At 39.0% G+C, this 60948-nt stretch overlaps 2 protein-coding genes across 2 annotated transcripts; one reads left to right on the forward strand and one right to left on the reverse strand.

Annotated features, from left to right (window-relative positions):
* Nucleotides 1-20003: 20003 nt before the first annotated feature.
* Nucleotides 20004-37299, forward strand: CALB1 (calbindin 1). The gene is made up of 11 exons (XM_061346797.1): nt 20004-20205; nt 20465-20541; nt 25109-25183; nt 29923-30006; nt 30095-30151; nt 33150-33227; nt 35310-35365; nt 35460-35499; nt 35587-35640; nt 35769-35840; nt 36250-37299. The coding sequence occupies exons 1-11, from the start codon at nt 20124-20126 to the stop codon at nt 36361-36363; spliced, it is 789 nt and encodes a 262-aa protein (XP_061202781.1). The 5' UTR covers nt 20004-20123; the 3' UTR covers nt 36364-37299.
* A 6750-nt stretch (nt 37300-44049) lies between these two features.
* On the reverse strand, nt 44050-59053 carry DECR1 (2,4-dienoyl-CoA reductase 1). The gene is made up of 10 exons (XM_061346798.1): nt 58983-59053; nt 54914-55116; nt 54132-54189; nt 53911-53997; nt 51435-51582; nt 48240-48339; nt 46885-46957; nt 44629-44775; nt 44250-44312; nt 44050-44164 (listed from the first exon to the last, which is right to left on the reverse strand). The coding sequence occupies exons 2-10, from the start codon at nt 55033-55035 to the stop codon at nt 44105-44107; spliced, it is 858 nt and encodes a 285-aa protein (XP_061202782.1). The 5' UTR covers nt 55036-55116; nt 58983-59053; the 3' UTR covers nt 44050-44104.
* Nucleotides 59054-60948: the final 1895 nt, after the last annotated feature.

The raw sequence follows: 60948 nt of genomic DNA on the forward strand, positions 1-60948 counted from the left end.
GGAGGCTTCACGATGGAGCTGCTCAAAGAAGAACTGCATTTGAATAGCTCTGATGAATTAGAAACATCACACCCTCACACAGTTCTCTCTGTATAGTTCTTATTTTTCTCTGTTGAATAAATCCTAGCATGGCAGGAAACTCATTAGCAAATTCTTTGCTGAAAGTAATGCTTATGTAAGTTGAAGACAAGCACATTATCAGAAGAATGTTTGATTAATTTGCTGTTCATTAACAGTACACCTTGGTGTCTATATAATAAATTCTCTTTTGAAGACAACCATAAAGACTATACACAGCTGTACCTTTTGATAATCTAGTGTTCTGGAAACACTTAATTACCTTTAACAAATGTTCAGTATTTGTTTAAGTTAGGTCCCCATTTAAACTCTGTAACGCACAATTGCAGAAGCACTGGCAATCAGAGGTCCCAGAAGGCTTCTTCCAAGAAATCTATCATTGTAGAGCCATATAAAGTCCTCCTTCTGTTAAAGAGTGGCCAGGGTTGTATGTGGCCTTGAATCAGAGCTTGAGAATATGTATCAGCTCTTCCACTGAGAACTTGCGGGAAGTTATTTTTCCAGCAGGTCAGCTGGATCACTTACTGTGATGAACCTTAACCTGGATCATGCTTGTTTAGCATTCAATGTCATTGCAAATCCAAAACTTTGACCCTACTTCAGTCAGAATACCTGGCTAGTTTGACTATTAAACTGGAGACATCTTTCTTTTTACCAGATTAACAGATGGGTTTTATTGTGAGAAAAGAAGCAGTAAATGAGTAGATCTGTGGGTTTTTTTTCAGTGAAAAGAAAGAACTTAAATGAGGGATATCTTTCTGTACTGCATCTGTGCACTTCCTCATTTTAAGGGATAGTGTGGTGTTGGTGAAGACATCATCAGTGTTTTGACTACATATACTAGCTACATGAGCTATATCGCTCACAGGATAACTGCACTAGTAACAACATTGCACCAAGATGGTACCATGTAGTTCTATTTGGCTAACATAACCTACTACTAGACAGAGTATTCTTCACGGCAGTGCTGCCATGTATTATCATAAGAAAGCCTCTTTCATTCACTTACTGTTTCTAAGGGAGAAATTAAAAAGTTCTTGTACACTGCATGTATTTCTAGGTTTTTAAAGAGCTTTATGATACTTAGGACAAAAGCACTTCCATAAATATAAGTGAGTACATTCTCATTTTCTCTGCAGTTTGCACGTGCTTATTTTTCCAGTAGGTTTGCACAGAACATGATTCTCCTTTCGCTTGATTTTAGCTAAGCCTGGTCTGCTCAGACACCTCCTCACAAGTTTCACTCAACTGCTGAGAAAAGATTGATGGGAGTCACTTACCAGTTAATAATTCATTAAAAGAAAATGGCTCGTCCTCCCAAAGATGTCCTCACTTTGCAAATCCGTAACATCAGGTAAAGTGGGACATGCAGTGGTCTGCTATCACTGCTTCTAGTCCTGCTTCTGCTGAAGCAGAGGGCAGTGAGTACTGACCAGCAAAATCACATCAGAAACACAGCATGGTATTAACAGCTCTTGCTCATTAAGGAGAGCAAAGAGCCACATTTCAGGCTAACAGCACAACATCTGCCAAAAATCTGCAAGGAGCAGTTATAAATACAAGTGAGCACTTTGTGTGCACATGCAGGTAATGGTAAACTTCAATCAAATAACTTGGATGAGTAGGTAGCTATCCAAACACCTCCCTGGCTTTCATCCTGAAGCACAATGATGTGCAAAAATCAAGAAGCTCAATAGCATTACCCTATGGAAATTAGTCCCCAGAGTCCAATGTTCCCTTTTCTTTCTCCAGTACCCCTAAAATGACTTCTCTTAAAACCACGACTTGTTACAGAGATAAATTCACCAGTTAAGAAGGAAGAAATGTAAAAGTATGATGCATGGAGAAAGCTGGTAGGAAGCTCCTGGAGCTCTCTAAAACATTTCTTCCTGCCTTGCTGTTAGATCAAATTAAATATTTGTTTCAGTTTTGTCTCAATAGGCAGAAAAAATTTGAATGCGTTCAGTTTTGAACTATTGTTAATACTAACAGGGGGTAGATACACAAGGAATCTTAAACAGCTGCCCTCCAGCCCTCTGATCTATGGCCCTGGGGAGGGAGCCCAGCCAGCTTATACAGGCTGGAAATAGTGCAACGTTTCTGAAAGAGATATGCAAAATCTGGTACTCTGGGGAAAAGCCATCAACCCTAAGCCATCAAACAGAAAAAATGTTGTCTTCAGATTCTCCCTATTTGTGACTCTTAACTCAAAATCTTTTACCGTACAGGCAAGCACCTAGGTTCACAGGGAAATGGAGGTGACCTTCCAGGCATCATTGTTGCACCAGGCAGTCTTCTTCTAACTCCAGGTGTTACAATGGGCACTGATTAATGCTGAGCTGGTGCCACGATATTCCTGTATCTTGCTCTGTTTGTTTCTTTCCTGAAATGATCAGGAAACAGCCCTTTCATTCAAAGCTCTGATGGGTATCTGCTTCTCTTGTTGGTGTCAGCAGCTATCTGAGATGCAGAGATTTGCATTTAGCACCTGCATTTGTCCTAATGCAGTTGAACTCTGAGCATGAGAGAGCCCTGTGTATGTATCAATAGGCTCCTTTGTGGTCTGCAAGAAAGGTGTTCATTATGGCATTCATTATGAACGCCCTAGAAGCCATTCATTTCTGCATGGAAGAGGGGGACAAAAGGTTTCACTGGCTGGTGGCTGAGGATGCTTATCTGAAAGAGAAGATACCTGAGCACCACTGACTATGTGGTTTATATCAAGTAATTTTCAATAAAAGACTACCACAGATAATCTGAGGAGTTAATTTAGGGGAATGTTTAGGAATTAAAATGGGTTGCTGAAAGGGCTTCACATTTAGTAGCTCCTCTAAATGAAGCCATTTTGTCTCAGCATGGCTGTGTCCAGTGCAGCACTGCATGCTAGCTGGCATAGCTTGCCTGGCTTCTGTGGTTCCCGCCAGAGCTGCAGAAACAGCTCAGGTTTCTCCATATGGCACTGAGCCCTATGGCACCGACACATTCATTACTTCTTCATATAGAGGACTTGCTCTGAAGAGTTTTGCTTCCCACCTGAGCCATCTTACTGACATTAATAAAGCTGACATCCTGTGCCCTTACAATTAAAAGCAGGTGTGCTGCAGCAAGAGTGGGACCTAAATTCAGAGTGGTTTAATTCTGAGCAAATACCACAGACACAGTCAGGAGTCTTGACTCTGCAACCTGCAGTTAGACAAGTAACTCCATTAGCTTAAACACATAAAACAATACCCAGAAGAATGTAGTGAAGTTTTCCAGTGGTCTCAAAAATTATTAGGGACTGCACAGTTTTGAGAACAGCCCAATGCACTTGCAAATCAGGTGTCTTGTAGCCTTACAGGCAGAGAGGGCTAGCTTAGCATGTCATGGAAAATCAAGGTGGACTTTAACAAAAAAAAACCTTGTCAGCCGTTACAGTTTTCCCACTACATTTCTTTATACCATTTAAAAGGGATTGACCTTTTTTCTTTTGTATTGGTCTTCTGTTCTTACTGTATTGCACAACTGAAAGATCTAACATCCTTAGCTTCTAAGGTATTCATTTTCACCAAACTACTCCAAGAAAGAAAATTAATGAGTGGGAAACTGAAGCACCAGAGCACTGAGGAGCTCCAAGAGCCATTCAGGAAGTTAGTTCAGGGAGCACTGAGCCCATACAGACCTCTTAAGTTTAACACCAAGACCTCAGCTATTCAATCATCCGTCCTTTCAGTTGGACCATTTTACCTGTCTGGAGATCACTTTCACATGATAAATCTGTTTAATCATAAAAATACTTATATACATTGTCTGTTAATTCATAACAAGAAAAACAGGATATTTTTACTGAATTATGGTCATTCTGTACCAGGTATTTATGGATACCAGGGCTGTAACTCCTTATTCAATAAAAAAAGATATGTATTCATTTGAATGAATGCAAATAAGGACCATTGATTCCTTTGACCCCTTTAATTCATTAGCCAGGCAGATTAGTTTTTTAGATAAAGTTGAATGGAAAAAATATACCCAAGGTGAATTTTGAAACAACTGTGTCAAACTGAAACTGATCCTGGAGTGATCCTTATCTGCAAACTACGGGATATTTGTTCCTTTGAGCGTCAGAAGGATAAAATCAGTCTAAAGTCTCATGTTAGCAACTGGCAGCCACTTAAGAGCACTGCACCTGAGAACAGGCTTTACTTTATCAACCATAAAAGTAAACAATGTGTCTTACCATTACTACTTAGGTGGTGAAATACCTTGATATTGTAAATTTCTGAGTTTTCCATTCTGTAAGTATACAATTTTTAATGGGCTAGTACTTTACTTAAAAGCAGTCCTCAGCACGGACTTTGTAACACCCGGGCACTGCATCATTAGATATTCTGACCTCTGCTTCCAGGACTGGGAGCTGGGCGAAAAGCAGGAACACAAGGTTCTTACAACCCAAATGGAAATTTTCAAAGTGCTTGGTCTGGTGAGGACCACCCTGGTCCCAAGGGCTTTACAACACAGCCTCTAACAAGCCTGGCTGTATGATACGATGGTGGGCCCTTTAAAGTATTTCTCCTCAGAATCTGGGTGGCTACATGGAGGTATATACAGAGAGAAGACTTAAATGGGGAAGCTACAGAACAAGTTTTTCAAATAAGCTTGCAAAATTTTTCAAGGATTGTTTTAACACAAGGCAAGCCAGGAGCCTGATTCCAAAAAAAGGGAAGCTCCCATACCCTGATCTTCACCCATCATTATGTGTGAAGTATTCACTGGGATGTGGGAGCTGGGATTACGCTCTCCTACTCTGCCCATGAGGATTGAATCCATGGTGCCTCACACTTTTCAGGGGAGGAAAGCTCTCACTTTCAGGTTATCACATATTTTTGGGGGTAGAGAGGAGGAAGAAAGCCCACTTGCGGTTTTTCCTCCTGGAGACGCTTATTTGATATAGAATTGTTAAATTTTAATTGGACAGAAGATATGCATTACTGTCTAGATGCTCCTCTGGGCAAGGGGACACCCGCAACAGTCCTGTCTCTTGTTACTACCTGAACAGCAGTGGAGCGGGGATGGGAAAGCAGGTCTCTGCTCCTCCTCTCTCCTCCCGCTCAGGTGAGTGCCCCGCTGCTTGATGATGCTCATTCTCAGCTGAAGGGATGTGCAGCTACACAATGCAATGCCAAATGGGTGCAAGGAGAGGATGCAGGAGAGCCCCAGCCTGCAGTACTCCACTGCCTGCTCTTAGAGCACTCAGCCCTATGGCTGAGTACACAGGCAGAAAGGAGAGGGTGAACCTACTCTTGCCACTTTGGGAGATGCAGGAAAAACACAGGGAGAGGTATAAATCCTGCAGTAAGACACTCCACCCGGGTCCACGGGAGTTGGAGTTCACTGGAGTCCAGAGCAACTGGAGTTCTTCTGGAAATCATTCTTCCCTCCCCAGCTCAACATACCCCTCACTAAAGGAAAAGGGATTTGAGGGACACAGAAATAAGGAAAAATGGCATCTAGGGCTACACTAAGAGGTCTCTCATCTGGGGACACGCAGAACTAGGGTCTGAGATCTGGCATTCAGCAGGAGGCCTGACAGTCTCTGGATAAGGGGAGTCAGGGAAGAGGACCCGTGTGCCACAGCTTGATGGTTGCATTATGGTCTACTCTAGACATCAATAAAAACATTGCTTTACTTTCTTGGTTATTTAGCGCTGAATCACCCATGAAAATGGGAAAATATTCCTTGAAAAATATACCCGTGCTTCTTATAATCTCATTTTCAAGAGTGAGTCATAGATCCAAGTGGCTTCAAGATTCTTTGGTTATACAGAAGAAATGAAAGACAAAAGGTTTCTGTGGATAATGAGAATTTGTCACATCTATGGTATACCTGGCTGTCACCCCGCAAGCTCTGGTAACAGGGTTATGAGCAGGCAAAGGCAGCATGGCAAGAGCTCTAGTGTTCTTCATCTGATGCAGATCACCATCAAGAAGCTTACTTATAAAATAACAATTTAATTCAATCCTGTGTTAAGCAAACACACTGGAACTATTTCTATCTACTATGTAAATAATGAACTTCGTGTCATGTGTTATAGAAGTCTGATTAATCCTTTCTTGCATTTTATATTATACAAGTGTACTAAATATGAAAGTGTCTTGAATGACTTTAAGAGGTACCTATGGAAACATTGGGACAAATCTGCACACCACCATCCTCCGCACAAATGTGTTTCAGGCTTTATTAAAAAACCCTCTGGAGAAAACAGGATTCTTTCCTTCCAGATCAGACCCTTGCTCTGCAGGCAAATTCCTGCTGATGCATTTAAAACAAAGTATTTCTAAACTTTGTCTGCATGCAAATGCAGAAACATGGGGTTTGAGGGAAATGAGGTACACTCACCACTCATGGAGGCATACTTAGCACAGCCAAAATGTTGAATATTGACCCTACAGGTCTTGAAGCTGTAAATGCCAGCATATTACAAATAATAGCAACTAATGTTGAAGTCATTCCCACTTTTCTCTACTTCTGAATTCGCTTCCTTTAGATAAGATTATCTTTGCTCTACAGGAGCAGTTCTTCCTTCCCAGATCCATATGTTCTTAGCACAAGTGGGAACAAGAAACTGGACAACCCATTTACAAATGGGCTAGTCACTAATCGAACAGCAAATGCAGACTACCATGCAATAAACGAGCTTAGGTTTCAAGCCATTAACAAATATATAATTTTAAATCAGAGACCTGGCATTGCTCATCACTTTAATGAGGAGGCAGTTTGGTGTGTTTTGTGCCCCCCTGACCTGGAGGTTCACCATTTTCCTATCCTCCCTTACTTGTCCTAGCAGTCATTAGAACTGCTGAAGAATTTCTCTAATTATTGAGAGTCGTTTGCTCATCTAACCCAGCCACCTTGGTCCACAGAGGTGCCATGAGAGTTGTCAAACTGATTTTGCTCAGTCCATGCATCTCCCCGATACACACAATCATCTGGCAGCCGGTTAAACTGGCATTAAGGCTGCTTTCTATGAAGAATACAGAGCCAAGCTGGAGTAGTGTCAGGACAACAGTTACTGGGACTCCTTCCAGTAGTGTGAGATTTCTCGGGCATGGTGACCTGGTACTGCCTTACTGAGGTAAGTCTGCAGGAGCTGATAAAACAGGGGTATTTCCTGCTAAAAGCTTAAGGGACCTCTCTCCTTACTCTCCTCCTAATTAAAGTCCTGAGGAAAAAAAAAAAAAGCCAAAAAAACAACAGGCAGTAATTAATTTTATTCTTTTCAAGCAACCATAGAAACTAACAAATTTGAAGAGTTTTGTTAGTTTTCATAAGAAAACAAAAAAAAAAACCAACAAAAAACAAACAGGGGCCCAAACCCAGAATATCCTGATTATGCACAAATGTTTGCTTAGAAAAGGGCCCAGGTCCAAAAGGAGATAAAAAAAATTCAACCAGAAAAGCTGATAATGGAGATTGAATCAGAACCTGCATGTCCCTAACTAGCGTGATTAGGTGACTAGCACTCCTTGACAGCTAATATAATTGCATTAGCAATGATTTAACTCACATTTTTATAAATTTTTATTTATTTTTATACTTAAAGGCATTAGGAAGACTTCAGCATTAACAGTTGGACTCAATGATCTTAAAGGTCTTTTCTAACCTAAACGATTCTATGAATCTGTGATTCTATGATTGTCAAGGAGAACTATCAACCAATTGCATCAAAATCCCTTTGAGGGTTCCAAATATTTCTATTTGCCAATCTAAAATACTTACAACCACTCTGACTGCTTTCTCTCTGATTTAAAGCAATTGACTCTATAAAAACCCTGTATGCTACCAAGGAAAGGAATGAGAAATCTTACCTGGTAAGGATAACACCTACTAATAATAATAGAAACCTATATTTAGATTCTGTTACTTCATGCCTGGTTAATCTGGAGAGCATGTCCGGGAGAGCAACTGGTGTTAACCATTCTGACAGCGTGATGCCCACAGCAATATGAACTCGTTAATCCCAAGTTTAAAAAAGATCTTCACCAGTAATTCAAGTTAACTAAGTCTGACCTGACTAGCTTTATCTTAGACTATTTGCTTTATTTCATCTCCTTTCTTTTGGTGGTGGCAAGATTTGACCCTAATTTGATATGATGTCTTGATCATTATGTAGACTGCACTGAATTGTAGAGACAGGAAGTTTATAGACTTTCTAAACTAACAGTTTGAGCTCAATGGAGTTAAATGAAACAGTGAACACTTATTTGAAGTCTCTCCATGCCCAGTTATGTGCATGGTTTGGTGGCCCTCGCAGTTGAAATCATAAATTACCCTTGGTCGAAATCAAAAAATTGGTTTATCCTACTTCGGAGGTTGAGGAAGAAGTTCACCCTCCCCCAGCTTGAGCTACAGTACATACCATAAAAGATCCTACAACTGATGATGAAGATTATAATCTTTTCTGTCTGCAAGAAAAAGCCTTCATGAAGTGATACTGAATGTCTGCAGCTTCCATTGCTTTGATAGGATGTATGTGTAGAATTTTGGAAAGTCGTAGGATGTGTTCATTGGTGCCTAGATATAGACTTTGGAGCCTGATATAAATCTCTAAATTGGAGTGTATCAGACAATCTGACAAAACAATACATATTATTCTTTTGCCAAATTTTCCTACTCTTAGGTGAAAGATCCATTTGAAAAACTGAGCTGCAAAGTGCTACATTTTTTCTTGTTTTCTAATATTGACTACCAACTTTGGTTCAAAGTACAGAAAATCATGTCAGATGTTCATGTAGCTTACATTACTAATAAACTTACCCAACCTCAAGAGACCTCCAAAGACTTCTCTATCACAACATCAGGACTTAGAAGCACAAAACTTTTCCTCTCTAAGAAAGTTTCAAACACCAAAGAAATTATGGTTTTAATTTGCCTGAATTCAAGCAGAAAAATGTAACTCTTCCAGAAGCAGTTTTATGATATTTCTTTATTATAGAAATAAGCTTTAATTGAGTCATGGAATGGTTTCATTTGGAAGGTACCTTAACTTTGTCCCCTTTGGCTTTTAGATAAACTTTTAAAAATTAAGATCCACACTATTTAGTTTTTCTCGTAATATAAGATACGCTTTCAGCAGCAACACTCCTTGCTGGGATGGGAGGAAGTGAACGTTACTTGGTCCTTCACCTCCTGCTACCAAAGGTCTAGCCAGCTTCTCCCCGGCACAGGACACTAATGACCATGTATATAGATTTCTGCACCCATCAGTGGTATCGGCTCCCTGTTTGTAAAACTAGCAAGCAGGCCAGATTGTTCAAATGAATCCATCATTCTGCTTCCCAAAAGCATACTTCTTTTCACATACATCTTTTGTGACCATTGTGACAGAGGAAAGAGGAATAAGGCCCAGGAGCTATGGGTCAGGGTACCTTACAATCATATTAGTTAATGAAAAAGACATATTCTCAAAGTTTAAATACCTTCCTACAACTTTCAAGACTGTCTGCAGACCCATCCCAGATTGAAGGACTTCTTTCTTAAGGTCTGCACTACGGACAAGTGCAAAAATCCTGCTTGAATTCAAGATCCCCCCAAGGGGTCACCTCCGGTGGGATTTCCTGAGCCATGCCTTCCATATGCAAGTCCCAGACACTTTCTAGTTGCCAACATTTTAGGAACATGCTGTTGCCGTGTGCTTGTGCCTTACTGGCTTTCAAATATGCAGAGAAAGAAGATCATGAATGGTCATTACCGGTGATCTCCCCTTGAAGAAATCACCATTAAGAAAGCTTCCGCCAACTTTGTTGCCTGAAGAATCCAGCCTGCCCACTACGCCATCCTGTGAAATCAAAGCCTCCTCCCACTTTCTTGAATAGTATCAGCTTTGCACATTAGTTTTAGGAACAGATGACCTTGAAGATTTATGGGTAGCAAAAGGGAAGAATATGAGTCCTGTGTGAGAAACTAGAGAAGCTATGTGTACTATGGCTTTTACACCAACCTGCAAAGCATCAGCAAGCCAGACATAATGTCCATTGTTGCTGAGTTAGAAGGAGCCACACCCTGGCATCCAGGAAAGAAATGTGGCTTGCAGTATTTAATAACACACCTCCAGGTTACTTGAAACATTAAAGATTAAAGATTAATCCTGCTCTGTGAACTTGGCTTGTCAATGGAAAACATAAGGTGAAAAGTATTGTTCTAAGTCTCTAGAAAAGAGCCGGAAAGGCTCACTGAAGTTAGCAAACTCTTTTCAAAGGAAAAGGCTTTAAGTGTTTCAAAATTTTCAGAGGAGCCATGCAAACCACTCCTAATTCCTCCACTTATCTGTACACTAGATAATATCACAGAGGGGATGAGTCAGCCTAAAAGGTATGTAGGATATTCCTGAAATAAAGAGAATAGAGAAATTTTGAATGGAAAATCTGAAATAAACTCCTCCTAAGTATGTGGGGTACCCACAGAGAAAGCTTTTGGTTAGTCAAGCATAAGCTCCATAGGGCAAATGCAGGACTTGATGGAGTCTAGTGCCAGCACAGGTATTTACTTTCTGGCATGTCTGTCCTTCAGTTTGCATAATGACTTCAAGAGCAGTTACTGGAGCTCTGTCTGCTCCAAAATGGAAGTAGCTTGTCCTTGCAAATATGTCTATTTGCTACCCCATACAGGTTGAGGGAGGTTAATTTCTTCTTGGGGTCTCCTTCAGGTCTAACACAGGCTCTTGTCAGTAGTGTGGCTGGTGTTAAGCTCACATGTTTTACTATTTCTCAGTTGGTTTATTTGGTTCTTTGTGGCTTTTTGGGAGATTTCCCTCTATACATTCTGGGTACAGCTTCACATATTGTTTCAGGCTGCAGGGGATCTCATTTTGAGGGGACAGCTTTTATCAGGCACTTTTGCCTTCCAGGCTTTTCCATGGCACAGAGCCAAGATCTTCCTTGCCCTCCTCCGGACTGCGGGAAGAGAAGGGACATGAGAAGCAGAGAGACAAAATAGTCATTCTGAAATGAGTGACTGAATATAGCCAGCAAGGCACTGCTGAAAAGCTGTGGGAAACCTCTGGCTAGTATTCTTACTCCCAGCAGATCTGAGACAGGTTCACTACAGACAAACTGGCACATGGGAGCCAGCCCAGGCACCTGAATAGGTGAGATTTCCACAATCCCTACTGCGGTTAATGGCGGATCACAAGGGAAAACTGTTCAAAAATCCTGCTGGTGGAACTGTGGAAGATAAGAGGCTTTCTGGGAGTGTCCCTGTGCTTCTCTCACAAACAGATGGGGGACTAGAAACCCGGAGCTGAGGTCAATCTTGTGTTGCAATTGGGTGAGACTGAGAGAAAAACACCTGGTCAAGCAAGTTTGTGCCCTGACAGGACAGAGGTCATCTGAAGTATTCATGCCATATTCTTCCTGTACAGTGGAGTGCAAAACCTGATCAGTTGGTATGTTAGCAACATGTGCTTTTTCATGTCATTGTTTTGTTTAGTTTGTAGCTATTTAAATACAGGGGTTTGGAACTAGATGACCTTAAGGTCCTTTCCAATCCTAACTGTTCTATGATTCTATGAACTCTTCCTGATGTACGTTGCTTCCCTGTGGTCAAACTGGCAGGCCTGCTTCTAGTGGCAACTTCTAGTCCTTAGATGAGGAGAGAAAGCAAGCTCCCAAAACTCTTTCCATAGCAGGTACTGAGTACTCTCAGTCACTGATGAGAAACAATGCAGCAGGTTGGACTGCACAGCCTTTAAATTTCTACTCACTCCCAGCAGCACAAGGCACGGTGAGAACAGCCTTGAAATCAGGTCGATCTCAATCAAGAAGTAACAAAGAAGTTTGTGAGTTCAGAAAGAGGGCTGCAAGGCTAAAGTTGTAAACTGATAACAGGTTGGACACACTGCCCTGTTGTGTTGTGAAAGCCTAATGTTTAGCTTCTGTTTGCTTTAACTTGCTAACATTTTCCATTCTCTGGATGTTGTAAATGTCACTTCTTTCCACGATCACGAGGCCAGGCCCTGATCTTTGCTCAGAAAAGGGTCCAGCTCTCATATCAAACCTGCTCATCATAATTTTACTGCAAACCTTGGACAATCTTCATAAGTGGTTATGTTACAAATTGTTGGACCTAAAGCTTCTAGTCTTGAGCACTAGTGCAGGCAGGTAGAATTGACTGAATTTTTAAATGAAACAAAATAAATGCTTTTAATGGATCATTTACAAGCTTCCAAGCCACTGTGCTTATCAGATGTTGAAATCATTTCCAGGAGCTACTTAGAAGTAGCTGTCAATTCTCTTTCAAAGTGATATCCCCCAGAGAATTAATAAAGGGATTCCTTACTGAAGTTCTCTTTTCTGATCTTGAACTCATCTACAAAGTAAATTATTTAAATATTTAAAATACATTAAACATTTGGGGTTTCTTTAATAGATCAGAGGGATGGAGAATACTGTTAGCAAGTCTGCCTCCCTGATACAATGTTCTATTTCTTTGATAAAAACACACATTTTTTAATCTGTGGATAAGAAAGGAGATAAGCAGATGGAAACATAAAAAGTAAAAAAATAAATAGAAGAATGCAGAAGTCTATGTAAAAAGTGTAAAATGTAATTTGGGACATGAATAGAAGAGTTATTCCCCTTTTGATATGCAAGATTAGGAGTCACTGATCTCCAGTGAGAGTCGTGCGTAAGACTGGACCTTACAGCTGAACTGCAGTTGTTGGAATTTTGGACCTTACTGGAATGGACCTTACTGAACTGCAGTTGTTGGAAGAATGGACCCACTGAACTGCAGTTGTTGGAATTTTACACAGGAAAAGCAAAGAGTTGCACGCCTGATTCTCTGGACTTCCAGTTGCAGTAATCATTGACCACACAGATTCCTGTCCACACCAAGAACTCACATTGCTGTGCAGCAGTATGCAGTGACTGAAATCTTTATTACAACGGCACATACGTCATTTTTGCTGAGCTAGGCTTGAGTTCAGCAGAGTTGAAAGATGAACCTGTTCACCTTATAATATCATTTGCTTTATTTATTGTTTTTTCCATATTACCCTTTGAGACTCTCACCATGTAATTTTACAGCTTTGAAGTCGTATGGGTTGACCTATAACTGTAATAAAAGAATTTGGAATGAGATAACAGAAGTTTTTCCATTATTTACAAAAGGTTGAGGCTACTTATTAAAGACCTTCATATTCCATAACTTTGCTAAACTTAATACTTTTTCAAGGAAATGTTACATTGTGGTAGACCCTTGCAGTGCACAGGGTGGACAGGATAGGGCTGTGCTGCAAGCTCAGACAAGAAAATCCTCCAGTTTAAATTTCTAATTCTACCTTTCTGAAGAACACCACTTCCTAGTTACAAATTAACAAACAGTATGTTTTCATCCTGCCTAACAACTCTAGGACACAGCTTCTGTTTCTTGTGATTCATGCTCTTCTTAAAGAGCATCAAGTTCAGCTAAGAGGATGCATGGAGAGAGCAGAGGGAAGCATTTTGCTCCCATACTGTCAACAGGGGATTGACCCACAATGCCATTTTACTTGGACCCCACCACATCTCACACAGATCTGAACTGCACCCACCGAGTTTTGGTCACACAATCAGCTTTGCCTCCATGTAAAACAATGCCCTATGGGTGTGCCTGGGCTTCAGAGCAGGTGTGCCCCAGGGTGCACCCCGCAGCCCTGGTCCCCCACTCACCCTGAGCTGCAGTGTCTGTGGGTGTACTCTGGAGTTTCCTTTCAGCTGTCAGCTCGAGTTTCCTTGCAAAACAAGTCGGTGCTCAGGAAGTGAACAGGGACCACTGACACACACCCAGCTCTTCTCCCATTGTGGAGATAATGCTAAACCAAAGCATGCATACTGCCCTGTAAGCTAGCACAGGCTTGAGATATCCAGGATGGGTAAAGTGAGTGCCCTAAATACTCAGAAAGAGCTAGGAGATCTAAAATTCTCCACAGAGACAGGCAACCCTCCTAAATTAGGATCCTAAATTTCCAGCAGGCTCCCAGTAAGTGTCTCACAAGATGAGTCTCTGAAAGTTTCAGTAACCAACCACAAACACTGTGAGTAATTAACTACTTGCTATATGACTGAACTGTGCTGAATTTGCTTGGAATTGCATTAAAATATATGTTATACAAACAGTAGGAATAGAATAAAAATCCAGTCTGGCACATGGCAACAACATAAACCACTGAAGATCAAGAACAGGATGAACACTGATTTTAGTGAACACTGATTTTAGTGAACACTGATTTTAGTAAACACTGGACCAGACTCTCAGAAGAGGCACTGGGTCCAGTGACCTGCAGCCCATCCCCACTCAGTCCATGCCATGCAGAGAGCCCAAGGCAACAACTGAAGATTTCCTCATGCCAGGGGTAGCTTTGGCTGTAGCAGTAACTTCACAGTGCCACACACCCCACCTATGTGAAGGTATTATGGCACTGTGGCAGGTGGGTGAGAGGAGCTGCTTTTCCTAGCAGCTGCATTAGGTCATCCCCAAGCTTCTTCCTCCTGGTATCATTAGGTCGTCCCTGAGGCTCTTCTAATCTCATAGTTAGGCAGGTATTTGCCTGCAGAATACAAAAATAAACACAGTTAAGCACTATATTGGAAAATATGGGACTAAATACAAGGATACTACCTGGTATCAGTTTTGTTCTTCTTGACTTCCTAGTTGGTCTATAGCATTGTGGAGCATCAGAGAGTTCCCATCCACCTCAGTTGCTCTTCCAAGTGGCACTGATACATTGACACCCCAGTACAGATTTTCATGCATTTGTAGCACTAACATATTGTTGGACTCCTTCAAAGGAAAAAGCTGGTCCCCCATGGCTGAAGGCACAGGCTGTCACACTCCCTGCCCTTGGGAATTGCTGGGCTGGAGGGACGTGCCAGGCCATTGTTGCCCTCAAGGCCTGTGCTGGGCATTCACTTGGTCTTTGAAGAAAGGGAGCTGCAATGTTAAGAATTAAATGTTTTGGTGGCTCTGAGGATCTTAGACAGTGTAAAGACATAGCACGCATGATTGCATGGATTTTGGGCCTTCTCACACTTAGGAATCTGTTGTTGAGCATTCCCTTATCATTATGCTGCTCCCTGGAAAGCTGTAGATGAGACCTTAAGGGTATAAAATAGGTAAAAAAGAGATTAATTAGTCCCTAAATTCCCCTGTCAGAAGGTTAAGGCTTGGGATATGCTGCAACCTGAATTTACAAAGTGGATCACCAGTTTGCAGTTTGCATTGTAAAATACATTTCATATCATTAAAATTATTTCAGACGATTCTGTCTGGTGCATGAAAAATGTATTTCTAGAAAATGCTGTCTTTGAAAACTAGTGAAGGCTCATGTAAATTACAATTTACATAAGGTATTTCCTGTGCAGATTGTGATTTACCATAATGACTATATAAACCAAGGCCAGCTTAAAGTAGAGAGTGCACTTCAGTGCTGCATTTTCTTTTTCATTTTTGAAGAACACAAACACTGATTGAAATATAGATACAGAAAAGTAAGCAATAAATTATCCTGTAGAATTATCCAAATATTTTGAAAAGATGCATTCCTCAACCACAGACAGTTCTACTTGCTGGCAGTTACACACAACTCGAAGCTCCCTTCTAGAGCTCAGTGCTACTTCTGCCAATCCTGCTACAGCCTAACCCAGGTACCAGAGTTCTTCAAGCTGTTTTGTCTGGTTTATGTGTAAGGAATAAGCTTGTAGATCTTATGTGAGTACCTGGATTGAAGATTTACCTGGGAAAAAAAAAAAGTCATCCAAGGGATTTGGTTTCCTTGGATCGCTTTATAAAGCACCATCTCTTACCTATCATCTGGTCTGTGTATCTATCACCATTAAGAATGACATGAGAAGGAGTCTGTGCAGGTACAGGTGTTTGACCTTGTTCAGAATTAATACAATCTACATCTCTTTTACAAAAGACTGTACCTACTGGCTTTAAAATATTTGATACTTACATGGTTGGGCTCAAAATGAAGGGTGAGTCTGCTTTTTATATTTGCATAAGAGACCTTGAAGTCTAAAATCTGGTTAAAACCTTACCCATCCTTCCAGTTGTGTTTTACAGGTAGGTGTTTTAATGTAGGAATGTAGAAGAGCATAAGAGAGATGTTCTCCATATCTGACAATCACGAAAAAGTTAAAGTTAAAATCTAGGGAATCACTTGTTGCAAAATGCTTTACTGTGATGTTTTTTTACAGGAAAGCAGGACTGTAGTGAGCAACAGCAGCTAAGGGCTAGCATTTCTTTTTACTTCTCTCAAGAATGACTGTGCTGCTAATCATTGCTAAGCATCAAATGGGAAGGAAGATGTTGATAAGGGAAATCCAGCCACACCTCAGGATCACACATGAATTTGGCCCTTCAGAAGAGAGGTGACATATCTATCCCTTCCTTTGATATATCTTCTGATGGTGGACTGAGAAAATAACATCTGATGTCCCTGAAAGCATTTGTGCTGTTCATACAGGACATTCTCATTTGAAAGTTCTTACATTTGTGTCTCTTTTGGTCTCTGCTCATCAAAATCGAGTTTGTGATGCTTCACATGATGCTGAAATATTGGTGCTTTCTGACTGAGAATTACTTACCCTTTTATTTCTTGGTTTTGTTTGGATTGCTATTATAATTGACATATCCACGCATCTTGAGAAACCCTTGGGATATTATAGCTAGATGCTCTTGAGAATGTGAAGGCAGAAGTCTGGTAGTCAGACCTAGGAAGTTTCAGAAAACCCACAAACAAAAAATTAGTAATGAAAAGCACTTGAAGAACAGCTGTGAACAATAAATGTTTTCAAAGGAAATCATAGTCACTTAGATTCTGGGTCATGTTCACAGCTGGTTTCAGTGTAGCATTTCTGACTTCTGTCAGATATGGATCTGGCTCATTTTTTGTAAGGAGATCTTAGATCTAGCTAAAATGAATGAGAAGGCTTAGGCTTCTTAGTGAATAAATTCATTAATCAATGTCTATATATGTATATCAATAGACATATAATTTCTGAAAATATGAATAACTTTGTCCTTGTATAACGCCCTCAAGAGTCACTGGAAAAAAAAATCACATGGACTTTGTTGGATTATGGATCACATCGTGTATGTATCTGCATTTTAAAATCTTTTCCAGTGCCTCTTCTTTCGGTGGAAATTAATAGCTTCTGGGAATTGAAATGACCAGTTTCCGATTTAGTTTTGCATAAGAAGCAGAGTCCAGTGGGATTAAATATGAATGCTGGCTTCATTAATCATGAAAATATGGTGTGCAGTTAGTTATATAAGTGATTATTTTTGCATGGAAATGCCTGCTACTTTTATGCCTGTGCAGAATCACCTCAAGTGCAGCAGCAGGAACATACAAACCCATTCACCTCAAGACACTGTTTAACGAAGAATGCACAAAGATACATAAATGCACTGTAGAGAACATTGATTCTGTAAATGCTAGCATAATGAGAGGTCAGCGTGTCCGAGAGTCCTACCTGCACATGACTACACATGTTCCTGGTGGGGAGAAGCAGCATATTTTGAAAGTTCCTGGGAGACTTCTTTCAAACCCTCCTGGCCACATATGACCTATGTAAAATATTTTATTCTGAGGACTTCTGAAAATGTAAACATTGCAGCTCCTGTTCATTTAAAAGTCTGAGCAGTCAGACAAACAAGGTTGGGCAAATAATGCTGAATTCTCTCCCATTCAGCTACAGACTTCTTGGTTAGAGAAAAGTAGCAAACATAAGATTTGATGTACCAATGGAAATGGTACACGCAGCAAGGAACAAATCAACATAGGATGCAAGTTAAAGGGCTGTTGAAACAGGTTCAGTACTCAGTTTCCATTTGTACAGGCTTGCAGAAAGCTGAAATTCTGCACTGGACAAAGTAATCCAATATGCTTGGCAAATGTAAGAAGTTGCCTCACTGGCACAGACCTCTTCTATCTAAAAACGATGGAAATGCCATTTCCACCTTTGTCTTCTTCCAGTGTCCTTGCGTCACTGGCACCCTGTTGTCTTTCCCAAGCACAAAGGATAATTCCAGGTTCAATTCACTGTGCTTCCACTTATCATGGCCAGAGCTGTGTCATGTCTGTACTCCTGGTAAAAAAAAAAGCCTCATGAATCCTCTCTTTTCTTGTCATTGCTACTTTATGGAAACACATTGGTTTCAGATTTTTATATTCAAGACAAGATGTAGTCAGATTACAGACATTTCAAGATATGGTTCCCACTGAAGTCTACTACCCTGAGAAAGCCATGCCTCAAAATTAGTTCCTAGATGGGGAATTGACACAGTTGTGATTTTTTATTTCTTTTTTACATGGCAAAAGAGAAAACCTGATTGGAAGGAATTATTTTCCATTTCCTCAATCCTTTTGAAAATATATAATGATATTTATGACTGTAAAACTATTCTGATTATTTTTCACTAATACAAATATTTTTAACTGGAGGGATTAATGATCAGATTCTTGTGTCTTCTATCTCAGCTGCTGCTTTGTTCAGCAGCTCACGAAACAGACCACCGTGAATTCACAACCAAAGAGCAGCAACAGAATGAGAGAAAGCTGCACAGAACAGGTGGAGAAACAGGAGAATGGAAAGATGGAGGGAATCAAGTATAATGTCTCATGATTACTTAATCGGCATGCCCACATCTTGTTCCATAATGCATACAAGATTTCAGCCACCCAATCTACTGAAATCCCTCCCAGGACATGTCAGCCTGTAAGTAAGCATCCACCTCGCATCCTGCTAGGTTATCCATCCCCCTTAGCATCTTGTTGTCTTCTGCTCTGTGTTATCGAAGCAGGTTTTTTATCCTTGCACTGTAAGTGAGTCTTAACATACTATTGTCCTACTGTTGCTTATGTCAGTCACTTTAAGATGTGGTGATTCCTGGGTTTCACAGTTGTTCTCATCCCCCACCCTTATTGTATCACCTACTGTATTTGGCACTGTCCTGTCAACCAACCACCTTGGCCATCAAAATATGGTAACTTGATGTAGCATGTAAAGGATATTGCTGGACAGACAAAAGCAGCTTCAGTGTTTCAGAGTACCCAGGTACATTAATAACTAAAATGAGTCATCCCAAAAGGGACTGAATCATTATTACTAGTGCAATACTGTGTTAGCCTGTGACAGAAGGAAGGTTTTTGCTAAGTTGCTCGGTCACCTCCCACAAACCCACTGCTGTAGGAGGGCAAGTCTCTAAAGCTGGTCTACCAAAAACATTCCTGCCCAATCAGAAGTAACTGTGGTCATGTCTCTCACACCTCCGCATAGGGAAGGAAAGAGATAACTAATGAAGTCTTCCATACTTAACCTGATGGGATGAAATTACCTGCTAGGACAGTGTATTTAGTTAGCTATCTGCAGGTGTGGGTTGGGGATGGAGCCATGAAATGGATGAAAAAATGGATTCCTTGCACGCTACATGATGTATATATGGCTTTTTTATTCCAGGACATCCTGCAGTGCTATTAGCCATGCTCTAACCTTCAGGACCCTTTCCCAGATGGAAACCCAATGACTAAACTGAGAGACTCTGCGCACCCTCTGCCCCCCATGTCTCATGGGCACACTCTCCTACAGCGAGGGACTCTCAGTAACCCCTGGGTTACCCAGCGCTGCTCCCCCTGCTCAGAGACCTCCATCCAGCATCCGCACCCTCTCCCTGGGACCCACGTTTCGGGGTGGCTGTCCACCGGGGCTCAGCCACAGGCACTGGGTGGGTGCGCCGGGCTGGGCCAAGCCGCGGTGCCGCCGCCGGCAGACCCCGGCCCCGCTGCGCAGGGCAGGGCGGGCAGGCCGCGCCGGGGCCCGCGGTGAGGGAGGGCGGGAGGGAGGACAACGCCGGGGGGAGTGGCCCGGCCGCGGCGGCCCCATAAATAGCCCTCGGCGGGGCGGCGGCGGGAGGAGCCGTCGGAGCCATCGTCGCCGCCGCAGCCGCCACCGCCGCCGGCCGCGGGCAGAGTCAGCACCGCGGACAGCGCCTGCCGCGCCCCCCGCGCCCCCCGCGCCCCACCATGACGGCAGAGACCCACCTGCAGGGCGTGGAGATCTCGGCCGCGCAGTTCTTCGAGATCTGGCACCACTACGACTCCGACGGTGACCCCTTCCCCCGGGGCGCGGGGCGCGGGGGGCGGAGGGGGGCAGACCCGCGGGAGGCTCGGGGTGAACACACCGCTTCCCGCTCCGCAATCGCCGTCCCGCAGCCCTCGGGGCCGGCGTCGGGGCCGGTCGAAGCGGGCAGGGAGCCGCTCCGCCGGCAGGGAGCAGACGGGTCCGAGACGTCCCCGCAAGCGCTGGAGAGCGGAGAGAGTTTGGAGGGAGCGGTGACGGGAGCCGTAACTCTTTCTTATTGTAGGCAATGGGTACATGGATGGGAAGGAGCTACAAAACTTCATCCAGGAGCTGCAGCAGGCAAGGAAGAAGGCAGGCTTGGTAGGTTAACGTTTTGCCCCACTTTTCCATCTTCTGTGGGAAAGAAGAGTTTACTTGAGCGAACTCAAGCACCCCAGTTCCTTCGGTTCTCTGTTGTCCTCACACAGTTCACGCACTTGCCTCACCAGGCACAGGGAAGTAGCTCAGTTAGAAATCAGCAGGTTGCAAATGAAATAAATGATCTAGTTTGGAAAGGTGAGGCCAGAGTCCACCTCCCCGGGGAGCAGGTCCTGCTTATAGCTTGCCAGGCTACGAGCTGCTGCTTCTGACAGTGGTCAACAAGAAAAGGCAGGAAATTGCCCTTATGTCTTGGACGGGACCTTAACCCATGGCAATTAATCTTATCCTATCCAGATACGTAGCAATATTAAAAAGAGAGGGAAAATGAAAAAAAAAAAATTAGAAAAAGAAAGAGGAAGAGGAAAAAAAAAAAAAAAAAGAAAACCCACCAAACAAAACAACAGTTTCAAGTTAATTGGACTCCTAATTTCGTACCTAATGGGCAGTATGGGCTGAAATGCATTTCTGCCCCTTGGTGGTCACTAAATAGATCTGCAGATGACTGCCAACCACTTTTTGCCCCATCGATGTTACACGCCAGGAGTATGAGCACCAAACCCTGGTAGTTAAATTGTTCAGAGACACAGCAAAGTTTTTGACAATGTTGTTGAAAAAACTCTGTGTGATTTATTAATGCATGAGTTATTAATTTCCTCTAAACTATTCCCACATGGGGAAAAAGCTGAGATAAAGAAAGAAAAAAAAATGAAAGAAATTAAAGATTCCATGTAAAGATTTGAATTAAAATAGAAGTTAACATTTTTAACAGATAAATTGCCTTTAAAATAATCAGTTTCTAAAACAGGCCACTTAGCATCAAACTTCAGTATAAAACCTAATGGAATAAATTTAAATGAACCTGTGCTAACAGACTTCTAAAGTAACAGATAATAAAACTATAATTTAACTGGATGGTTTGAGTGCATGGAGGAAACAGCTAAATACTTCATGTAAGGATACCTCCAAATTGAGTAATAGCTTTTCTATAATTAACTTTGCTTTAAAAGCTGATGTATGTTTTAGGAGTAAATGCAAAAATATATTAATATAAACCTTAATTTATTTTGTGGAAAATTGTAACTTCATGTTAATTGCATGAATGCAAATTTCACACAGCTGGAAGTCCTGTCCCCCAGCAATACCTCTAATGCACTTCAGTCTAGGTTATTGGTTAATTCTTCTTAAAGCTGTTTGTGTAGGCACTCATTTTCATGACTGTAAGTTTAAACTAAACTAAAAAAAAAAAAAAAAAAAAAACTCCCAGAAAATTGGCAAAGGAATGTTTTTAGAGAAAAAAAACAAACAAACAAAAAAACCCAAACATTTTCACAGTAAAGATTAAGTGTAACTTCAATACCTTTCAGGTATTGCGACAGTGTGTTGAAGTGCAAGAAACTTGAGTATGTCCTGCAGAAAGAAGACATTAAAGCCTGTGCATATTTAGTGTGACTGCCGTCTTAGTAGAAATGCTGATATATTATTCAGTAGTTAAAAAATTAATTAGAAGTTCAAGGAAAAAAAATATTTAGCATTGTAAGATCAGATTATTTTCTCTCTCAAAGCAAGTGGGCATCTCTTCTTAAAAACAGTGCCGGCTCAAAGTAAAACAGAAAAGCCTTGCAGGACTATTCTTATCTGATACAAATTTTGTAATCTATGCCTTTTTTTAATAACCCTTGCCTGTATCTCACACTATATTTTAATGCTCAGGTGATTAATTAGGTTTTCTTTTCCCATTTATCTGATTCAAACCCGTTTTTTAAGTGTTTTGATGAAAGGAGTGATCTAGAGTAGCAACATCAAACTCAGTACTTGGCCTGCTGGCTCTGGATATATGCCATCCTAGGTTTCAAATCTAGGCTGATTCTTGGATTTGAAAGTTCATTTGCCAAAAAAGCATCTCATTAGTTTGTGTCTTTTCTCACAGGGTACTCTTTCAGTACCTTTGTATTTCTATTATTTTGCCAGAAGGGACACACTGAGTAACTAGTGTAGGTTATATGTCATTTCCTCAGCTGTCCTTCTTTTAACAGCCCAAAGCTTCTTTGTCATCATTAACTTCTGCATTTCAGGTCACTTTCCTGCTCACTATTTTTGAAATATTCAATTATGCATTCTTCATAGCTGGATTTTGTATCAGTCATGCCATGTGCATTAATGAATCTCATTGATTTTGTCACTGAATAGAATGGTTTAAGATTTCCGAGTATTCTTCCCAAATACGGAATTGTTCTAATTATGTCCTAATGCTAATCCTTTTATTAACCCACTTAGTAAGCCCATACTTTCACAGATGATTTTTCTCAGACAGACCAGTAGCATGCAACCTGATTCATTCTGATTCCAAGGGGTGGATGTGTACTTGGAGGTTTTAGGGCTTGGGCTTTTCTTAGGTAACACTATGTCTTTTTGCTTCATGCATTATGGTAGATAGTGAATTGATCTGATCTAATTTCTGACATGTTGAAAGAACTTCCTCTTTTTTAAAGATAAAAGCTATATAAGTATGTAAGTATAGCTTCCATTTATTGTGCCCCACATTTACACAATATGTTCTCTATTTAGGTATGCCAATTGCCAAATAAACTGGGGGGTATAAGTGACTAACACAGAGGTTGATAAAGAGTCAATAGGTGTATTTTGGCTGAGCTATTTCACATCTGTTTCTTACTTTCTCTGCATATATAGATGATAGCAAAATTTCTCAACAGAAATGTGTGATCTAATAGATGTTTATGAATATAGTCACGTAAATGTTTCTGTAGTGCGATCTGTCCTTACATTTGCAAATCATGTTGAAAAAAGCCATTTTTTTCTAAAGCTCCACTTGGTTGGATAAGTATCTCTTCAGTTTTAAAGGGGGAGATTGAATTATGAAGGGCTAATTTCTTAATTTCAAACACTGAGCACTGCATCTGTACCTAGTTTAGGACCAGGCTTGGTTAAATTTAGGCAAACTTTTAGACTGAAAAAATTTATTTGAATATCATAATTCAAATAAGCCATCAAAAACCCCAAAAGCAGGTGAAGTGAACACCAAAAATAAAAATACCACCTTTCTGAAGGTAGTCTTAATGTACTAGAGGATGAGCATCGTGTTTTGTTTCACCTGTGCTGTGCCTCCTTCAATGGCTGGACGCTGACACTGTGGAACTGCTGCTAGAAAGATTAGTAAAATATTTAACCAGTACTAACTAAAATCCAGGTGTCTGAGTTCTCCATTCTACCTGCTAAGCAAACTTGTCCCCACTTTGGGATCATTAGATGAAAGGTGACATTGAAGTGCATTGTATTAATAACCATATCTCTAATTAAAGCCATGGCAAATTAGTATCCTGCCATGGATGACTTTGACAGAAATAGGATACTAGGCCATGACTGTATCAGCCACAAGGAACTGACATTTTACTTAGCTTTGGTAGTTGAAATCTGGGACAAACTACAACGGGCTTTGTACAGCTGAGATTCCCTGTGTTTCCAGTGAGAGAATCACTTTGGTCCTGTATAATCAGATGTATTATAGCAACTAAAATTTTAATTTCCAAAGACTTCTGCATCTTCATCTATAACCATAAAATTCCCCATTGTTTTAATGTATCTGTAGTCCTGATTGTTGCTGCATGGTTTTACTAGCTCACACCTATAAGAAATACAGAGTTAAGAGTTTTGCTAGTATTGAAGTCTGATGGCGGCTCACGTTAATGCAAATCATGCCAAGCTGAAGCATGAAATCAAATATTTAGATCTTCACCCCAAGGCTGGCACCTCTGCCATAGCCTAGAGCAAGGATAGCCTTTAGAGAACAGATATATAGCAGGGACCGTAATTTATATGAAGAACAATTATTCCAACTTTACTCTGTTGGATTTAAGGTACTGTTCAAGGTTTTCTCCCTTCTAAATCTGCCTCTCTACTTCTCAGCAGTGACATTTTGACTCTGTTTCTGTGCTAACCAAACACTAAACAGTGAAAAATATATCGTGATGAGTTCTTCCAGGATAAAATAGCATCCATTGTTCAGGAAAAATCTACTCAAAGATGTGGGAAGGCTATTTTGGTGTTCAGATACATTATACTGAAATGTTCCTTATTTTGAAAGATTTTGCACTGCCTTCAAGTTGCTAATTTAAAAATGAAAACTGAGAAAATTGACTAATAATTGGCTATGAACTTCACTGTCATCCTCTTAAACAAAAGAGCTGTTATACACATTTCCATCACATCTTTATAAACTTTTCATACTGTAAACTAAAAGAGGAGTTCTAAGTATTTAGATGCCAATCATTCACACTGACTATAATACCTTAGGAAGTAAAATCTATCACAATGACATTATTCATGACTAAAAATTACTCAATTTCATTTAAATTTGAATAATCTAGCTGCTAAAAGTGTGAGTACTTCACTAAATGTAGCATATTATTTGTAAATGAATAGAATATTCAAGTAAGTTTACATATGTTTCTTTGTATCTTAAAGTAATGATTCTCTTATTGTAACTTTTTAGGATTTAACACCCGAAATGAAAGCTTTTGTGGACCAATATGGGAAGGCTACTGATGGAAAAATAGGAATAGTTGAGGTAAGAGTTATTTTATAACAACAGACTGACAAGTTTACTTGCAGAAAATACATTTAGCACAGAACAATGTGAGCATAATATGTAAATATTTTGGATTTTTAGTTACACAGACCTCTCTGCCTTAAGGTCTTTAGCATTTTTTTCACTAATGAAAATTTTCATTAGCAAAAGGTGAGGTATTCCCTAGTCCTCTCCAAACATTTCACTACACTTCATTTAACTTCGCACTCTTTGCTCAGTAGAAGTAAGCATCAACAGCAATTTAGTTTTCCTGCAAAGCAGTAAGAGCTCTATCTTAGAAATTTAAATTGTGAATGGCGATATGATTTGTTTGTACCTATGATTTTGAACTAATGTTCTGTCACCACTCCTGTAGTAAGGATAACACACAAGTGAATGTACTTGGACCATCACTGTATGTAGTCTATTCTAAAAGAAAATACGTATACGGTAAGAGAGCATAAGTTAATCATGTTAAGTGTAAACAAAATTTGAATAGTAGCTGTCACCCATCTTGTAAAAGATCAGGATTTCTTATGAATTCCTTTCTTGAACTTTAACAGAACTTAAGGCAGAAAATTCCATTATTCCTTACTCCCACTTTCTAAAGAGGGCAAAGATAACCAACACTTTCTGAACATACAGCTGCTCAAAAATTGTAGAACTTACACAACTTGATAGGCAGGGGGGACTGTTGTGTTTTCTCTCGCTTTCACTCTTCAGTGGTGCAAGTCAAAAGGGACAGTTTGCTGGGTTACAGCTTGAGAAGTCACTTTTTCAAGCCTAAATCTACAACTCATTTATGTCACTGAGTGCAGTGAGACTGCGGTTTTATTATTAAGTGGTATTATTTTTTTTCCTGCTAATAAGAAATCTGACCTAGAGAGCTAATTAAGAAACAGCTGGAAACAAGCCAGGTCTGCAGAATTTCTACAGTGACCAACTTGGGGTCAGTAGCTAATTTTAAAACAAAGGACTGAATAAAATCTGCAAAAGTCAATAGGAAGTTATCACTGCTGATATAATAGATACTTTCAGGGTATCTTTTCTCCTCTGCCATGTATCTGAATTACATATACTTGTTTAAATGCATGCGTAACTATAACTAAACTGCTATGGAAATATGAACAGTTTGTTTCACTCGCAGTTATACTTTATTTTTAAAAATGCATCTTTTGACAATACTTAGCATTGATCAAATAGTTCTACATCTAAAAATAACCAGTGTTTATTTGAGTAACAAAGTGCTTGGGTTTGGACTAACAAATGCTTATTGATTTGGTATTCAAGAATCCTATTTCATTTAGTATTTTTGAGTATGTGTAATAACAAGCACTGGATGTAAGAAGAATGCGTAGACAGTGCCTGAAAAAGATTGTGTTTCTTTGCTCAGGAAATATAACTGAAAGTTTTACCTTTCAAATTCTATTTCTGACAGTGCTGTTGACTAATGTTGACTTAAAGGTGAGCAAATCCAATAAGGCTGATATGGCATGGTGCTCACCACCCCCAGTGAAGTGCCAAGCATGATCAGCATTACGGACATCACTGAGCATTGACAGTACTCAGTTTAGAGACTGAAGGGACTTTCTCCCTTAATATAGCAGATTCCTAACCCACTAGCTGTTTTTTATTTCTCTTACATCAGCATGAAGCTTGATTTGGAAAGTGCTGATGGGACTCAGATGAAATTTGTTGTACATGCAGAGAAGATGATATTAAAGTTAGTATTTATTTGGACTTGATTCTCTTTCCTTACAAATAAAAATGTCCAGGAATTCCACATTGCTCCCATTTACATAGTACGTCAAGTAGCTTTTATGAAAAAGTGTATGAATTTTGTTTTAAAAAAAGAAAGTAAAGCAGCTCAGACTCTCAGCCATTATAATGAATACCCCAGCATCTGAAGGAAGATGTCCTAGCAAATAATGATTTTTCAGGAAAGGTCTGTTGACTGAGATAAAGAGGAGGGTTAGGGTGGCTTCACAGAGGAAAGAGTGGATTTTCAGCTCAGACTAAGTGTTGATTCTGGCTTTGCAAGCACACTGCAGTTATCTTACTAGCTTTTATCCAGTGCCCTCCAGCTAAAGACAGTCTGACCTGACCACTTGCTTGTCGTTGTGTAATTCACCTTTTGTACATATTCCGACCAAAGCTTTCACTAAAATTTAGATGTGAAACCCAAGGTTTCAAAACTCAGGACTGCAGTAATTCCACATTCAAATTATTTGAAGCTTACTGTTCCTGTAAAAATAGCCATGTATTAGCCTAAAATATTCTTTTTGCTCCCATTCTTTATTATAGGATTTTAAAAGGCAAACTCACTGTATTAGGTGAAAGGAATTTTAAATAGTTAAATGTCAACAGAATTTACTTTAAGAATGATTTCCAGAAAATAGTTCTGATAGTGTTGTAGAGCTAAGAATATTTTTTCTCCATAAAAACAGCAGAGCTTACAGAAGCAATCACTAAACTGCTGTTGCTGCCGTACACAAACATGTAGCAGTCCTCACTCTTACTCAAACGCCCTCAAAGTCCCCTATGATTACCCTCACAAAGAAGTCATCACTAGAAATAGCACCAGGTTTCTATCTTTCCTCTTTGAGGTGGTATAACTGGGACTGGGAAGTTGAGCCAGTTTTCACACAATGTCCTCATCCCTTCATAACGCAGTTTTCCACAGAAGGCAATTTAATGCTATTTGATGCATGAGCTTGGAGAACTGGACTTCCCTTTAGCTATATTGTTTCTATTACTCTAAAGGGCACAAAAGAAAGAAAACATGAAAGACTTTTTATTTTTTGGCAGAAGCCTGAGCTGATACTGGATATTGAGCTACTACATCTTTGTAACTTGAAAGCTTGTTCTTTCCCCTGAGACTTACAAGGGGTCAGAGGTATAGCTTAAAATAAGATAATTTTCTTCCAGAGGTAATATATCCTGTACTTTAAATACAGCTTGGTACTTCTAGTAAACTGTTAATGATTCTTTGGAAAGTCAGTAATTTACATTTATCCTTGCACTTTGTACTATCTTACAGTGCCTTTTGCAAAACTTACCAGCTAGCTACAGACATCCCACAAATGACATCTAATGTACAATTCCCATGAATGTACACCCTTTCCCATTGTCATGATCAGTCTCTTCCCCCAAACTCTTCTTATTATCATAACCAGTTCTTCCATCAAAAACATTTTATGTTGAGTAGGGATGTACTCTAAAAATCAAAGCTTCCCTGTCATGGGATAAATATTTTTTTCCATGAATCTGTACTAAGTTACGCACATTTAGCTGTTGTGTACATATGAACATAGAATCATAGAATGGTTAGGGTTGGCATGTACTTAATGACATGTGTACATACTATTGATAATGGAGTTGCTGACAAAACCACATTAAGTTGATTGCGTTTGGTGTTCAGCCATTTAGTGAAATCCCTCAGAATCCTCTGATGAGCCTGACAGTCTGCCATCAGATGTACCATGTCTGTAAGGAGAATGCTCTGATTTGTCTTTTCAGTCATAACCACACTTAAAAAGTATAATTGATTCCTTGCATAGATAATTTTAGAGAAACGACCTCTGTCTCCATAACTTTTCTATACCTGTAGGGTGAGAGGGAGACCTGAATTCACTTACTGGACTCCAATAAAAGAGCCAGAGCAAGTAGGCAGTATCACGGAAATAGACAGAATGAGGGATTTGTGCGTGTGAAATAAAGGCAGAAAATAAAAAATCTGACAAAAAAATTTAAAATGGGGCTCCAGAAAGTCTGCAGATGTCATTTTTCATAAAAGAATGCAGCTAAGGAATCTTTTTTTCTCGATATTCTTTTCCTAGTAAGCACAGCTGGTCTGTTCTTCAACTAAAAAGTTTTCCTTAATCAAAACAAATTTCATACATTTTGGGAATAGAAAAAGATATTGGGCTTTTGTTAAAAACAAATCATGATTTTACATTAAATTATACAGCATACTCTCCATCTTGTACATTTGTCCCTTGCCAAAGTTGAGTTATATGGTAAATGAACATTTTCAATAATCAGTACAATAATGTCTGATTTTAAAAAAGCCTTTTGTAGAGCAGAGGCATTGGAAGAACCACCCCCGATTTTGCAGGGCTAAAAGCCCTTTTGATTTCTTTCTGGTATTTATAGCTCTTCTTGAACACGTCTCTGTGCCTGACAAATGATGACCTGTTGCCATCCTCATACAGTGCCCGCTTGCTTTTTCAGTCTGCTGACTTTCCCATACATTTTTCTTTTTACCTTACACATGTGTTCTTCATGTCAGCTTTCCTCTCTCTTCCACCTCTGACACAATATCTGTGAGTAGTCTATTTTCCTCACTTTCTGAATTCATGGACCTTCGCACTTACCAACTAAACATCTTTGTGTTATGTTTTCCCTTCATGCCAATTCCAAGCTTTTCATCACAGGTCCTAACTCTGCATGGGTGTATTTTTTCCTTCTTTCCCCAGGTGCCCCTTTAGTATGTGCTGTCTCACTCTTTTAGACCTTATTTCTGTTTGATCTTATGTATATGGCAAAGCTGAAAGCCAGAAGTTTTTAGAAGCATCTTCCAAACATTCCAGCTAGCAGGATGACGCTTCCTATAGGCCTACAATAGGGCCATAAGCTTAAAGAGAATTTCATATTCTTTTTAAGAGTTTCATGCTCTTTCAGATGCTCAGCTGCCTAAAGAAGAATCCAAATTTAATCTTTCTTAAATTCTTTTATAGCTTGCTCAGATATTACCAACAGAAGAGAATTTTCTGTTGTTCTTCAGATGCCAGCAGCTAAAGTCAAGTGAAGACTTCATGCAGGTACAGTATGAAAAGTTACCTTTTGTAAAATCATCCAGGACCCACTTGCCATAAATATGTCATTAAAGCATTCACTTTCTGATTGCAGACATGGAGAAAATATGACAGTGACCACAGTGGCTTCATTGATTCTGAGGAACTTAAGGTAAACTGGTATCTGTAACTATGCACAACATGAGAACAGGCATTGGATTACAGCCTGTGCTGCTATTTGTTTCTTCAGCTATCCACCTGTGCATGCTTTTGCATTTCAAACAAGACCGAAAAACAGTATGATTAGCTGATGGTTTTACTGCCAGTAAATTAAAGGGAAACTCTAATCTGATTAATGTTCTTTAAAACATATTTTAGTTCAGATCAGTGTTTGTCTCAAGTGACTCAGGGTAGCAGGTAGCTTGCAAGTAAGAAATACTGAGGAAGCAAGATAAGACTCTAGGAGGGTTGTGTTGTCCTTTTCTTGGTATATTAGGGAGGAGGGCTGTTTTGTTGGGTTTTTTTCCTAAGGGCATCACTGGCCTCATGATCTCTCAAATATCATGTAGCCCTATAATTTACACTTTAATACTGTTAGGCTAACACAAATGGAATTCTATTGCCGCTCCTTGATTAACTTTTGGGGATTTTTTTGTATGAGCTTTAATAGGCACAAATAAGAGCAGAGCTGAGATTATTCCATTAGCCATCTCAGCACTGCAGAGTTAACAAACCTTAAAACTAGAGTGATTTACCTCCCTAATCATAAAACTAGCATTGATTTGTAGATGCTGAACCACAGTCACAGAATCACAAAGTGGCTAGCAGGGACCTTGAGGTCATCTGGACCAAGACCCCTGCTGAAGCAGGTCCACCTACAGCCAGCTGCCCAGGACCATGTCCAGATGGCTCTTGAATATCTCCAAAGATGAAGGTTCCATAACCTTTCTGAGCAACCCATGCTAGTGCTCAGCCACCCTCACAGCGAAAAAGTGCTTCCTGAAGGAATCTCTTGTGTTTCGGTTGATGTCCATTGCCTTTAGTCCTGTCACTGGTCCACAGCCTGGCCCTGTCCTCCTTGCACCCTCCGTTGAAGTATCTATATATGTTAAGTCCCCCTGAGCTTTCTCTTATCCAGGCTGAACAGTGCCAGCTTTCTCAGCTTTTCCTCATAAGAAAAATGCTCATATACAGCAACCTCTAAGTAGAAAGGTGCCATTTTTCCACAGTTCAGTTGCTCTGGATACAGTACTGTAGTGGTTTCTGAATTTAATTCAGAAGAACAAAAACAATTCATAGCAAGAGAAAGACCCAGCAGTGTTTATCTATCTAATTTGGGCAATTTTGGCCATAGTGGTATTCTAAAGAACTACATAAGCCTTATTAATTAAAGCACCAGGAGATCAAACTGTCTGAAATCCTCACAGCTCTTTTGTTCAGAAGAATCCACATCAGACAGTTCACATCTTTTTTCCTTTTCCCTTCCTCTTTGAGTCTGCTCTCTGTGTGATGTTTGCCAAGGATTCTACCTTAAGGTAACCCTCAGGCAGACAAGCCTATTCTTCTTCTGGCTGGTCGCAGCAGGTCAGTGTATCTAAAGTGGTAGGATCAGAAGGAGGCAGTGTAGCACTTGAGAAAATCTCCAGCTGTTACACAATGCTTTCAGGACTGTTGCCATTTGCTATAATTTAAAATAAACTTAAAAAGCAGGGCTGATTGAGGACCAGCTGAAGAATGAAAGCATTTTAACTGGATTCCTGATGGCCCCACCTCTCTTCTCCTGTGAGAAGCTGTCTGCTTCAAAGAAACAGGCCATTTTAACATGTTGAAAGATATAATGTCCAGTTTTATTTTTAGATCAGTATTTCTCGACAAGCCCAAACACTCTAAGTATTTGCTATGTGAGGAGTACACCCACTTACAACTTTGTAAGAGAAATTTAAGCTGGAAATCAGGAAAACATTCTAACAATAGTAAGGGCAGTGGAATACCTTGTCTAAGGGGGAGGCAGACTCTCCATGACTGCCTCTATTTAGGATAGGTTACTTAGGACAGTAAGTCAGGAAGTTTAGATATAGATGATCCTTTCTTGAGACAAGGAGATGTATTGGATAGCCTTTCAATGTCCCTTCCAGTTCTATTTCCCATCAAAGCACGCAAGATTAAACGTATCCCCATAACATCCATTTACAACATTTCAGTTATTTTCTTTGTGTGCAAGCTACGAGGAAGGCCCCCCAGCACAGAGGGAGCCAGACAACAAGAACTATAGTGGTTATAGTCCTGTGGCTATTGATATGGATGCATTCAAGTTCAAGAATGTCATCTATGCACAAACAGATTTTCTTACCAGCTACCCCATTTTCTATCTTGCAGTGTGGCTCAAAATTCCACAAAGATAATGACACTCCAAATGATGACGTACTTAGGTACTTCGTTGCACATTGACAGACATACAGACATCTCAGTTCTTGAAATATCCTTGTTAAATAAATTGATATCTTTCTCTTTTAATGCCACAATCTAGTACCAGAATGTAAATCACTGAATGGGTGGAAACATTCTTATCTTTCAAAGTAAAAAATGGCTGGTGTTTCCAGTCAAGTGTTAGTTACTATGTCAAATTCTCATTCAAAAAATGCAATGAACTGGCTGCACACATTTAAAATATAAGGTAGGAAGAGGCAACACAGGTTAATGTTCATGTCTAGCATCAGGCACTGCCATAGGCAAGGAGAAAACTTGATTAATCATTGATCTTTTCTGTAAAATTGTTCCTATGTTGCAAGAAGTGATTGGGCATCCAAGTCTTCAAGGAGACACAAGGTTAATTAGTTTAGTTTACTGATAGTGCTGATTAGGAAGCAATATACTTGAAAGACAAACTATTTTTTCCAAATTCACAATATAACAAATGGCATACAACGCAGAAAGTTTTATGAGTCACTTTTTCCAAATAAAACCACAGTATACTTGAATTGATCAAAAGAAACTGTTATATTCTTAGCTGCTAATTACAACTTCTTTTCATACTTACTTGGAACTTCAGCAGTAAATAGTAAAGTGGGAATAAAATAGTATTTTCCATTACTTTACTCTGAAGATAGCAAGTCAAGCATTTTATAGTGTAGTTAAAAATTCACCTATTATGCTTCTATTTATTTTAACAGAGCTTCTTGAAAGATTTATTACAGAAAGCAAATAAGCAGATCGAAGACTCAAAGCTAACAGAATACACAGAAATAATGGTAAGATTATTTTCAGGCATATTGCATCAAGACTGGATTAATCCAAACTCTATTTATCTTTAGTCACTGGAAAGCTCCAAACGATTTGGAGCCCCACCAGGTCCTAATCAGGCTATGTCGCTGCAACAGAGAGATGACTGTGGCATCCAGCACAAGTACTTCTGTAGCTACAGAGCTTTGATGGACAGCTTTCAGGGCTGCTTAAAAAACAAAACAAAACAAAACAAAAAGGAAAAAAAACCAAACACCACCACCCCCGCCCCCCAAAAAAAAGATTTTTGAATTTTCATGTTATTTATTTGATACTGGTCCATACTATAGCATCTTCCCCTGTCCTGCTTCCCTGTGCCATTAGTTGTAAAACTGAAATTTCACAGTTCATAGGAGAAAAACTGTACTTGTCAGAATCGTAGAATCACAGAATGGGTTGAGCTGGAAGGGACCTTAAAGCTCATCTAGTTCCAACCCCCTGCCATGGGCAGAGATGCCTCACACTAGGACCAGGTTGCTCAAAGCTCCACCCAACCTGGCCTTGGACACTGCCAGGGACGGGGCAGCCACAGCTTCTCTGGGCAACCTGTGCCAGTGCCTCAGCACCCTCACAGTAAAGAACTTTTTCCTAATGTCTAAATCTATCCTCTGCTGGTTTAAAGCCATTCCCCCTGTCCTATCAGTACTTTCTGTTATAAAAAAGTCCCTCTCCAGCTATCCCATAATCTCCTCAGAATCTAGAAAACTAATAGAAAACATACAGTCCTGAGCAGCTGCAGGCAGGCACAGCCAGCCACTAACAACCCATCAAAATCCAAAATATGTTTACTTCACAGCTGCCACTGCTCACCTCCCCCAAATGCAAATCTCTTTTCATGGGAAATGCATGAAAGACAGATGCTTTTATACAAGGAAAGGAAATGTTAAAAGGAACCAGGGTGTTATGTAGAAATAAATGTTTATAGAATTGGTCTCTTTTCTGTTCTTCTTTGCCATTCATTGTGCATTAACCCAGTGGAATTAGGTCTTTTTTTTCATGGCATTAATTCTATCTTTAAAAGGATATACACTTATCTAAGTACAGGATGTCGCTTTTCCTCTTATCTAAAAATTACATCTAAAATTACTGTGATTGAAAGTGATGGGATGGAGTGTGGGTGGTGGTGTTTTCAGTACAATGTCTAAAAATGTTTTGTATGGTTTGCTGCTTTTGTGACTCTTTTATACTGCAAAGACAAAATAATACTTGAAAGTAGAAAAATGGAGCTATATAGACATAAAAACTAGAGAGGACTTCCTACGCAGGTGCAATATCTCCATGTACTTCTAATAATGAATATAAGCTGTGCCTCTCAAGCAGCAGGAGCTCATCATTTCAAGGCTTCAAAGGAAAACACTTTAATACAATACAGTTATTAAAATCATTAGAAATAATATTCACTTATTTTGTCAAAGAATATATTCATTCCTATAATTTAATTATAATTATTTGGAGAGATTTAATATCCCATTTTCATACCCTTAACAAAATGTTATCTACAGCATCTGCTCATGCTTTTCTTGAAATATATCACAGAAACAGAACATGTTCTTTACTTAAATATTTAGATCTTGCAGCCAATTGAACGAAAAATCTATGACTTTCTGTCTAAGGAATTGAATGGTTTGGATTCAATTGAACTTTACCCAACTGTTGTTTCACCTTTATGAATAGGGAACAATGAAGCTATTATCAAATCCTGACATGAATTCAAAAGTAAAATGTTATCATGTCAACATTCATTTATAAACAATTACATGTGCATTTCTCATATGGATTCATTCACCTTTGTAGGCAGATTAAGACCTACCTTGTAGGTTAATCACAATTGTTCATCTAGATTCTTCTTAGGCTTTTGCAGTAGAATTAATTACTAAAATTACTTAGTATTTTAAATAAATGTGTCACACAGCAAATGCGACAGATTAAAACCTGGGGCTAGCATTTCAGCATGAAATAAAGGCTAAATTTTGTTGAAGTTTTCCAAAAAGTGTTTTTTTCATTATATTGATTTATTCTGGTTATTAACGTAAAACTATACATTCTTTCAGCTCAGGATGTTTGATGCAAACAATGATGGAAAGTTGGAGCTTACTGAACTGGCCAGGTATGCCTTCGGTCTTTTCCACAACAAATACCATGTACCATTGTTGTTATGGAAGCAGCTAAATATTTTGACCTTTGTTTTTTTCTCTCCAAAGACTACTCCCTGTACAGGAAAATTTTCTTATTAAATTTCAGGTACGAATATTCTCATTCTTAAGGTAACTTATTACCATCACACATAACTGGTGTCATTAATTCATTTGTTTTCCTTTTGGCATATAGGGTGTCAAAATGTCTGCAAAAGAATTCAATAAAGCCTTTGAGATGTATGACCAAGTAAGTCTTCAGAAAACCTTTTTATTAGTTGCATAGTTTGAAGGCACTTGTTTTCTGAATTTGTGGAAAACTAACCATAATCTTCAAATGAAAAGTAAATATTTAATAAAATTAATGTTAATTTTCAGGATGGCAATGGATATATAGATGAAAATGAACTTGATGCACTACTGAAGGATCTCTGTGAAAAGAATAAAAAGGTAATCATAGTTGGCTTTTTTTCCCCTTAGAGATTAGATTTCATTTAGGTTTTAAGGACACTTTAATCCACCCTATTAAGATAAATATAGAACTGCTAAATCATAATTCCTGAAGTCAAAGCACAACTAAAAATCTTTGCAGAAGTCATAGCAGTGTCAATCCTGAACTAGTAGAGAGTTATGATTGTTTAGCAACACTCTCAAAGCTTGCTTCTGAGACATTAACTGTTAGCAATCTAACATATGGCTGTAATATGGATAACATACAAATACATGAATAACATTTGCAGTGTGTTACTACTGGATAGGCTGAGAATACCCTTTTGTTTTCTCATTTTCTGCCAGTTACCAGCATTGTTCATACTGGTAACTAAACAGGATTATAAAGCATTATCTGTTCTTTAAATAGGAATTAGACATTAACAACCTTGCAACGTACAAGAAAAACATCATGGCCTTGTCTGACGGAGGAAAGCTTTACCGAGCAGAACTGGCTCTTATTCTCTGTGCTGAAGAAAACTAGAACTCTTCTATCATGTCCCCTTAACTAGTGATGTACTCTATCTACACAATAACTGTGCACTATAAGGGAGTAGGCTGTATTTTTAAACTGCATATAGAAAATTAGCCAGGATGTGTGGCACATTCCTTTCAGTTTGTTTCTATACTGTTTGTAATGTACAGTTTTTGTAACAATAAGATTGATAAAGAGAATGTCTATGTTTGGGCCAGTCTGTATAGTCAAAAAGAAACTAAAATATGTCAGGGTTGGATTTGTTTTTTGTTTTTGCTTGTGTTTTTTCTTTCATAAACACGGCTGGAAAACAAATTAAACCTGCTGACATTGCTGTGGTCATCATATCCTTTGACACTTGCAACATTTCTTGTTGAACTACATAACAGATCTGCAGATATCTTTTCCCATTACAACTAAATGTTGCTTGATGCAAAACATCAATTCAGATTAAATATGATCTAGGTCTGAAACAGAAAAGAGATGTTGGCATGTCTGATTTCCAAAATTTAACAAGGTACTAAAGAAGTATTTCAGTTGTCAAACCACCCACTTACAGGTCTGTGCTCTCTGAAGTTTTTCAATTACTTGTCTCACACTCATGGCATATAGACAAAGCATTTATCTGGGATAGATCTCCATGCAGTAGTTGATGAAAATATAGTGTTTTACATCTAAATGTTTAACTTTACTGAATTTAAACATAGGCACTTCAGAAATAAATGCCTTTAATCTGTCTTGGAATCCTGGCTAAATGACAGGTAGTATAGCTAATACACAGATTAACATATGATATTATAAGTGTACCTTTCATGACTATTGCTGTGTCAGAGAATATGACAATCCATTTTCTAAACTATTTTCACATTTTGCAGGTTATAATTCTAGTAAATTGCTGTTTTTACATCATATTCTGTGCAATCTCTAATTAAATTTAATATCCTATGATTGTTGGCGTCTAGCTTGTCTATCTCCTGGATTCTTTTTTCTGTAACATTTAAAGGACAAAACAATTTAAAAAAATGATGTGCCTCCTTGGATCTTACACTGAATTACTAGTCTATAATAATAGTATTAAAATTAAACACTAAACAAAGCAAAAGACTTTATACCAATTTAGTAATTTAGTTTATGTGGTGGGCTCTGCTTTTAATTATGCTCGAGAGGTATTTTTTAAATGGGAACTATACTATGGAAACACCCCTGTCTTCCTGAACCTTTGTTTTTTTTGGCCTGGCTCCTTTTTCAGTTTACACCAGTTCTATGCCAGACAACTGCATGATGTCCAGGCCCTTGCTTCTGGTATGTACTGGTGTAGAAAGGAAACTGGGCTGTCTGTTAAAGCCAATAAACCTATATTGTATCCACGTACAACTGTTTCAGAAGCAATTCCAAGTTAACAGATCAGCTGTTTACGACTTCTCAGATTCATCTGTGTGTCTTATGTAACAAGCAGAAGCAAATGCATTTTATCTGAAATGTGTCTCAAACAATGAGGTTCAGATCCTCCAAGATTAGAGTCACTGAACTCCCACCTTAATAAATCTTTGAATTCCTCAGGTGAACTCAGGCAACTAAATACCATTTAAGAAATGGCCTTAAGCTGTGAGTTCTCTCCAGTCTGAGCCTTGGAAAGTTAAGGAGTTGGTGGTATGGGATGGGATCTTCCTAAAAAAAGCCACAAAAACTTAAAGTAAGATTAAGCTAGCTCGTTCTCACCACTCCATGCACAGTGATTTCTCACCTGCTTGTTCTCTTTTCTCTATGCAATGTGAAATACAGTTGTGTTTGTTAAGTGAAGGAACAGTGAATCTGCCTATAAGTACAATAAATGACTGATATTGTTCATACCGTGCACTTGAAACCCTGGATTTTGCATTATTTTAACTTTTTACAAGTGTAAAGGTAAAGAAAAAAAAAAACCCAAAAACTTGTACATAAAAATATGATGGGATTGTCTGCTAAAAGTGTTACAGTGGAAGATGAAGTGTTTAAAGCGTTTTGACAAAAAGTCATCACAGAAACTGAAATCTGCCTTCCTGAGTATGTGTAAAGTTACCTGTCACTGATGTGCTCTGAAGTCACCCTTCTACCACTGCTGCTGCCTACCAGCTGGCTCTGCTGAGGAGCACAACACAGAAAGCAGGTCCCAGTCACCCACAGGCAGGACGTTTCCTGCAGTTATTGCTCATAAATAAAACTTGGACTAAAAGACAGCAATTCTAAACTCCAGTTCTAGCACAGGTGTCTGCTATGCCAGTGCAAAGCAAAGTACAGCAAATATGGGTAAGTCAAAACTGCTGTAAAAACTCCAGGATTTAAAACCTCTAAAACACTTGTGGGTGGAACTCTTAAAAAATGTCAGAATTGGAGCAGAACAAGGCTTAGAATAGTAAGAGAGGTGATGACAGAGAAGACTGCAATCTTCTTTCTTCTGGCAGACATCTGGTGACCAAAAATAGGATTGAAAGCAAAATCATAGCATGCACAAAAATCAGTTTCATGAGGTAGTGCAGGTACTCCAGTCATATTCATGCTAACAGAGAAGCTGACTGACATGTACTACCTGGAATCCACTTTACTGAAACTGTTAACCATTTTACTGTCTAAAAATAGATATTTTATTAAAATAAATACTCAAATAAGGTCCCAAGCTAATACTCAAAACTACTGTCCTACTCAGACAGTGAGTGCCTGTTTCCAGATGTCACAACACAGCTTATCAGCGCACCTTGAGGCTTGCCTGATCCACAGCCACTAACGCTGGCCCACTGACAGCTATGACAAAAACCACTACCCATTATGGAGAGTATCATGCCAATTTTCACTGACCATTTAATCAGGATTGCACACAGCCCTTGAAGCAGGTGATCTGGCTTTCGCTCACTGCTGCAGTGTTGTACCCTGAACAGTTCAGTATCACAGCACCACCCTAACCCTGCCTGCTTACAACTCAGTTACACACCTTTGAAAAGATTACCCACATAAGCTTAGGAAATTTTAAGCAGCATATTCCACATGCAAATGTCAAATACAGATGAGGATGCTGACAGCCAGTGGCACTGTTATGTAAAATGAACCTTGTCTCACTAAATGCACACATGCTCCACTTAAACTGGAATTAAGTCTTCGTTTCATTAGACATCAGCTTCTTCTGATTAAGTTCCATTCAGCATCTTGTGCATTTATACTAAGCTCTCATCATAATCATTGATCTAATCACTGGTGTGGAGGCATACTAAGACTCACACCTATTTGCTGTGTCTACAAGGAGGCTCAGAACCTTTATTTAGGCACCCAGATATATGTGCCCTGATTTTCTGAAGTGCTGAGCACTTCCAAATCCCTCTGAAATCAACTGAAGTTGTTCTGCACCAAATAAAAGAAGGTGAATGCACCAAAATCCCAATGATAATTTTATTTTAGCGTATCTTAAATTATCACAAAAAAGACTAGGGCTTTCACCTTGGTTAAAGAGAAGTTACGTGTTTAGCAGTTATAACACTAGCTGCTCCACGGAGTTACAAGTTTCCTTCCAACTCACTGTCTCTACTTATGTGTTATCAGCGCATGAAAAAAACTAAAAATAAATGAGCAGTTCATGTGCCAATCAACTTGGAAGCCAGCATGGACAGGTGGAAACTCAGTTGCTTCAGACGGTGTCATCATCTGGTTGTAAAGCAGATTCTTGCATTGGTAAACAAAAGCAACATGCTCAACAGTGACTGAAATATTCAAAAGGAGGGAGGGAATTCCCAAAAATAGAACCAAAGATTGACAGCAGTTCTAGTATCATAGTGAAAAGGCAATACCGATACTGACAACTGATCTCTTTCAGCAAATGATTTTCATAACTTGCTTATAAGCTGCTACTATAATACAATACCACTTTTATAGCACTGAACTAATCTAAGAAATTTTAAGACAGGTTCAAAGACAGTAAATTGTCAGCTGAAATAAAAAGGGTAATTTCAAGATTTAATCAAGCAGACAAAATGTACTTCTCAGTTGAAAACAGACAACAAATCCTTTATGAATGTCTCCAAGTTGAGTCCATAGAAGTGACAACACCTTCGACTGATGGGTCATGCAAAAGTGATTTAAAAAGAGGTATTTAGATTCCAGCAAATTTTTCCATGTGATCCATCAAAATCAAACTGCCTCTGCAACCCACCACCTTTTCTGACCAATTCCTCCACTTTCTTATCCCTTCCTTCATCTCCACAAAATTATTGTGCAGCAAAGTAATACCTTTTTCACACTTCCCTTTATATCGTAGCTTGCTGGCAATCTGAAGTAGGGTCAGGAGGTAACCAGCTCAAGACAAATTATGTCAGCAAAGAACAGTGTGCTTAACATGGATACTGTCTCTTATCCATTTTTGCTATGTTTGGAATAAAGCAGCTGTGATGACCATGCTTTAAATCTGTGGTAAGTGTGCAAGCTACATAGCTGTGAAACATGCTTATGGATTGGGCACCTCTTGGGAATTAGGAATATTTCATGCCTCTTTCAGGACAGTCTCATCCCTGTGGGCATCTAGAACAGGTTCCAAGCCAGGCCATATTACTGCTATAAAGGTACTTTCTCTTGTCCTTTTCCTGAGTTCCGATGTCATGTGTTCCTGCTTTAGTAACAATAGCACTTGAGATGTTCAAGATTTATTTATTCAAAGAAATGTTCCTTTACTGTCCCTAACAAGTGTAACAACTAAAGACCGAAATTAATCCATTCTCCTGCAAAAGTGGATGGCTACATCAAAGTTAAGTTTTTTTCACTTAACTAAGTCTATACATTACAAAATATTTTATAAACTATCCAGTAGGATATCATAGAATCACAGAATAGTTAGGGTTGGAAAGGACCTTAAGATCATCAAGTTCCAAGCCCCCTGACATGGGCAGAGACACCTCACACTAAACCATGTCACCCAAGGTTCTGCCCAACCCGGCCTTAAACACTGCCAGGGATGGAGCATTCTCAACCTCCCTGGGCAACCCATTCCAGTGCCTCACCACCCTTACAGTAAAGAATTTCTTCCTTATATCCAATCTAAACTTCCCCGGTTTAAGTTTTAACCCATTACCCCTTGTCCTATCACTATAGTCCATAGTAAAGAGTCCCTCTCCAGCATCCTTGTAGGCCCCTTTCAGACACTGGAAGGGCTGCTGTGGGTCTCCATGCAGCCTTCTCCAGGCTGAACAGCCCCAACTTTCTCAGCCTGTCTTCATACGGGAGGTGCTCCAGTCCCCTGATCATCTTTGTGGCCCTCCTCTGGACTTGTTCCAACAGTTCCATGTCCTTGTTATGTTGAGGACACCAGAGCTGCACACAACACTCCAAGTGAGGTCTCATGAGAGCAGAGTAGAGCGGCAGGATCACCTCCTTCGACCTGCTGGTCACGCTCCTTTTGATGCAGCCCAGGATACGGTTGGCTTTCTGGGCTGCAAGCGCACACTGCAGTTGGTTAATGTTAAGTTTCTCATTGACCAACACCCCAAGTCCTTCTCTGCAGGGCTGCTCTGAATCTCTTCTCTGCCCAACCTGTAGCTGTGCCTGGGATTGCCCCGACCCAGGTGTAGGACCTTGCACTTGTCATGGTTAATCTTCATGAGGTTGGCATCAGCCCACCTCACAAGCATGTCAAGGTCCCTCTGGATGGCATTCCTTCCCTCCAGCATATCAACCGAACCACTCAGCTTGGTGTCATCGGCAAACTTGCTGAGGGCACACTCCATCCCACTGTCAAACATATAACCCTTTAAAACATGATATGCCATTTCCAAACCCTGCACCAACACATTGTGTGTCTTCTGAAGACAGAATGTTCTGAATCTGAAAGCAACTACCTTGCACAGTCTGAAATATCATAGGTACAGGCAAGATAAAATATTCTTATTATAGAAGCTCAATAAAATTTAAACTGTGCTTTTTGGTTCTGTCACTGAACCAGAATGCTTTACATTTACAAAATGTTTTGCTGTCACTTTACAACTGGTAATTCATTTAGCTACAGTGAATAGGTAGAAGATGCTTTGGGAAGTAATACCTGTTTCTGCAAGTGATAAATGTTCCGGTTTTGAATGAATATCCAGAATCTACTTGCAAGACAGCCTTTAAGTAGCCTCCCTTTGATATTCTCACCTTACCAAACAAAGCAAAAATGCCACTGTTGAAGGAGACATTCCAGTAACTCTGATGGTTGAGAAAAAAAGCTTTGGTCCTTGAAAGGTTCACTGTAAATTCAGCTGAGCTCCTCCTAGGTGCAAAGTTGGCCTCAATGATGAGCAAAGCAATGAAGGAAAGCCTTTATTTATTTATTTTTTTAATCTTTTATGTCAAGAAGCAGTATTAAAGTGCAAAGCACTTGAAACTCTTTACTTACTTTTGAATAGGGACACCATGCTTTTTGTTGTGGAAAAGAAGTATTTCTGAACTGAGCTCTTAAGTTTACTTTCTAAACAAAGAACATACCCAAGGAAAGCAATACTTGAGTGGTGGTTGAGTAAAAGCATAATGGGTGTGTTTAGTCACATCATGGATTTCTGGTATTTATTATGTCAGTAGGCATTACATCTAAGCACTGCAGTACCTACTGCTAAAATAATTGGAAAAAAATTAAAATAACAGCTATGTCCATGCTTGTATGTGTGGAGTGCCTGGAGCTCAGGTTAGAGTTAAAAAACCAAGGCATGGATTTCAGGCTGCTGCTTTCTTTGAAGAATTCCATTGTTTGAAACGCAGGAAACAAGCAGCACCTCCCTAATCTGGAAAATGTAATACTACTAAAAGAAGGACAGCAAAAAACTTGCTTGGGTGTTTCGGGATTTATTTTGGGGTTTTATTTTAAATCACCTGCATAATTGGGGTGGATAAACTAACTAGACTCAGAGGTAATGCCATCATAAAACTTACTTAGTACCAGACCATGAATGCAAATGAAACCTAGGGATTTCTATAAATCTCAACCAACAAGTAAGGTTTCAACACTTTCAGTCCAGATTTACTCATCTTAAGTAAACCATTTCATGGAGAGACTCTAGCCCTAGTCACGCACATGTACGAACAGCAAATGATTTTTAGTTTCTCATTTTCAAGAACATTAACTTAATCATGATCGAGTGAGCTGCTTGGAAAGGCATTGCTAGTCCTTAAATGTCATTTTTAAAGTTCAGCATAAGATAATGAACAGACTGAAAATGTCAGCAAAAGATGAGACCAAGATGATCCTGTATTTCAAGATTTTGTAACCACGAGTTACATCCTATCTCAAATGTTAGTTGCAAGTTTAAGACTTCGTACTGAAGTGTGAAGATTAAGATTTAACTGAATGTAACTGTTAGTCTGAGAAAAAAAACTATTAAATCATGGTATTCCTGAAATGCAACTGGAATTACAATATCGAGACACCTGCATACATCTGAGAAACAAATAATGCTCTGAAATATATAAGAAAAAAAAAAAAACCATACAAAACTATGTTTTGTAACACAGTTACAAAAAACTGTAACTATGTCATGGATTTACAAGACATAATCGAAACCAATAAAATTTCAATGAACAACTGTTGCTTGCTATTGGAAACAGATTACAGATGGCAAAAATACACATATCCAAAACATGTCAATTTCAAAATATTTTATTGAAATTTGCACACAAAAAATTTCACAAAAATATTCTTCAGTTGATTAACCGTTAATGAAAAAGCAGCGGTTCATTTCCAAAGACGTCCACCATATGGTTACATGCTTCAAGAGCTTTGTGTTTTTCTAATCATTGCTTCCATCATATCCCACTGCTCTTTGGTAACCTAATAAAAGAAAAAAGCATTTTACTGGAATTCCATATAACAATTATACTTCTAATTTTTTTTTGAATAAGAAAGGAATTAATACCGTCTTCAAATCATTGAATTCTCCTGCCATAGAAACATATTCTCCACCATCCATTCTTATAACCTAGAGAAAGCATAAGCAGTGTATTTAATAGTAGTGGGGTTTCTACAGCATTTCCTTGTTATGAACTATGAAAGCTGATTTTTATTGATTTGGATCAGAAAAAGCTATGCTTAAAATAACATAATTCAATCATTTTTAGAAGTTCTTTTTAAAGGCAGTAACTACCATGCATTACAATTAAAAGGTTAATAATGCTTGTAATGAATCTCAGAGTAACAGTTTGTTTCATTTCTGAAACCAGGGCTTTATAGAAAGTATCAGCAAAACTCAGACCCTCATCAGGTTAACTGTGTAAACAAGATCAACCCAAACTCACTGCTCCATTAACCCAGCTTGCATAGTCACTGCAGAAATAGGCAGCTAGATTTGCAATTTCTTCTACAGTTCCCAGACGACCACAGGGAATCCTCTCAATAAGTTTCTTCTCAAATGAGCCTGTTGGGTCAAGGCGGCTAAAAGCACCCTGAGAATTGACAGAAACATTACGGGGGCAAAGTTATAACTACATCAGAAATTAAAATCCAAGAGATATTTTACCGCACATAAACAATATGTCAGTAAACTGTCTACATTCTGTCAGTAGGATGAAAAAGAGAAACGTAGGAAACAAAACAATTCATCCCTCTTGCACTGATACACATCCACTGAGGATGATAAACTAGAATTTAAAACATTTGGGACAGTCACCCACTATGAAAAACAAAAGGGGTTAATAACCTTTGTTTCCCAGTCAGGCCCAATAAACATCTGAGGGTATAAGCAAGACTCAGAACTGCTGTAGAGGCAGTGGAGAGGAAGAAGGGGAGAAGAGGAGGAGAAGAGGAGCAGGAAAGCAATAGAAATAAATGATACACGACATGGAATAAGTAAAACTGAAAAGGGAAAAAACTCAATTTCAGTTACATTGCAGCAATGGCTAGAACTAAACCAAGTCATTGGAAGTTTTGGTATTTGAATACTTTACAATGGCATGGGAAATAGAAGAGAATTTTGTTCTTCCTAGTTCCTCCAAAAGGGAACAACCTCCTCACGTAAAATCAGAAATGTATTAGTAATATTTTTGTTAAGTTACTGTAGTTAATGAGTTAAAAGCACACTGTAATTTTGTAATCATGGCTGTACTCGCGCCACTAAAGTCTCCTATAGTCATGTTTTTAGATGCCAATTTATAAGCTTAACAGTACTGCACTTGTACACTTTTTTCTTTTCCTCTCATGACTTACAACAGTGTTTTTAAGACATGGATGCAGCTCCTAAGTCAAAAAGCCTTGATTTTGCAAATGCTGTTTTAAGTAAGGCTGGTCTGCCTTTTTAGGCTTTCAAGGCTATTTTAACTTGGAACTAATATGGCAAATGCAGTACTTTATTAAGAACACACAGTATCTCCAGTGGGATATACACTATTAGTTTAAATCAGAAACATTACCAGGAGGTAGCAATACTGACCCTTAAAGCAGTTAACTTACTAAAAATTAAGAAAATCTATAAAGCAAAGTGATCTTGCCACATGATACAGTGGATACCAAATGTTTATACAGATTCAAAAAGGAACAGGACAAACTCATGGAAGAAACAGATCCATCAAGATGATTGTAACATGAAGAGATAAGAAGTGTATCAAACTCCCTGGACAGAAAGGAGAAATGTCACTTAATGCTTTTCTTCTAGCCTAAAAATCCACCAGGTGCAAGGCCTGGAAGACTTCTGGTCTGATACTGTAATGTTGTTCCAACATTCTTACAAACCGCTGGTACTGCCACTTATCTTTCTTCACAGCCAAAAAAAGTAAAACTGAGTTGTCCAGTGTAGCACCTAATACTGACAAGAGGAAAAAAACAGAATAAAAAAAAGCAAGCAACCCTGCACCCCTTACCCTAAAACAACAGCAAAAACAATTGTGACACATTTTACAGGTATTATTAGGTGTTACTGCTCATAATTGTAATATTTTGGCTCAATGCGAAATGCATCTTCCTTTCTCCTCTCGCAGGACTGCTTCCTTTTTTTTCTTCCTGTTCCAGCTGGTCTGCATTACTTCCTTGAAACCCTCCAGTCCCCCTTTTCACTCATAACAAAGCTTCACATTTCCTTGCTGACTTAGTTTTTCTCTTTCTAGTGTTGTGTTTTCCAATAAACCTAGTGAGATTCTGCTCTCATATACCTAAAAGAGATTCTGACACTTTGGAATTGGCAAGATGTTTTGTTTAAAAATTAGGAGTTCAGGCAGAAATAGGCACTCTTACTCCACCAAGTATAAGGTGACAAACTATGTATGTACAGTTGAGAAGATAAAATTAGGTATTTCAATATTTAATTTCTTTCAAACCCTAAAAAAGGGTTTTTTTTATATTAGTGTAGTAAAGGGGCGGTAGCAGGCTTCACAAGTTCCAGAAATTCTGTTTAACAACAGGACCGGGATGCTGTGTGTTCAATATTCCACCACAGTCTTGAATACCAAAGAAATCATACTTTAACAGTTATGGAAAAGGTTACACTATTTTAAAGTTAACTACAAAGCATAAAGTGTACTATAAAGAATATTCAAGGCTGTGTTTCACTTCATGCCATGTACCTTTGTTTTTATTGGACCTGGTTGAATCACATTGAATCTCATGCCATATTTACCCCATTCAGCTGCAAGAGACCTAAAAATGCATTAACAGAATGCATCAATATTTTAAACATGGTACTTTAATAATGCTACTTAGAAAAAAAAATGTATTTTAAACTGAATCAAATGTGTAAATACTACAGTTTTCCTGAAACAGGCATTTCTACTTGAGGTTAGATTTTTTATATTAACATTTCAAAGAAGAAAAAGATCACATTCACAAACAGAGGAGTGTTGATTTAATAGATGCATCATAGATAAAGCAACATGAAAGAGCAATTCTTCCCTCACAATTCATACAGATGACTTTGGCACCTAAACTCCTTGAAAAGCAACTGTTAAGCCAGCATCTCTCTCTACTAATTTAGACTATCTCACATGATACTCAACACTGCTCTCAGATGTTTTGAAATAACCCAAATCAGAGGTTACATTCTAAAATGGGACCAGCAGAATAATCCTGCCTTATGGCAACATTTTCTCTGCATAAGAAGTACTCCAGATAGATCTAGCTACTACAGTGAATGAATTAGCTAGGTCATAAAGTCTCTGAGAAGTACACACTTCAGTTACAGCTCTACAGACACAAATTGAGACCATCACTCATTCCCTTATGTTTTTCTGAATGAAGAATTTTAGTTAATAAAAGGCTGCTGAACTGTTCAATTCCTTCTGCTAAAGTGCAGAGGAGGATCTATTAACTACGAAGGAATGCCATGTAGTTAATAACACTAGAAATCGTTTTGTTTGCTGAGAAACATGGACACATCACATGATACTGTTCTGAATTAAACATGGCCACAGACATTAATTTAAAAGAGTAAAAGGTAATACATTTCTTTATGAAACTAGAAAGGTGAAGCAACAGTATACTCCCCCCAAATACAACCACATCTTTTCCCAAAACAAAAGAAAAGTGGAAGTCACTACAGACCTCAAACAGTTCCCCTAATAACTATCTTTAAGTGCTGGTTCGCCCACAAGAATGCAAGAGAATTTGGTTATCAAAACTATAATTGAAACTTTAGAATTTGCTATTGCCAAAAGAAGTAGTTCCACTTGCTCTTACCTTGTCCTTGTCAGAAAAATCATCCACTCATCCTTGTGATAAAAATCATCATAATAACAGCAGTTAATACTTCCTTCTGTAAGAAGCTGTCAGCATACTATTTTCTTGCCAGGACACTGGAGACTGGAAGGTTCTCTTATGATACAATGGAATAGGAGAACTACACCAACTAGCTTCATTTTTACAGATCAATTATCCTACGTCAAATATGTGAAAAGCAGAACACACATTTTGCTATAGTACTCACTTGCTCATCGCTTCTACGCCAGCTTTGGCAGAGGCGCTCGGCAACACAAATCCTGAACCACTCTCTGCATAAATTGTTGTAATAGCCAGAAATGCCGCTCCTGCAATTTTCAACACACATTTTAAAAAACCCCACACCACACAAACAAAAAATACATGAAAATCAAATTCTGAACTTAAAGTAAAAGCAACCTCAGCGGTACAGAAGTTTGCAGCTCAAATGCTAGGGATGACATTTCACTCTGGGTTGTAAAAAGGCACTTTAAAAATTTGGTCTTGGAAGCTTTGCTTTCAAGCCTTTTTATTACAGTTCCCTCTTTTCCATCAATGTTAAGAGTTGTTCCATGAAAGTGTAAACAGCTACTGATCAGGCTCCAATAGTCTATACCCTCAGACTTCTTCTGATAATGAATTTACATGTGCACATCAGTCTAATTGGAGTGAAGGTCTAAGATGTGTCTTTTTAGAACCTGCCCTAGTCTAGTAGTCACTAAACCAGTAATTTGCCTCAATTTCATCAATATCTGTTTGGAAAGAGAAAAAAAAAAAAAGAAAAAAAATCAATACTAACAATTAGGTTTGGCATAATCTTAAAAAGACCCAGTTTAGGGCTTGAGTAAAGTATATGCAGGAAAAAAAAAAAAAAAATTCAGAAGCTTTTTCTGCAGTACAGCTTATGAGAAAGCTAACCTGCATAACTTTTTCCTATTATTATCACAACAAACTGCATTAGAAAAAGGCCACTTTCTTTTATATGTTATATTTAATACGAGATTTAGCAAAAACGTTATGGAAACTGCAACTGTTTATTTAATCTTTTATGGAAGCCTGTAAATTCTATTTGATCAATGACTAGCGTGAACTCACTTTTATTGCGAAACTGGAGGAGAAGGGATGACAATTCACTGCTTACACCACAGTAACTATAATAACTGTTCTACTTACTGTATTTTTAAAATAATTTAATTAGAAGAGCTACTCAAGGGATTATTTCTGAAACAATATACGTTACTAATAGAATATATGTGACGAAGTAGAGACTTGGTTAAAATATTACAATAATGTTACACAAGAGAAACTAAAGAGAACCATAAACAAGCACAGACAGAAATGCCAGCAGATATCCAGAGACCATGGGCCCTATAAGAAGTAGGGCACAGCAAGCGACTTTGAATAGAAAAATCAATACAGGGAAAAAAACACAGAACAGCTCTGAAGTTTAGAGTTGACTGTTACTTATACATTTTGCAGAATTAAACCACTGAAATTTGAAAACATGAGTTAAATAAAAGTGAGTTGGGTGAACCTAGCACAGAGGGAAAAAGGATAATTTACAGCTCTGAAGTTAGTACCCTCCAGTTCACATTTGACGGTATCTAACCAATTAACTCTTCTCATTCTGTAAAACTTTTACTGCATAAATAACACACTCTCAAATTACAAATCCCTCTTAAATACCAGTACAAACATAAGACTCTTAAGAGCAGAGCACTTTATTTACTAAATTAGGTTTAACATAGGTCACACTATAGGCCTAAAGGACATGCCAGTGTTTTAGTAACTGTTAGATGCATAGCATCCTCACAGACTGTTATAAAATACCTGCACAGAGTAACATCACTTCAGAAACAAATGACTCTGCTCAGACTTAAAAAAACAAGCACATAAAAATGCAATGAAGGTAGAAAATGAATGGAATAATAGGTACACTTGATTTACTTACAGAAACATGTCGTAAAGAAAACCTTACATAAAGAGTCTTACAGAATCCCCTAGAAAGAAGGCATGCAAACGATAGCAAAGAAATTCATGTGTTTTGGAAGCTTAGAAGTGAAAGGAAGAGAGACTGGAAAGGAAGGTGAATGACTTCTGGACTTTGTCAAATTTGAGGTTGGAAACAAGGAAAGTAGTTTTTTATTCAACAGCAGCAAAGACGTGTTTTTAAAGCTGTATTCCACATTACTACAGAGACATGCTGCATGCATCAGGAAGACCATAAAGGAAACTATTACAATAGTTTGCTATAATGATATAAGTCAGAGTTGGGGATGGTGTTTTAATGTAGAAATATTAGCACTAGAATGGTGGAAATAATTTTTTCATGTGCTGCTAAAATATATGTGGGAAATACCTTGTCAACTGACCAAAACTGTTACGGACTTACTGGAACAATCTTAACTTTATATAGTTATAATTAAATATACTGAGCACATTCTGGAGAAGGGCTTTGAAGAAATTCAACTAATGCAGAGGTATTAGAAATATAATGCAGAGAAATACAAACTGATTATTTCAGCAGAGTATCTGTACCTAGAAAACAGGATTCATAAGTGAGGGCACATGGAAAATCATAATATACCTCACTACTTTTAAATGTTATTTAAGATGATGTAATTCTGATCAAAAAAATAAGCCCAAGGTTTTTCAATTCATAACTGTAAGATAATGTAAAACGAAAACAATTATTTCTATATAATGTATGACATAACATAGAAGGCCATATATTAGTTTTCCCTCAAAGACAATCTGGTTAAGTAAACCTTTGGCTAAATAGTATATCAAAGAACTATCATATTTTTATGGTAAAGCTAAAACATTGGATTAAACTCCTTGGTAGTCTAGAACTAGGAATTATACCTGGGAAAATAAAAGCTAATACTGATTTCAGTTTTGAAATTCTCTTTCAAAGGTAGTATTCTATCTCAAAGGTAATATTCTCTAGTGCTATTAATGAAATACCACAGCTGTGAATATATTTAAGCATAGGACGAAAATGTGAAGTGATATCCTGACTTGCTGCTCATTTAAATAAATGCCACATGCTCAGCTGCTCAATAAAACTAACACAGGTATAGAAGACTCAAGAGAAGTAATACCATATGTTTTACGCAAAGCCTTATTTTTCAAACTTAAAAAAGTTTACAACTAGTACAAACTCTAAAATCAGATTTTTATATTCAATTTCATGGCTTCCAGGTTCCCTTTTAAGGGCAGATTCTAGAATGAAGCAATTGCTAGCCAGTTTTTATGTGTGATAGTTAAGTTATGGCTTTATTATAAATTAAGTTTCCTTCTAGAAATTATTTATAATGTTAAAAATTGTGTTTAAAACTCTTAAAATATATAATACGGAAAGGAACACAACTAATAATACTGCATAATAGAACGTGCTTAGTTAGCATTTATCTTAAGATACCTTTCTGTACTTTAATGAGCTCCTTTCCGACTTCCAGAGTTACAAAAGCAGTACCATTAAGCACAATATCAGTTATTGTTCTCCATGCATTAGCAGAAAGCCGCTCAGAAGGGGAAATAAAGTTTCCAGCTGCATTGTTTATCACAACCTGAAACACATGAAGGAAAACCTACGAGTTAACTAGAAATATTTTTTCCTGAGAGAAAAGCAAAGAAGGAACTTCTTAGGGTTTCCAGCTGGATAAGTTAGAAAAGCCCCACCAAATGGGGGGGAGAAGGAAGCAGGGAAGAATAATTAATCAGAAATTTTAACACCTGTAGCATGTATATATATCAGAAAATGAAAATGAGCTTTATCTCCAAACTGCTGCAGTTACTAGTTTAGTACTGAGGAACAGCAAAGGGTGACTTTAAGTCACTATTTTCCACAGAGTCTCAAGTTTATCCTAACAAAACAGTTTGTCCCCACCAAGTTCCAAGGTCACATATCACATTTACTGTAACAGATGTATGGAAATAAAAGCAAAAGAAGTTCAGGCAACCTGATGTCTAAAGTCTGGATTAGCTGACTGTTGCAAAACAGGAAGTCTAATCAGTCATGATAAAACAGAGTATTATCATTTAGTAAACTGCAAGCAACTAGTACAGAACTTTTTTTTAATAGATGTATATCCATCATTTGTTGCCTCCCTACAAACAATAATTATGCACAGGATACTTTCAATATATCATTTGCTTAGCCCTTCAAACTAGCAAGTTAGATACATTTTTTCTTAAGGGGACTAAGAAACACATAAGCAGTTCTTAAACCAAAACTTATGTGGCCAGATCTTGTGTATTTAATAATAATAACATGTAATGAAGCAATAAAATGGTGTATTACTTATGGAATGGCACAGCTTTACACATAAAGTATGTGGCCTAAAGAAATTCTGGTCTAAATTAAGATACTAGGCCTCCCTAGTTTGAAAAAAAAAAAAATAAATAAAACATCTGAACACCTCAAGATACTGAGGAGGTTACTTTAATCACTGAATAATTATAGTGAAGACACGATAGTGAAACTAGTGAACGAAGGACCGCATAAGACAATTTTTGAGGCATGTAGGTACATGAATGCCAAAACAATCCATATGACAAGAGAATGACTGGATTCTAATTGGCAGTAAGACTCTTGGGGATAGAACTGTAGCTATAAGGAGCAGGATAGTGCCATTAATTTCTGTTTTGGGGATCTCACCTCACATGCACAATAGCAGTGATGCCCAGGCTTGCAGTATTCATAAAGTTAGGTGTCATGTGTGTCACCAAGAGAAAAACTAGACAAAAAGAACTGAATATCAATTTCCTCTGCAGTCTCCCACACATAATATGTGAAATTAAAGAGAAATTAAATGCTTATGAAGAACAAGTTGTGGCAAATATTTATTCAGAAAACTACCGATGTACTAAAAATATAATATATAGAAATAAGTCTCCTTTCTTTCTGCTCACACTTAAGAACTTGAGATTGTGATATGCTTTAGCCAAAACCAGCAGTAACCATTAGTCAAAGTAATAAACAGATATCCTGCCTACAAATCAGGACAGCAAGCTGCCATATTTCATAGCATACAGCTGTGAGAAAAAGTTTCTCCACTTCTTACCACATTTAGAATTTAGGAGGTTCTACTCCATGTCTATAGGCAGATACTGGTGAATGCAGTGTCTACAATACATATTATCTACACATGACAGTTTTAAAAAGTCTTAAACCACACTGACTATCCTTTACGTTGATGTTAACATCCTCATCACACTATCAGCTAGCAGAATCTGAGTTTTCCCTCATGATCAAATCAGAATTTGGTGCCTGTAATTGTTCAGACTACACCAGACCACCCTTCTCAAAGCAACAGACTGACGTGAAGAGCTCTGTGTTTTGTGCCAAACTACTAAAATCCACATGCTTAGCTTGACTGAATATTTTTTTCTTGATTTTATGAGAACTTAAGTCTTCAAGTTGGAACCTTCTTTGTGCATTTTCATAAGCTAAGCAAGGACCAAAGATGACATAAATGATTATCTCAATTTCAAATTTGTGAGACATGCTGTTAATAGGCAACAAGCATAATTTGATACCAACACAGGTAAGTCACCTTTTCAGGAGGATTATAGGGCAGCTATATTCAGTCTACTTAATTAATTCAAAGAATCACATCATAATTGTTCCACTGTTTACAAAGAAAATGTTAAATCTTCAGATTAAGGTCATCAACGTTTTGTCTATTTGGCTACTAAGAATTTAAAAAATCACAGGCACAGAGTTATGAGTCTGAACTGTGAATGTTAGCCTTACCTTGAAATACTGCCACTTTCTGCCTAGTGTCTCTTTATATCCCATTAACCTCCTATCATAGCCATTTGCTTCATACCTACTATGCAGAGTATTTTCAGTAATGCAGACTGAAGTTCTTTCCTTTCACTAGAACACTTACAGCAGGATGTCCTGCCACTTGGATTACTTCAGCAACAGCATTCTTGACTGAAACTGGATCTCTCACATCACACTGGACAGCATGAACCTATGTAACAATGGAAAGACAGTTATAAAACTTAGAAACTACATCACTCAAATTCAACATGCCCACAGAAGCACATAATGCATAAAAATCCTATAATCATTTAAAGCATAACATTTGCAAATGTAAAAATTTACCTTATTCCCTGTTTTAGAAGAAATTTCTTCTGCTGTTGCTTTCAAAACATCAAGCTTCCTAGAAAGAAGTACACAACATCACTAAATAGCAACTAAATGCAATTAGAATTCAGATTAATAAAATCTGAGTATTATTTTCTCTGAGCAAATAAGCTAAAACGTATAACATGTGCACATGTGTATGTTGGTGATTTTCCTGAAACTACGTTTGGTCACTAACTTTCTGAAACAAGATTAAATCCAAACAATTTCTCATTAGCGATACTTCAAAGCAATTCAGAAGTGACTACAGTAAAAGACTGTTAACTTAATCAAATGTGATAACTTAGAAAACATTTTAAGGGAAAAACATGGCTGGTTTTGAAGTCAAAAAAATTAAGAGGAACGGCTGTAATTCTTTATTGCAATTCAACTCTGTATCAATGACACCTGCAATAATATATTCAAAATGTTCAATAATGGCTATTTCAATTTTTTTTTTCTCTTTTAGGCTTTAGTTGAATTTAAGTCTAATATTCTGGGTTATTTTGCTGCCACATATCATGGAAATGCATTTAGCTTATTTCTTCCTACTGCTGGTTACACCATTAGTCATTTGCAGATGGATCTGCAAATGTCTGGTATTTACAATATGACATAATTTAAAAGCTTACTGAAATAGAGTAAATAGCATATATTTATCCAGTTTCTGAAGAAAGCAGAAAGATCCATTATGAAGAAAACAGATATATTCATCATTCCGTACTGAATGAAAGCTCTAAACTACATTCATTAATACTTACCTGCTTGCTATAACACATGTGGCACCTAAACTGGACAAAGTAGTTGTCATCCCTTTGCCAATCCCAGTACCTCCACCAGTTACAAAGGCCACTTTCCCTTGAAAGGTATTCGGTGGCAACATCACTTTCTGAAGAGGTGAAAAGAATGCAGCTTGTGGTGCACTGCTGCCTTGATGCAGCACATTTGGCCCACAGCTGAAAAACTGAAAGAAAGAAAAAGAAGAAGGTTAGGTTTTTTCCTTATTTCTGCATGCAGGGTTGTTACATGAGATTAGATTTTCTTATGACAGTGGAGGAAACCATGACTGCCATATTATGAAGTTAATGTAAGAATGATCTGATTGTATTACACTAAAAACGGCCTTCATGTAAGTGCTAGTAACATACTAGGAGCTATTTTTAGACTTTCCAGGCCAACTACTGAAAAAAATGTTGTAATAATGATTTTTGTCATTTTGAAAGTTAGTCTGTCTTATGTCTGTCACTCTTACTAATATACATCGAAAAACAGTACCTACCAACTAATTAAGACTCCCAGCAGGATCTAGCTTTCAGATTCATGTATGTACTGGATGCATATAGTTTACTCCTAACAAATCCATGATTTTGACACTACAAGCATATATATTTACAGATTCAAAACCTTCAGTAGTAGCTTCAAGGCTTAGATAAGATATAAGGAGGAAAATCTTTCCTGTTAGGGTGGTGAGGCACTGGAATAGGTTGCCCAGGGAGGCTGTGAATGCTCCACCCCTGGCAGGGTTCAAGGCCACGTTGGACAAGGCCTTGGGTGATACGGTTTAGAGCGAGGTGTCCCTGACCATGGCAGGGGGTTGGAACTTGATGATCTTAAGGTCCTTTCCAACCCTAACTATTCTATGATTCTATGATCCTTTATTACTGTAATTAATAAAACATTCTTCCTTACTGGAGAATAGGGCAGAATCAAACTCCAGAAGACCTAAACCAAACATTACTGCCGCTAAGCAAACCAATGCCACCTCCCAGATAAAATTGGTCAAGACCTGGTTATCAGGCTAAGAAAGTTGGGTCTGTTCAGCCTGGAGAAGACTGTGTGGAGATCTCATAACAGCTTTCCAATATCTGAAGGGGCCTACAAGGCTGCCAGAGAGGAACTGTTCATCAGGGGCTGTAGCAACAGGACAAGGGGTAATGGGTTCAAACTTAAAACAGGAGATTTAGGCTGGATATAAGAAATTCTTTACTGTGAGGGTGGTGAGGCCCTAGAACAGGCTGCCCAAAGAAGGTGTGAATGCTCCATCACTGGCAGTGTTAAAGGCAAGGCTGGAGATGATCTTAAGGTCCTTTCCAGCCCAAACCATTCTATGATTCTATGACCCACATCACACTTTGTCCCAGCAGAAATACAGTAAATTAGCCCTTGATGAACTGGTCCTTGTAAAAAGAAATGTGGATGGTACATGTCTAAAAACATACATGAAAAGAGAAACAAATAAAAATCAGTTTTACATCTAGTGATCTACATCAACAAGAAAACATACCACTAATGCAATGAGAAATTTGTGATGTCATCAAGGAAGTCATAGCAAAAATAGCCAAGAGGGTATTTTTAGCATCCTAAGACACTAAACTAACTCAAGCCCTAACCTAAATACTTAATTAAATGCTCTGGGATGGCAGCACTACAGTAATAATTCCCAATTTATTTAGAATAAAAAGGTTACCTTCACCTGAAGCTACAAGTTCTTCCAAACATGACAAAACTAGATTCTTTCAATTTCTGATGTGCGCAAAATTAAAATACTCTTAAGTTATGTTTATTTTCTGTAGTACTAATTTGTCCTTGGGCCTTTAATGTATTTGAATTAAAAAAAAAAATAGAAAAGAAGACCAACTGGTTACTCTTGTATGGTGGTGTTAATAATAACATGAAAAAAAAAAGGTTATTTTAAAACAGTAAAAAATATTACAATTTAAGAGGGGAGATTCAGGCTGAACATGAAGAAAAAACTATCGCAGTGAGGCTGGTAGAACCCTGGCACAGGTTATCCAGAGGTGCATCCCTGGAAATACTCAAAGCCAGGCTGGGGGTGGTTCTGGGCAACCTGATCTAGTTGAAAACATCCCTGCTCATTGGAAGGGGCTGCACTAGATGACCTTTGAAAGTCCCTTCCAACCCAAACTGTTCTATGATATTATTTGCTAACTCACATTTTCAACACTAAAATTAAGAAACATTTTTAATGGCAGCTGAATCATTTGTACATGCTACAGCTGTAACGCACAGGGATGGAGCTTTGACAGAGCTTAGAGCTGGCCTGAGAAAGTGTGCATGTCAAGCTTCCTGTGTTATAATACATCTGCATATGAGGAACAGGTGAAAACAGAATAATCATGTAATTACGCCACCAATTTAATGGAGCTCATGCTCCAAAGACATGATGAAGCAAAACTGAGAGAGAAGAAGAGTTGTGGACACTACAAAGAACAAAATCAAGAAAGTAAAGCTCAAACTAATGCTAGAATTATCACAAATTATCACAGCATTTATATTAAGCGTGTACTTTAGGGATTCCTTCTGGAAATTGGGACTCTTCAGGTATGTGCTACAGCTTCTCAGGAGAAGAAAAATAAGCCAAAGGTGGTTCTAACACAACCAGACCACATGGAAAATCCAAAGAATGTCGTAACATCTTTCTGAAACAACAAAATTCTACAGATCTGATCTGCCTCAAATGTCTGTAAAACAGTGATTTTTTTTTTTTCCCAATTCTCACAGTGAAAATGGAATTTGCATATTTTAATGGAGTATCAGAACACTATTAAGCCTTCAGGAAAGGGGAGTGTGAAGATTCTCTTTAAGGTCTTTCTCTGTAGTTCCCCCACTTATCTCTCTTCAGGTATGCAGAGAGAGAGAAGGGCTCCCTCTGGAAAGCTTCAGCTCGTGGCAGACTGCAAATCAAGGCAGCATTTGGACTCCCTCTGCCTCCAGTATAAGGAGATAACCAGAGATAATCCTTACACAGTACCGAGTCACCTTGATCAGGTGGTCTGTGAGGCACACAGCCCACCTCGCTTGCTCACCACCAAAGAAACCTTTCCTCCTACTCAGGGAAAGAAGCCAGCCACAGCAGGGGCAGGCAGGAATACTGCACTGAGACTAATAAAGTACTGTAGTGACACTAAGCCGCCAGTAAAGTTGGTATATTTCAGCCATCTTTTCCCAAGACTACTATCATCTCACTACTAGCATGCACACGGGGCTTCTGTGACAGAATTCACTCAATTCGATCATTCCACTCTTTAAGGTCAAGGTTTTAAATTAAACCTCAGGTGTAAGCAAATATAAAGAAGCCACTAAAGGGCTTAAGGAAAACGGGGGTGGAGGTGGTGGAAGGGGAGCAGAAAAAAAACCCAACCAACACACCCTCACCCAGGGAGTGGAAGTGAATCATGAACTATTACAGAAAGCCCTCTCCTCTCAGCAGCACACAAGCCATCGCTGGCAAGAAGCACCGTGCCTGGGCTGAACTCAGTATAAATGGCCTCAAGAAACATCCACCCACAGGAATAAGCCATGTCATTGCTTCAACGGCAGTATTCAAGCCACTTAACCTAAATCGCACTGCACAACTTTGCTACTGGGATCAAGGGCGATGCCAACTCTTCCACGGCCTGTACGGCAACAGGAAACAAACACGCCTCCACTGAAGTGGACAAGGGCCGTGTCCCGGGGAGCACAAGCTGCGCCTCAGCGGCCGAAAGGGATCGCGCCTTGAGTTGACGAGAATCAGCAGGGTGCCCCTACCCCCGGGGTACTGCTAGGCTGCTTCCCCAACCCCAGCAACGGAGCATTCCTCAAGCCAGGGCCGCCCATTGAAGCCGCTTAGGCAACAGCCAGACGGCTTTCCCCGCGGCTGCGGTGGGGAGCCCGTGAGGCGGTTGGCGGCCCTACGGAGATCAGCCGTGCCCCTCGCGGGACAAGGGCGATCGGGCACCGACGGGACGGAGGTCGCGAAGCGCCCCCGCAGCGCCGTCCGCCTGCCCTCCTCCCCAGCACAGCAGATCAGAGCAGGGAGCGGCTTACCCGCGCGGTACCAGAGAAGCAGGCCGCTGCACAGCCACGGGCACCGCGCCACCCCTGTCGCGCCGCCGCCGCCGCCATATTCCCAGGCCGGAGGCCAGGCTAGCGGCGGCCGGGCTGTGCGCCTGCTCCGTAGGCAGCGCCGCCCCGGGATTGGCCGTCCGAGCGTGCTGCCTCACTGGGCTGGGAATTCTGCGAATTACCCACTATTTGAAGGAGACTAAGTAACTAACTTCTTATTTGTCATGTGGGACCTAACCCCAGGAATTGATATGCTCTCCATACGCGTAGCATAGCTCCTCTCAAGGGGTTCTGCCAGTTCTTGCCATGTGTTTTGTGGGAGAAAGGGCTCATTTATATAAGAAACGTGAAAAAAATGGTGGCACAGCAACCTGCTAATTGGGATTTCAAATGGGCTAGGTAACACGGCCGGGAAGAAAGTAGATGTAGATTAAATATTGGGAAGATATTGTGAGGGTGCTGAGGCACTGGCACAGGTTGCCCAGAGAAGTTTTGGATTCCTCATCCCTGGCAGTGTTCAAAGACCTGGTTGCATGGGCCTTATAGCAACCTAGTTTAGTGTGAGGTGTGCCTGCCCATGGCAGGGAGTTGGAACTGGATGATCTTAAGGACCTTTCCAACCCAAACCAGTCTGTGATTTGGAGTGAGATTGTGCTGATTGCATTTACAGGTGACTCCCTGACAGAAGCAGCATGGAGGCTGCACACACCAACACGTTGTTGACTTCCGTAAAACAAGGTTTACCAGAATGACAAAAGATTCCTCATTTCAAATTTAGCACTGTCAGTAGGGCTCAGAAAAAGGCCTGACCAGTGAACATTAAACCATGCTAATCTAAAAGGGATTACTTTGAGTTAACAAAACATTTATCTGTGATGCGCACATAGCCTGGCTACTCAGAAAGGTAACGATTGATATCCAGCCTTTTGCACAGCCTGGGTAACAAAGCAGAGAAGCCTGCAGCATTATATCTAGCCATAAGGCAGGGCAAGGGGATGCTGGAGTAGCACAGTAACCTGTGGATTCAGTAAAGCCAGAGGTTTTGAGAAGAGACAACACCAATGATACTGCGCACTTGTAAAACCTGGTATGAAGGACAACAAACCTGTCAGTGGGTCTATATTACCAACTTTTAAAGAAAGGATTCCAGGCAAACTGAATAGACACTGACTGCTGTGGGAGTTCAGAGGCATCAGAATTAAAATCCTACACTTAGTCGCCAGTGCTCCGTATAAAAATGGTCAAGCAGCTCAATGTTCAACATACAGAGAAATTGTTGATCTCTGATGGTACAGTAAGTTCTACAGTACATAATATCATTATTAGTCCTGCATACCATCTAGCAGCCACTGAAGAAATAGAGCCACACCACTAAGCAGTACTTGCCATACTATCATTGAAGCTGTATGACAAACATCTGGCAGATGTTAAAAGAGTCGCTGTAAGTTTTAGGTAGCAACATTTCATTAAAATCAGTTATCTCACACTGAGTCTCAAGAGATACATAATCCCCAAAGAAAAGTTGGAGAAAGGGAGTGAATATAGTTCAAGAGATGTTTTAAAATCAACAGTTACTGCAGAATTTATGAAGTTTCACTGAATTTAAGCTAAGAGGAAACCAGCTACAACGGCAAACCTTTTACACATTGGAAGATGCAAATGTGCAAAACAGCTGCCTCTGAAAGAATCGTATTGTCATGGTAAATGTGATCGAGAAGATATGATGAAACAAAATCTCACAAAATGTTTTTCAGCAGCTTTCATAAATGAGGTGCAATTCCTATACTAGACCTGTTATTTTCTGGTAATAAGAGAAAGTCATCTCCAAGACTAGGAAGCAGATTAATTAGAAAAAAAATTGAAATAACACTTTCATGTCTCATAATCGAGGAATATAATTGAAGGCAGACCACCTGCATTTTGCAATGCAGATAACTTTGCCTAATAG

This window comes from Neopsephotus bourkii, unplaced genomic scaffold (genome assembly GCF_033783945.1).
Source record: "Neopsephotus bourkii isolate Nb327-2 ecotype Australia unplaced genomic scaffold, CSIRO-AGI_Nbou_v1 NB_275, whole genome shotgun sequence".
Classification (NCBI taxonomy): Eukaryota; Metazoa; Chordata; class Aves; order Psittaciformes; family Psittacidae; genus Neopsephotus; species Neopsephotus bourkii.

Coding starts and splice junctions, on each gene's coding strand:
- CALB1 (XM_061346797.1), top strand. CDS start 20,124: ATGACGGCAGAGACCCACCTGCAGGGCGTGGAGATCTCGGCCGCGCAG. Junction 30,007..30,094: donor CAAGTGAAGACTTCATGCAG/GTACAGTATGAA, acceptor TTCTGATTGCAG/ACATGGAGAAAATATGACAG. Junction 35,841..36,249: donor TCTGTGAAAAGAATAAAAAG/GTAATCATAGTT, acceptor TTCTTTAAATAG/GAATTAGACATTAACAACCT.
- DECR1 (XM_061346798.1), bottom strand. CDS start 55,035: ATGTTGCCACCGAATACCTTTCAAGGGAAAGTGGCCTTTGTAACTGGT. Junction 46,958..48,239: donor GGCGTAGAAGCGATGAGCAA/GTGAGTACTATA, acceptor ATGCATTTTTAG/GTCTCTTGCAGCTGAATGGG. Junction 44,165..44,249: donor AATTCAATGATTTGAAGACG/GTATTAATTCCT, acceptor TTCTTTTATTAG/GTTACCAAAGAGCAGTGGGA.